This window comes from Tyto alba, unplaced genomic scaffold (genome assembly GCF_018691265.1).
Source record: "Tyto alba isolate M040663 unplaced genomic scaffold, T.alba_DEE_v4.0 Super-Scaffold_28, whole genome shotgun sequence".
Lineage (NCBI taxonomy): Eukaryota > Metazoa > Chordata > Aves > Strigiformes > Tytonidae > Tyto > Tyto alba.
Genome location: NW_024881302.1, coordinates 12,899,110 through 12,971,198, shown reverse-complemented (window position 1 = coordinate 12,971,198; position 72,089 = coordinate 12,899,110). Strand labels below are relative to the sequence as shown.

The 72,089-nt window shown below is 39.5% G+C and overlaps 2 protein-coding genes across 5 annotated transcripts; one reads left to right on the top strand and one right to left on the bottom strand.

The window, feature by feature from the left end:
- The first annotated feature begins 12,753 nt into the window (after positions 1-12,753).
- Positions 12,754-32,267, top strand: ATF7IP2 (activating transcription factor 7 interacting protein 2). Of its 4 annotated transcripts, XR_004405801.2 has the most exons (7): positions 12,754-13,018; positions 21,472-21,606; positions 21,865-21,948; positions 23,072-23,232; positions 24,878-24,919; positions 28,799-28,898; positions 30,299-32,267. XR_004405801.2 is itself a non-coding variant. In XM_042798921.1 (5 exons), exons 2-5 carry the CDS (start codon positions 21,481-21,483, stop codon positions 24,906-24,908), a joined length of 402 nt encoding a protein of 133 aa, XP_042654855.1. In that variant the 5' UTR covers positions 12,754-13,018; positions 21,472-21,480; the 3' UTR covers positions 24,909-28,140. The 4 variants fall into 4 exon arrangements, 1 of the variants encoding a protein (XP_042654855.1); XR_006165874.1 differs by lacking the exons at positions 28,799-28,898; positions 30,299-32,267 and adding an exon at positions 26,665-28,140; XR_004405802.2 differs by lacking the exons at positions 21,472-21,606; positions 28,799-28,898; positions 30,299-32,267 and adding an exon at positions 26,665-28,140.
- EMP2 (epithelial membrane protein 2) lies at positions 31,853-54,205 on the bottom strand. The gene is made up of 5 exons (XM_042798920.1): positions 54,016-54,205; positions 37,781-37,892; positions 36,708-36,801; positions 35,198-35,344; positions 31,853-34,611 (listed from the first exon to the last, which is right to left on the bottom strand). Exons 2-5 carry the CDS (start codon positions 37,856-37,858, stop codon positions 34,427-34,429), a joined length of 504 nt encoding a protein of 167 aa, XP_042654854.1. The 5' UTR covers positions 37,859-37,892; positions 54,016-54,205; the 3' UTR covers positions 31,853-34,426.
- Between the last annotated feature and the right edge of the window lie 17,884 nt (positions 54,206-72,089).

Sequence of the window (72,089 nt, the reverse complement as noted above, 5' to 3'; positions counted from 1 at the left end):
AATTCATCAGCACATCACACAGGGAGGGAATATAGCCAAGTTTTTGTCTAGTTGTGGGGCAGGGGAGGAGAACCACTACTCCTTCCTTCCTTCCTCTCATCAGCAATAAGCTATTAGATCAGTTTAACCATTCATGAGTTTCCAAAACAGCTATGATAATATAAGTCACCATTACCACAGCCTGAATGATCAGTCTGTCCATCACAAGGGTGCTGGCTTCACACTGACCCAACAAAGCTGCCTTGGAAAAGAAAAGCACAATGCACATTCAGTTAGTCCGCTCCCTGAACTAGCTCTGCGTGGATTATACAGCTGCCCTGTAAACAATGAGACTGTCTCATATGGAAGGAAGGGAAAAGATGGAACCACAGCAGTGTTGACTTGAATTAGTTTAAGCTGTTGTGTAACAGCATGTATAATTACTTATTTAGTAGCTTAAAGTGATTAGAAAATAAAGACTTGAATGATTCAGATTCTGTCAGACTGGATGCATACACAAAAATTGAATAGATGATCTCAATACACACTTAGGCTACCTTCAGCCTTGATGTTTAATGTTACATAACTTATGGTATTAAGGACAAGCTACACTGTGCTTCCTAGATAAGACCCAAGTGTTCAGGCCTTTACCTTAAAGAAAAGTGTGTCATCCACTGCTATTTCCCAAGCCAGAAGCTCCAAGTTTTAAATGGCTATCAGGTATTATTGCCAGAGAAAGCAAGTTAATGACTGAAAGATTAGATGACCCAGAGGAAAGTGCTACAGCAATAAATCAAAGATATGAAAACTTGAGAAAATGATGAGAGGGTCAGGAGAAGAAGTTCTTCAGCCTGAAGTACATCAGATAGTGCCAGGCTTCCCCAAGGAAGGCAGCCATAAAAACCTAAGACACAGACCATGAGACTCAAATTCTCGCTATGATCACATAAGCCAAAACAACTTGAAGGCTTGCTAGGACCTCAAAAGCTAGTGCCTTCTCCCAGTCTGCCAACATCCTCATGAATCGACATATTTAAGCAAGACACTGGGCAGGTGGCTTTGAGGAACAGTGTCAAGCTCTCTTGTTAATGATGCTGCCACATCCCAGTGGTTATTTCCCACCTCTACTGCATAAAGATAGCATACATAACCTCCAATTGAAGGTGGCCAAAAAAAAAAAAAAATTCATAATTTAGAAGATTTTTACTGATTATACTCTAATGTAGATGGAATAGGCATAGTTATTTTTAGATTTATACACCTGAGTAGCATGTGTCTTTATCACAGCTTACTGGTACTTGCAAAATGAAGGCAAACATACTCTCATTTGCTTCTAACACAACACTAACAGATGTTGCAAGAAGACAAAACAAACGAACAAAACATATGGAAAAGGTTGGAAGCTGCTCCCTAGAAGAATGACAGATCTGTAGAGAGTATACTTTGGAGCATGCCAGCATCCACTACTGGTGTAACAACAACTCTCAGGGCTTCCATTTGGGAAGATATAAGAAAAGTAATGTAAGTGCACTTACAAAAATGAGGAAAATAACTTTTCATATTATAGGCTGGGAGGGCTCAAACAGAGCACAAAGTAGTCAGAATTATACACAAAGAATATGACTTATCTTTTTAAATTGACATAATAGCATCATGAGTTACTCGTACCATTTTTATTAGTATTCTCAGTAGTCGTTAACTCTGAGCACAGTTCAGTTCATTACTAAAGTTCAAGGAAAGGCATGCAGTCAACAAAAACAGCACAACTAACTCTCTATTATTTTTATACTGAGATCCCAAGTTTGTGATCCAGACAGTGCTGATTTTGAGGCTCAGTTAATTCTGGCTATGCAATACTGCAGTTTGAAAGTCCATCTTCCATAATATTTTGACTTTAAAAACAAACAAACGTGCACTTTTACTGGAATAGGTCAGAATATGTATTTTTGCTTGTGTCTCATAAGAACAAAGGAATGAAAGTATGTCCGCATCTGCAGTACGTTGTAATGCAGGAACGCAATATAATGACTTTTGTTGAGGAAAATGTGGCCAATTAATCTGATTGTAGATGTCTCAATGATGTTACTGACTTTATAAGAAAATACTAGCCTTTAGGGGCGATCTGAATTTTCTGTGTACCATCCTATGTGCATTTAACTGTAAAATAGGATTAATAGTTACAATTTGTATTAAATTTTGCTGAACCTGTTTCCTCTCTTGTATATATATTTGAGCTGTAACTTTTTCAAATTTGGGAGACCCTGTATGAAGGAAGTTTGGGGATTTTTTCCCTTGAACATAAAAGTAATTGTCAAATACTATGCTTAATCAATGAACTGGTCTTGGGATCCCAGAGTCGCTTTGCATTTAAAATTACAATGTAAATTTACTGTAATAACTACTGATGTTTATTTACTTAGGTCTGACTGCTGTCTGGAGCTAGCATGGGGGTAGAGGAGCATATTGATACAGCAGTTACAGAGTATATCCAAGTTTGCACATGAGAACTGATACTTCTTGAAGCATATTTCATATAAGAAGTTCTTATTTTAGCATGGTAATGGCAAACTTAACATTCATGACAGGGAGGATAACAAATACCAAGTCGTTAAAGAATTTAATGCACCTAACCAGATAATATGCACCACAGAACACCTGAAGAATATGCTGGGGAGCTCCATGAAATATTTATGTTAATTTTTAAACCATTCTTGGAAAAATTGGGCAAACTCCAGATTATTTCCAGAAGAAAAGTGGAGGGAAGCTTAGTGTTGTATTTTTATGAAAGGCAGTAAATGGGACCTTTTAGGAAATCATAAGTCATTGTCCTGGAAGTGCTGTTAAAGCAAGTAATGAAATTATAGAAGATAATCAATAAAGAAAAAATAAAACAATTAAACAAAATTATGTTACTTAGTACAATTTCAAGGAAGGTTACTTAATATGACCACTAAACTTTCTGATGCAATAAGTTTTCCAAAGTTTTGAAACAAATACTCATACCCTACAATTTTTATGTAGGACAATTAATTATTAAAAATAAATATTTTCACTTTTTAGTCTGACTAATCAATATAGTTTTTTTCAGTTAGTTCTCCCTTTGATCTCTTTGTGCTATTCCACACCTGTATTAAGAATTTAGGCAAAAAAGGCTAAGAGTTGGTAGATAACAGTTAAATTATTTATTAGCGCTCTGCCACCACCTCTTGACTTACTTCCCTTCCATTTCCCGTCTCTCAGTTTACTATATGACACCACTTGTTAAAAACTAACAGTGCTAATTCTGAGATGCTTGATAGGCAAAAGCATTACGTAAACATCTGTACTGGGCTATGTTCTACTTTTCTACTTAACACTGAAAGTTTACTTTCCTTCTCCATCTTCCTCAACCCAAGAGGTAAGGTGGAAAAATCAAATACATTTTCTTATCAAAGATTCACACTACACTAAACTGGGCTTTTGCAGTTAGTGCAATTTGTTACAGTTAAGGAGAACAGCTGGATATCTTCTTTCTAGTAATACTTCAAATGTCTCCTAATTTTAGAACGAGTCTGTATTTCCCAATAAATCTTCATATATTTGCCTTATATCTGCTAGCTTTTTATCTGGAAAGTATATTTTTACAGTTTGGATAGATTCACAATTATTAGTCATATTTAAGCATCCACTTTTGCTTTGACATATAGATGCTGGCAGCCATATAGACTCTTCCTACAGACACCACGTAGTAAAGTGCTAAAAAATAGCCGTAAATGCATGCGGTCAATCTGCTTTGTGTCTCATCCACACTTGTGCAGCCCATATGGTAGCATTTAGAATCAATGGCTGATCACCCTCTCTGCTACTGTACCAAAGTCTCCACTTCATGACAGTTAAAACCAGAAATGCATATCATACCCCCTCTTAAAGATGTGGAGTTGAGGGGAAAAGGGTTCTCAGATTTTCTGCATGAAAGACTTTAATTTTCCCCTGGTTGTTTATTGCCCTAAGATGTAGGGAAACAAGTTTTTCTCTAGCTCTTAGGAATATTTTACTTAGCTATATGGGTTATTTAAATCTTTTGGACAATGACATTAAAATAATGTACCTCTAAGAACCTCTTAAGGATAATTTTGAAAAAAGTCTCACATGATAGGATATTTCATATATCCTTTTGAGTGTCTTTTCTAAATAAAAGCTACACAAAATTATAACTTCTATACAACACTATTCCATTATTCCTTTATCCCTTTCCTGCCACATGAGAAAATACCTCAGTACTTTTAATTTCAGCACAAGAATTGGGAGAAGTAAGATGTAAAGGTTCATTTGAGTAACTATTTCTTTCAGGATGCTGAACACTGTCTTCAGTTCTGATACAGAGAATACTTATTAGGATGCTCAATTTGGGCAATTCTCCTAGTTCATTCTTGACTGTTAAGATAATCTTTTGCTGTAAATATTGTTCCAGAACTAGCACTTCCTATATAAGAAAATAAATTTATTTGTTGCAGGGTGACATTTCTTTTGAGCTGTTTTTAAGTAAAATAAGAGGATGAATACATTTACTCCCTACTCCCAGACTTTGAAGAAAAATCTTGTATCCAGCCCATGCAGCAATTGCACCACCTGATGGAGCTATTAGTGGAATCCCAATTATCCTGCAGATTTTTCCTAACAGCTGGTCAGAATTTACCTCCGACTATTAGCTTGGCTAAACATGGCTTCAGAAAATTTTTGAGCTAAACTCAATTTAACAATAGAAGTGTATGTGCAGAATAGCATGTAGTAGATATTGCTTATATTCTTAATGTCCTGCTTGTCATTACAGTTTGTAATCAATTAGCATGAATATGAAGCACAGCACATACATTCTGCCACATGAAAAGATGCAGTATGGAAGCTCTGTGTATTAAGACATGCACAAGACAAGACAGGACAATACCATGACCTGCATTAAAAAATTAAAAGTCAAGAACACACATTCTATATTATGATTTATAAATATAAGGTTCATGTGATTTTAAGCCAATTTTTCCAAATCTATGTGTAAACATCACATCACAGCACTACTCCACATATCCATACAGTGTTCATGTGTTATCCTCTGGTGCAAATGAAGTCTGTTTCTGCTATCAGACAAAGAATCAAAAAGCTGTAACTGAAGCCACAGCAGACAATCACTCCTGGCTAGCTGTTTTCTTCTGTTCAAAAAGCATTAACATTTTGAAGTACTGTGGACCCAAGCATATCAGACATATCTTGCTTATCTATTTCCACAGAAAATTAAGCAAAATTAAATGAGGTCCTCAAACAGTAACCTCACCACAAGATAAGGATTAAACCAACTATCCAATGTCAGCAGTATTGCAAGCAACCTCCTGAATCTGAGGCAACTTATACCAACATCCAAGAGCAGGGAGATGGGAGAATAAAATTTTCTGACAAAAGCAAAGAACTTAATCCAAAAGTGACAGTACCACAGCCAGCATTAGTCAGCACACGACAGGACAGACAAATTTTCAAGATTCAATCAAAAGATTTATTTACATCAGAAACCTCAGTTATTTTGCCTAAGCCATTTAGAAGCCTTCTGTAACTTACTGTTATCAGGGGTTATTCAGACTCACCCATTGTCAGACACCACAGCTGTCTAAGATTGGGAGTCAGAATCCAGTTCTTTCTTTTACCTAAATCTGTTTGTTCTGCAGGCAACCTGCAAGTACCTCTCTGGATGAAAAATAACTGACTGTGACCTTGAGTACTTCTTCATATTTTTAATACTGATTTGGAAAATGTTAAAAACTACCTGTGACTAGTGTTGTAAAATTAATTTTCTTTGTTTCAGGATTTTTTTCCCAGTGTATATGAATTATAGTGGCATTCCAGAACTGCATTCAGTTTTATTTAAAATGTTCTTTCCATCAAATTCATGTAGTTTGACCTCATTATTGTTTCTACTTTTCCCTATAGAGTAGGGCAGACCATTATAAATGTGTCAGAATTCTAGAATAAATGGCTAGTGTTGGGGCCTCTGAGGATCAGCTTAACTACATAAAAATGACTTTAAACCCTAACTTCAGGACCTAGGTTTGAAATGTGGTCAGAGCTGAAATTTTCACTACAAAAATAGTAAAGAATTTAGGATTTGGTCCCTGAAGCTGGAGAGAGCACTAACACTGACTCATTAATTGATAGCCTACACCTACATTTTTAGTTATGATTATTTTGTCTTTATATCATACATCCTTTTTCCCATTTTGTGACTGGTTGAACTGACTGGAAGCTCATAAACATCTTCTTTAATACTAATGCAAATTCAAAACTCTCCGGTACTTTTCAAAAACCTTGCAATCATGAAAACACCTGGCTAGAAAGATCATATAAAGGAAAAAAATTCCAATGCTATTTTTAAAGACCTCTCTAAAAAAAAACAAGCAAGCAAACAAACAAACAATTGTTTGGCAAATAAGGATCAACAAACCACATATAGTAGAAAAGGAGGCAAGACAGTGTGGATGACTGGTAGACAAACTGCTCAATAGAAACCCTCTAAGAACATGTTCAATAATACTCATCATTTTTAGACAGGAGAAGCCAATGAAACACTCTAAGCATGTTAAATGTCACTTCTCCAGAAGATGGAGCATCATGCTAAAATATCACAAACCAAAAAGCATAAGTGAACTTCAGATAGTATAACATTATCTCATAGACCTTTGCCTGTTTCACTTCTGCTGAAGGGAACATGGCCTATGGGGCAAACACAACGCCTCAGTGTGCAGGGAGAGAAGAAGAGGGCCTGGCAGTGCTCAAGCTGGGCCGAGCCTGGGCAAAGTGCTGGGCCAAACTTCCTGCTTTTCTGATTCTTCCTAGAGCTGCCCAAGCAAATGCTGCCTAGGCACAGGGATATGACTACTCTACAGCGTAATGAAGCACCTCTAATGAGAGCTCCAACTACTCCTATCATCTCTCCAGAGCTTCTGTGGACAGATTCAGAACCTAATGGTCTCATGAGGCTTCAAAATTCATTTGTAGCAGAGCTTCTGGTTTCCTTTCCTTTGAAAGGAATCTAATTTATACATGCAAACACTGCTTTAAGAACTAAACAAACATAAACTAAATTGAAATAATCAGGGCATTCCCTTCAAAACTTCACTACTGCTCTGAAATTAATTGCTAATGCAGATAGAAGCCAAAGTCTGAACTGAAGAAGGTACACTGAGGAGAGACAACTGCTTTTACCTCCCTCCAGAGGACACAGAAGAGGAAATGACTGAGTATCAGTCTAAGATGAGAAGCCAACCCAACTTCAATTGATCAATGCTTATAAAACTTCTATTAAAATTTTAAAAAATCTTTAAAACAGCCACTCAAATAATGTATTCAATGTAATACAGTGAATTACACAAGTTTATCATGCATTGGGCACAACACAAATGTAATATTGTATATGAGGTTGATAGAATATAAACTTGTATACTTAAAAAGAAACAAGTTCTGAAAGCAGCAACTTGAATAATCTTCCCCATTCTATTAAAATTTTAAAATCAAAATAGCAAGTAAAAGGATATTGTAGTTCAATCCAGAAGGGCAAAAAACCCCCAGCACAGACTGTACCTTGCAAAACAAATTTTAGCAAGACAAAGTTTATTTTGCAAGGCTAGTAGTAATATTGAAAACTGCAGGTGTTCAAAGCCTCGTCTGTTTCTTAGAGACTTTGATTCCCTAGTCAGTCTGTCCTACACCTAAACTGAACAAGTCCAAACACTGGCTCCTCAGATTGCAAGCAGAGTTACTCTTCTGCTGCTTACAAATCCTTTCTAAATACATTTTCATATTAGGTAGAGTTAAAACACCTCTACTTGGTTTATTCCAGTGTTCATTTCCTGTTGGTTAAAAATATCAACCTGTGAGCTTTCCTTTCTAGAGAATAACTGTAAGTCACTTATGAATTATTAGGCTGAATTGGTTTAGGTTTCACTGAGATGACTCCCTTCTTTTTATTTATCAGTTCCAGCAATGCTAATCACATAGCAATATAGCTCTGAGCAACTTTTCTATAAAAATATTTGCTTCTAACAAAAGTAATATGCTGAAAATAAATCAAGTCGATCTAGATGGCCTTGGCCCACCGAAACACACTTTGGTATACGAGCTTGATAAGGCTCAAGACCATATGTAACAATGCTGATGTTAACTGTTTGCTATATAACCCTAGTAAGAAATAGCCAAGCTAAAGTCACATAGGTTTCTCTGTATGTGGAGGTTTTGTTTAATAGTCACTGAGGAAAAATACATGACATTTTACACTCTAAACACACTTCCCTGGGAAATGAGAATTGCTGTGTAAGATTGTAGTCTGAGCAATGATGGAGCAACTAGAGAAACTGGAAACATAAGAAATCATTTTGATTAATGAAAATCATGTATGTTATAGACCTTTCAGAGAAAAATAAAAATAAACCCTTCCTCTGTATTTCTAACTGTGAGTTCATGACTAAACCCAGCAAGACAAAAGATTATAATTTAACAAAGGTCATCATTCCTCTGTGCTGCTACTTTTCACCTTAGGATAAGACAACAAAAAAAATTATGAATGTAAAATATTACATTTTTAAGTGTCCAAACAGCCTTTCACCTCAGCTGTATTCATCAACGCTACCCACAGCAGACTGCATTTGAGAATCTCAAATCATTCTCCTTCCAAAAAAGGTTCACAGGCTTCTTGTGAGCTAATAAAATACTAGGCATAGTTATGAATGGAAAACATGTCCTCAGACTTACATAGTCTCTAAATTACCAGACTAATGTTCACTAATAGCTTTGTATACATATATGAAAAGATGTATAAAATTAATGTTGGTATTGAAAATGAATGGCATTTCTTTAGAAAATGAAACCTTCTTAAAATTTTAAACCAGCAACAAGCTCTTAACTCTTGGCATTCAAAAGGCAGGATCAAGTGACATCATGTTCTTCTGAAACTTAACCCCTGTCCCTCCTTCTCCCTGAAAAAAAACACCTAACAGCGAAGCTTGGCCTGTAAGTCTAAGTTTCTCAGAGTTCTGCTTCTCATGGAGTTCTAAGGAAAATAAGCCAGATCTCCTGCGCAAGGCTCTTGCAATTCCTCTTCAATATCATCAACAAAAAAAAATTCAAATTAAAAGTGACAGTACACTAACATCAAAAAAGCTTGATGCTATCAGAAACTCCTTTTCATGCTTTTCCTCATCTTTGGAACCAGAATGAACAGGATGAACAACTTAAATCAGTGCTTAGATTTGCAATGTGAATTCTAGTGTGTTCACTACTTGTTTGTCTGCACTGCTAAACATTATCATGATAAAAAAGAATTCTACTCTCAGCCATGACAAGATTTACTATCAATTAGACCCAAAATGCTGTTCTCCTAGATCTTTTCTATTACTGGGTGGGCCTCTTGTCTTTAAGCAGCATTTTAGAGACATTAGTGTAAATAGCATTTTAGAGAGGTTAGTGCTAGTGCTCTTCTCAGCCCCTCACACGCAGGTATGCAAAGGGGCATCCTCTGAAGCCTGAACAAAACCAGGGCAGAATCTTTTCTCATACATAGATAAAAACAATAGTCCCCTTTCTTAATTCAGATTTGAAACATAGCCATCATCCTCATTTATTACAAAGGCTCAAACTGACAGTACCATCTGAAAAATTGCCATAGAGATAACAAATTCACTCAAAATATTCTTGTTTCCAAATCAATTATTGAACTTACACATTAGTGCAGTACAAGCTGTAATGCACTACTACACTCTTAATAAAATATGTCAGTGTTCACAGTTTTAGAAAACTCTGTTATGCAAGTAACAAATCTACTAAAACTAGGCATCTCAGCAGCATGTTTTGTTACTGCAATATCAAATGCTTCAGTAAAATCAATAAATCATAAAATGTTCACTGGGTTTAATAGAGCAACATAATTCTTTATTATAAGTACTAGAGATCCTTTAGCTATTAGTCATCATTATTACCCTAATTTATTAAATTAAATACCTACTATATTGCGGTGATCAGTGATACAGTAATATTTAACCAGCACTCCATGTATCGATAATGATAAAATCTAACTTTAAGAGTGGAAAATCTAAAAATATTGTTACAGAAAAAAATGGCAGAGGATGACATACGATAGCCTAATCAGATTTGAAACAAATGAGACTGATTACTTTTAGAAAAGAGAGCCCAAATGCAAGGCTGAAGAAAAAGCCCTTGGTCAATCACAAACATTTGCTGTCCTTGACACAGGAAAACTGTTCTAAAACTTAACTTCATTGTCATAAAAAACTGATGGGGTTTATACTGTATGGACAAGCACTAATATAGGAAAGAGACCCCTGCTTTTCTATTTCTTCAAAGCTAGACTACAATATTAATCATACTTCTGTCAGTCACTAAATTTTAGCTCAGAAAAGAAGTAAGAAGAAACCCCTAGAGTTCTAAATTCCTTTTATAGATGGTCTTTCTGTCCTGTACCAGGAGGTCTCTGATTTTTCCCGTGTTCCAAATGGGAAAAGCTTGAGGCTATACTCTGAGGAACACCTAAGCAGCAGTCACTGGCTCTGCTGCTGAAAGAAAGTTCTGTATGTCCTGTCATCCATGGAAACAAACAAATGCCAACATTACTAGAAGGAAACAAATGGGTATATTTTTCTAAACATTGTCAAAGCAACATTCAGATTTTAAAATTCAAGTTTTATGAAAAAATGAATGTTGTCTTTTCATATTTTTAACCATATTTCATAGTATATTCTACTTGTTGAATACATCTTCAAGTAATAAAGGTAGCAATACGTTACAGAGATGGGGTGTCTTACCCTGGAATTTCACACACAGGGATTTTCCGCAGTGGGAACCAGCTCAGCACAGCTGGAGCTTTGTCACTGCTGTTCATCTTCTGAGAGAGGCACTCTGGGTCTGAGATCCCAAAGCTTGAACTCACTCAAGCAGACAGCAAGGACCTACACTCTCTGAAAACTTCCAGGACTTTTTCTTTCCTGAAGCCAACCAGCAAATCCTTTCACCCTGCACCCATGGCGACTTCCAAGTATCTTCCAAGTCTCTGAACAAATCCTCCACAAAATTCCCTCCTCTGCACTCCTTTTAACATGGTCTGACTTGCAATTTGTCAAGAGGTGGAAGCACAGAATCACAAAGGCGTGAAATTACTTGGGTTGGGAGGAACCTTCTTCAAGTGGGAACCCCCACTCAAAGTGGGTCCAGCTTGATCAGGTTGCTCAGGACTGTGACAAATCAACTCATTTACCTCAGCCTCTCCTTGTATATCATGTGCTCCAGCACCATAATCATCTTGGCAGCCCTTTGCACAATTCCAGTATGTCAATCTTTTTCTTGCACTGGCAAACCCAAACTGGACATAGTACTCTAGATGCAGTATAAAAATGTCCAACAGAAGACAGGAATCACTCCCCTCGATTCACTGGTTATGTTCTTGCTAACACAGCCCAACACGTGATAAACCTTCTCTACTGCAACAGCACAGTGCTGACTCAGGTTCAACTTGCCCACCATAACCACAAGGTCTTTTTCTACAAAGTTTCAAAGCTTTGGAAGTTGGCACATCTTTGTATAACTCTGGACTCTTCCTCACTGTGATAAACATATGAAATACCAATTGAAGTCCACACCTTGAAAGCTAATGTCTACTGCCACTTAAAAGAGTAGCAGATAAATCAAAACTAACATGAAATGACTCTGAATATCAAGGGCAAGGCCAAAGCAATGAGAAGATCAGGGAGTCTTAAGTTTTCAGGTCAGGGGAAATGAGTGTCTTAAAAACGAGACTTTCCTGCATACAAGGAGAGAGCTATACTTACTATACTGAGCTGCACAGGACAAAGGTTAGACCTGTATTTGTTATAGGAGTTTGTTCATGGGATAGGATTTGCCAATTTCCTGCACTAGAATAAAGAAAAGCCCAACTTGAACTGCAAATCAGTATATAACAATTGCATTTATCTATTTCCAAGGAGCATTAAACACTATTTTAGAAAGAAAACACAGAAAGTATATGAAAAAAAAAAATGTATTCTGACTGGTCATACACAGCAAGGGAAACACTTGTATCCACTTCAGCCTTTTAGTAACAATCATTTCTAGTAGGACAATTACTGAGGAAAGAAATCGTTCCCACCGGTGGGATTTGTCATAAGGAAATTACATTCCCCTAATTCCTCCTCTAGTGCGTAAGTACCTTGGAAAACTTTCTTCCAAGTGCTGGGTCCCTTCCAGATCACACAGCTGAGGCAGAAGCCATGAGATCGGGCTGAGCTCAGCCCGAACACTGGGGAATGGCCAGTCCATGCCGCCCGCTCCCTCGCAGGCAAGCAAAGCGAGGGCTGGCCGGGCTCGGGGTGAGCCTCCGCAGTTCACGTGTTGATGACCATAAGTGACGGAAAATAGCTACAAGGAGACTCCGTTTTGCTTCCAGTTTGGGACATGATGGAGCGGGCATTCACCTTTCAGTGATTAAGTCAGCTCACGCTCAGTCACCACCTTGGCTGCACTGCCATTTTAATAATTACTTCTTAGAGGTACGATGTAATGCCTTCGGCTCCAGTAAAGCTCGAGTTCGTAACGGATCGCTCAAGAGGCCGCCTGGGGAAGTCGGCGGAGTCGCGACAGGGCGCCGGTAGCGAGGAAGTGCCGGGAGTGCCGCGCGCGCAGGGGCGAGGGGAGGCGAGCGGGCGGGTGTGGCGGCGCGCGCGGGGCCCCTCACGCTGCCCCGCGGCGCGCGGCCGGTTTGGCGCCTGGGCGCTTGACGCGGGCCGCGGCGGAAGCCCTCCCGCCCGCCACGGCGAGGGCCCGGGACAGACCCCTCGGGCCGGCGGGGCAGTTCCGTATCCGCGCCGCCTCTCCCTCCCCTCCTCCCGCCCTGCGGAAGGCGCCCGGGAGCGCGGCGGGTGAGAGCCGCCGCCCGGCCGCGCTGCTCCTCCGGCGGGCGGCTGCCGGGGCGGCGCGGGGCTGAGGGCGCAGCTTGGGGCAGCTCCGCTTCCTACCGCTGGTGAGTGGTCGGGGCGGCCCGGCCTGGCCCCAGCGGGCGTCCTCAGGCGGCCAGGGGCCGGGGGAACGGAGGGGAGCGCGCCCGTGAGTTCCTGTCGCACCCCCGGGGCAGCGCCGGCAGCCGGCTCCGGGCTCAGCCCGCCCGCCCGCTTCTCCGCCGGGGCTGGGCCGGTTCTGCAGCCCCAGCCCTGACTCCCGTTTGCCCCCTGGGCAGAGGAGAAGAGGAGAGGCATCTCACGGGCTGACTGCCTCGCCGGGGCCGAGGAGGGATTTTGGCAGCGGTAGGATCCTGCCGAGGCGGTGGGGCAGGGGGCTCTGAGGGCATTGAGAGATGGGGAGCAGAAGCAGGGTTTGCTGCTTTATGGTGAGCTATGACCCATGCTGTCAAAAAAGATTATGGCGTGTGATCTAATTTACACCAGTAAGCTCTTGTGAAGAGGTTTTGTTGTAACTGACTTATAACAAATGCCCAAAGTGGATGTGATCACATTGTCATGAGGACACATAGCTATTTCTGTATGTGAGGTGAATAATGTACCGGTATCTAAGTGTTATGTGTGATTTTCATAAAAAATAAAACACCTGTAATTGAAATAGGTGTCTTTAAATGTGAATTTCAGGTACGGGTTGAGTTGACAAGAGTCTCTGACCACTGAAAAACTGGTGAAATGTTGATAGCAGAATGAGGAAATGGACAGCAGAGTCAAATGGGAAAGCGTGCAAGCCACTTACTTTGCTTGTCTTTGTCAGAAGCTATGGTATTTCCATTGGTGACTGAACAAGCACTGTTCAGATTTTAGTAGAATCTTGCTGCCTACATAGCAGAAAGGAAACGAAGGAGTGCAGGGAGAGCAAGGCTAGTGAGAGTGGTTGACTGAAATGCTGTGATGTTGCAGCTGTAGAAGCGTGTTAACATGATCTGTTGTCTTGCCTTTCTTCAGTCCCATTCCCAAACCCTGAGTTACTTTGCATTGTTCACATTGAACACATAATGGTTTCTTTACAGGCCTGGTGTAAGGAGTATGAATATAGACTGTATAGAACAGGATTTAGGCATATAGAATAGAATCATGGAATAATTCAGATTGGAATGAGCTCAGGAGGTCACTGAGTCCAACATCCTCCTTGTAACCCCTTGGCATGGGGCATGCAAGCCTTCTGACACATTGACTCCACCTTGCCATTTCTGTAAGGTTGACTGATCTTCCCCAAAAACATACTACATGGGGATCAATCAGCTTGTTTTGCAGTGTAGGTGCAATCTGGTTCAGAATCTGCGAGTTCTGAGACCAAAAGCCAAGCCATCTTAGTTGTGTGAGGAGGCTGGGATCTCTACTTTTGTGCAATTTTGTGTGGATATAGCATGTGATGGAAAATCTGGAAACTGTAGAAGGAATAGAGGAAATTCGTCAATTTTTTCAGTGTTGCTGAGATGTTACCTGACACAGTGTGTTCACTGCATTTCAAGAGGATGTGCTGCAAGTGGCACACATCCAGGAGAGAAAAATGGGAATATTTAGAAGTGTTTGAAAATATGATCTAAGAGAAATACTGAATGCAATGGAAAATGGAAGACTGGATGAAACATTAATTTTCAATTATATAAGAGGGCTTATGTGCAGATGGAGGGAATAACTTAGTGGTCCTGGAAAATAGGATGAGAAGTAACAAGCTTAAATTGCCAGTTATTTGTGAAGCATAAACTTCTGAAGACTGAAACATGTGTCGGGGCGATTATGGAATTTCAGCTGATGTTGAGACTTTTGAGAAATGCTTGCTAGGGATAATACAGGTATAGTTTACCATACTGCAGGCTGGGGAATGAGCAAGTGACCTAGTGAACACCAAGCAGCTCTGAATGCTTATCTTTGCCTTCCAAATAGAATTGAATCTAGCTGGACTGCAGAGATTGGGGCTTCAGAAGATGAGAAACAGGTGCCTATTTAGCTTTGAAAGTGAGATGATAGATAAACCCTCTTAAGAGTATTTTTAACTAGCTGAAGTTAAATGGAAGCGGTGGAACCAATACAGCTGTAAGTTTCTATCAATCACATATTTATCTTTATTATGAACAAAAGTTTTCCAGTGTAACTCATGGTCGACCTATGCTGACCTGAGTATGAGAAGTCTGAAAAAACAGCATTGGACAGTTAGTGCTAGCTCTCTGCATTTTGTTTAGTGTTCCGTCCAATGTTGTTTCTAAATCTAATGTGGGGAACGCTCTTACTTTGTTAGGGATGGCAACTTGATGATGGTGTTTTCAGGCTCTGAAACAAGAAGAGATATTTAAAATAGGATTTAATAAACTACCATAATAAAATTTTTATATAATACTTTGCATTTGCAAAACCATAAAAAATAAAGACTTCGGGTAAGAGTTACTCTGTATATTTGGTTTTAAAATTCAGTTCTTTGTTGTAGGGCATGAAAGATGGAGTATTCACATAAACATTTGAGAGCAGAATAATCCATGGCTCTAAGTAATCGAAAGCAAGTAGAAAAGCTGAATAAAATAAAGCATACTTCAACAGAAGAGGAGATTTTATATGGTTTGCAAACTAAAGATCATTCTCTTCAGCCAAGTACCTTAGATATAATCTGCAAAAGTAAAGATTATGTCAGAAGTGTTTTCTGCATCACATGTGCCTTCAGTGCTAACTGAAAACTGCCACCACTAGTGTACTGACCAACAGTCAGAACAGTGGCTAATACAGAATATTCTTTTGGTGTAAATGTTGATCAAAATATTACTCAAGAAGAGTGTCAAAATCCCATGCCTGAGATAATTTGCAACAGAAATTCAGATGCAAACCATTTTTTAAATGGTGGATGTTTAAAATGTATACTTCATAGAAGTTATAATGATGTAAACATACCACCATCAGCACCAGCTGAAGCGCATTTTTGCTTGAGTGTGAGGTGACTGCCCATTGATCCCATGGGAGAGTGCTTCTGTGGGGAGTGCAGTTGACAGTGATAGTAATGGTAAGAAAACTAACAATGCCATTACCATTCTACAAAAGGTGAGCATAAAACATGGAACAAAATCTGGAATGAAAAATTCATTCCAGTGTTAAAAAAAAAATACATTAAATGGATGCCTCAAAAAGGGAAAAGAAGATTTTTCTGGTTTAGTTGCTCCCATAAAGACTACAAGAGACAGAAAGATTGCAGAGGCAGGGCGTAAAGTGTTGAGTGGAAATGGCAGTTCAAATACTTGGGAAAACGCCTAAATACTCCTTTAATTTCTCTTCCCCTGGAAAAAAGAGGTTTTGTTAAAACTGATTCCTGTGGGTGTTCTGGCTTATGCAATTCTCTGTTTCCTACCTAGGGTAAATGTTTAAAAAATAGCCATGACTTATGCTTAGCTATGAACCAAGTAGCATAGCAGGAGAATTGTTGCACCAGTACCAAGACATTAATTAGATGAAATAACGGTATACTTGTAAAACATGTGGAGGTATCCTTATTTGTCAGGTTCCTGGACATTTACAGTTAGGAGGAAGAGTGTTCCTTTTTCTTGTTTACAAGTAGAGAGATTCTCTCCTGTCTTGTATAGACAAGAGAGTTTTCTTTCTGCAAACTGCCCAAAATAAGTGACAATGAAAAAGCAAATATTACCGTAGAAGACAATCATACAAGCCTAGCTGTTAGAGCTGGAACAGGCAAGGTTTTGTTGGTCTTTTTGAAGTGGAGAAGACGGAAGTGGTTTCAAACCACTGATGGCCTAGAGAATGAAGATATTCTTAATAATTGCTTTGTTTAACATCTCGTTGTCTTAAGAAAATCACACTTCACAGATATAAAAATGCTGTACAGCTTTCAATAACAACTGCAATAAGCATGCTTCCTGCAAACTCACATGGATTTTGAGTTGATATAAATAAATTCTATTTAGTCATATATTTTTAGTTACCATGTTATAAATTCAGAATATTTTTTTTTCTCTTGAATCTTTGTAATGCTCATGAAGTATCTTTTAGCGCATTGTACTGTGTTGAGTAGTTTATATTTCATGGATACATAAAACTATATGCTTGCTTTAAGGGGAAACTTGCTAGGATGATATAGACAGTGAATTTCATAGCTACCCTGTATTGTTGCTGCATGTTTTGAGTTACTGTTCAAAGAAAATTAAAGTATAGGTAGCTAATTACATTCTCAATCATTTGAAAGGTATTTGTTATATGTAGTCCTAATTACCTTGTTTTGATTGTGTTTGCTTAATAGTACTCTGTATCTTAATATTCTATTTAGAAAAAGAGGTGGTTTTCATGTTTTGCATTGTAATGGTAGCTCAGTTACATTTCTAAATAAGTAGAAGTTCAAATTCCCTGGGAGGTCAGTGCCCTCACTAGCCTATTCGTATTCAGCTCATTGGCTTTTACATTGTTCAGGGGTGGGGAGTTAGTTCCAGCCTTATCGGTTACTTCAATAACTGCATCTACTGCTGATGCTACTGCTTGAGTCATGATCAGTGGAGTAAAACAGAAATACCCTGTTCTGCTTGGTTGTAGTACAAAACACCTGTTGTACAGTCATAAAATACTTGTTAAATTTGTATAGCATCACAGTCAAGTAATGAGTCAGGAATGCTGTTTGGAAAGATCAGTACAATCTTTAAATTGCAGGTGCAAGATTCTTCATTGACTAAAAAGTATTACCTCATTGAAAACCCTAGAGAATAATTTCCTCTGTGTCATTTTTCATTTTAATAAAAAGAGAGGTAGGAGGAGAGACATTTCATTTGCTGGTAGTAAGAAGGAGTGTTTCTAAAATGATGATGGTTCTGACATGCCTTTGAGGCCAGCTTCTCAGCTGATAAGGCTTAAAGAATCCCTTATCCTGGGAAGGGGCTTTCTATGATATGCCAAAAAGCTCTTAGGTAAAAGAGAGATGTGAGGCACCGGCCCAGAATAGAGTCAGAAAAGCCTTCAGGCATATTTCATTGTTACTTCAGCAGAATAAAGTTTAGTAGTAAGAAAATTAATATCAGCAACCTGATCCTGTTTCTGTCCCCCTCTTCCCTCTCTCCATGCTTTTGTTTGAGTTTTTGGTTTCTGTTTCTTTTTGCACAAAATACTGTGTCCCAACTTTATTTCAATATCAAATGTTGCAGCATATGTAAGGAAGAACATCAGTGATTTGAGTGATACAACTCCTCCCTCCACTGCCCTCAGCTGTAATTATTTGTATTGTAATGTAGAAAGAAGTTTGAAAGGTTGATGGTGGTTTTTTTTTGGTTTTTTTTTTTTTTTTTGGTTGTCAGGGAGCACTGAAAGGAAGAGGGTAAGCTCCGTAAGCAAAGCAAATACCCAGTGTAAATATATTAAGATTTCTGATGAAATCAAGAAAAATACTATTTGTACAATGGCAAAAAAGGAAGAAAGTCTTTTGGGAAAGGTAACGTGCAGTGATTTGAATGTTTGAATTGTTGTTTTATATGTGTTTTAAAACAGATAGAATCACCCTGTTTATAATTAAAGTTATATTTTTGGGGAGGGCTGATGTTTTAGATTAACAATGTTGGTAACTGTCTTTCTAGGGAAGAATACAAATGGGTGTTTGGAGGGGAGAAAATACTGAAGTTATTTTGAATGCATTCTCTACTTATCAGAAATTTTAAGTATTTTGATTGCTACATAAGACAAAATTTACATATGCATGCATCTGACTAATCTGTGTTTTAGGTGAAGTAATATTTGCTTTGTGAGTGGATCTGGATGTAACTTTTTGAAAGCGTGTCAGACTGCAAATGTGCTCCTGCATTTGATAATTTGATTTAGACAATAGGGACTTATGGTTCTTCCAGGAGATAGAAACAGGAGGAATTACTCAGGGGGATAATGTTTTCCTTTTCCATTTCTGAAGAATATCTGAAAATTCTCCTTTAGTTTCTTTCCATTTTAAGGAAGTATTTCTTTATCAGCTGCTACTGTTAGAGACCTAGGATAAGGAGCATAGTGTCTAAGATGGATTGGAGAACTCTGAACCTTTTATGCCACTTCAGTTAAGGGAAAAACTGTCACTTAACGTTCAGTTAGTCCAGTTAGAACAAATTTCTAAGTCAAAGAACTAACAATTAAACACCAATCAGCTGTCTTGACATTGCTATAGTACTCCTACTGTGTTCAGTGGGAAGCATGATTTTACTATTCTGTGGATTTTTATTAAATGTATTATAACATTTACTACTTAGAGCATTGAGATGACTGTTGTATGTCACTGAAGCATTTGAATTCCAGCACTTTTTTCCATGAAAATTAAATTGAACTTTCAGTCTGGTGATACCCAAAGTCTGTTACCCCTGTGATTCAACTAGTCAGTCCCTGGTAATGCAAAGGTACTTCTGGGTAGAAAGATGGGAGGAAAGTACTAAGGAGGGGCTGTGGACACAGCACTTAGGTAGTGTTTTGTGCTATTAAGAAGGGATGAAGAGCCTGACTTGGGTGAAAAATTGGAAGTTCTGGCAATCATCAGGATTGGAAATAAATATTTGTACACACACAATGTTATAGGTAGATTAAGGCCAATCACATCCAAATATGGATTAATGAATCTTTATTAAGGTAAGAGAGCAAATGCAGCGCTGGGGTGGCCAAGGAGTCGCAGCTCCATCCAGGCTCACCAAATTGTTTAAGTTTCAAACTCCCTTTTATCCACCCAGCTGCCGGTTTCAACACCTTCAGCACGCCTCCTGGCTTCTTCTACAATCTTATCTTCTTTCTTCAGTCCTGTGGTCACGTACACCTTGGCCTTCAAGTCGGGGCCAGTTTGCAGCTCCTTTGTCTTTTATGGCTCAGTGGTTTCAGTTCCTCTCTTATCTCAAGGACAAGGGATACCAGAGATGGCCCATTCTGTTCTTTCTCATTCCATTGCAAAGGAGTTACCACCCTTTGATATGGATCATCTGGTGAGCATCCCAAGAGGAGGGGCTGTTGGGTTGGTGTTTCCTCAGATCAATTCCCCCCTTTTCCCAGTAGTAAAGTCTTTTACTTTTCTTAAAATTTGGATCATTGTACTAATAATAGCTTTAGCCTAAGAAGTAATTTTTTAATTACTTTTAGCGAAAGCAAAATTCTTCTATTACTTATCACGCACAAGAACACAGGTGCTATGAATTCATTGATCAGATGACAGAAGTCCTTGGGAGAAGGGGAATTTAAGAGATATTCATTAGACAGCAATTTCTACTAGTACAAAGCTTCCTCCTGTCTGCATTGCAACTGGAGAGGAAAGACTGACAATTGTAGAAGGATATCTGAAGAAGGGAAAAGAGGGAGAAAGAACAGCTGTATAGGAAAACTATAGTTAGTTCTCAACTGATGGCTGCAGTGAATGACCATCAAGACTGAGGAATCTGGTCTTGTGTCATCAACATAAATATCTTCCATATTGAGCAGTACTGTAGCACATCAGTATCTGTTCATCGATATCTGTGTTGGAGACAAAGTGATTTCTCTTTCAAACTGGGACCCAAGACAATACTTTGTTCAAGGCATTAAGATTGAGAGTATTTTAAAAGCCTCAACATTCTAGTAATTATTAGGTATAATAGGAAATAAATACTTAAAGAGAATTAAAGAAGATAAACTTTCTTTTCTCTTTTGCTTCTTATAAAGAGGAGGGAACTATTGTGCTGTTGCAAGAAAGCAGAAGCAATTTAGTAAAATCCTTGAATGAAAGGAATGAGTTTGGCAATTTGTTTTTATCATGGAGGCAGAAAACAAGTACTCCATGTAGAGAAAAATGATCAGGAATTTATATGTTTTTTAATGGAAACTTTTTTTCAACCTAGGAAATCCATTACTTGATTATAAATTCTTTGTTTTCCTGACATTAAGATACACTCTCGGTCCTGCTGATACAGACCTCTTTTCCTTGTATTTGGTGTCAAGGAGACCTGTCTGGATGTGTAAAATCAACAAATAATCCTAATAGGAATAATTAAAAATATTTGTAACTTATTTAAAATGTAATCATTCATGTTCATATAGTCTTTAAGAATAGTTTTATTTCTTAGGATAACAAGCTTCACTTGCTCATGAATACCGTCTTCTTGAAAGCAGAAATCTTGCCTCAGCAATTTTTGATCATCAGCTCTGTAGAAAATAAAATCCTATATTCTGTACATAGAGAAATCGTAAATGTTTAAAAAAATGTTTAAAGTTTTTACTAGTGCACAGGTAGTGATTAATATAGACATACTAATTTTACCTCTTTAAATTCTAGAAGGAAGGTATGTTTTGACACTTCCTTTATGCAAAGTGAGTTAAGTCCAATGGAGAGTGTCAGTGTACAAAATTTTATGTTTTGTACTTGCCAGAAATCGTGTATAATAGAAAGAAAATGACCCTACTCTCCCGAAACTTAGCTAAATTTTAAACTTGGCAGCATGTTTGCATTGTCATTTCAATATTTTCAGATTTGAAACACAGCTTTTCTTTATTTTAGGTCAAAGTTATGATTGGTGAACGGATGGATATTTTATATAATGACTTCTTTAATCAAATACTAGAAAATTTAAATAGAAGAATTGAACAAGTACAATGCAAAAAAACCCATGAAGAAATAGCTAAAATGTTCCTAGTAAGTTTCTTTTCATAACGGTGAATATTTTGCTTGTGTGTCACATATGACTATTAAGCTACCTTAGGGAAAGACCTAAAAAGTATGTGATCTTTTTCATCTTGTGTGACATAAAGTTAATCGTACTTCTATTTTTAGCCTTTGTTCATTGTAATTGTTTCACTGTCTACTCTTCATATGATAATAATATAAAACTTCCTTAGTTCAGGTGAACGTGAAGTGTTTCTTAACCCACACTGTGTCTCTTTTCTGTTGCAGAAGAAAGTATCAAAACTTGAGAGACGTATTAATGCTGTGATAGCTTTTCAGGAGGAACTGTTTTCAAAAATGGCTGTTGATCAGGTATGATGCAGATGCATGTGCTAATAGAGGCATTAATGCCTGGTTGTAAATTAATAGATGACTGGATGTTTACACTGAAACCTGATGACTGACAGCTGTGTTGCTGTTGCTTGTATTAAGAACAGAAAAAAAATCTACCAGGAGCTCTTAAATTGATCTTTTGAGAATTTGTTTGTTCTTAGACTACAACATAGTTCTTTTCAGTCATCATGATTAAAGAAACTCAGAACAGCACGTAAACATTACATATGTTGATGACTTTAACACTGGAATTTTTCTAATGAAGGGTCAGACCTCTTTATTGCCAAGTCAAAGCTACTTACAGCATACTCTCCTCTTTGAGTTACCTTTCATCAGCCATGTAGTTATAGTCTACCAGTTGTATAGGGGCCATGAACTGCAAGTTGAAAACCACTTCCCTAGGCAATGAAATTGAAAATATGATAGAGTAAATGAAAAAGTTAGTAACATAGCTATTCATAGATGAGCATTTTTCATGGGAGATATTGATGCATTAGTGCTAAAATTATAAGATTACAAACCATCTTTTTTTGTGGAGACATTTGATTCTTATGAGGAACAGGAATTTCTCATGTCCTTAGCATAATCATATTTTACTGTGCTGAAATTCTTTTAGCTAATCTTACGGGAGAAGGAGTTCTGTGAACTGTCAGCCTCCTGTTTCATGCTTACTGTATATTTCATGAAAAAATCTCACTTGCAGAAATACGCTTGTTTAAAAGAAATCTTTACAGTCTTTCTGTTCTTTCACATCTAAAAGCATAAAAGAATTGTATGTGAGAGACATGCAATCTCTTTTTGTTAAAGGCTTTCACATGTTTTACAAAATTAGTTTCATAACTTCTTGGTCTCTTAAAACAAAACAAGGTCAAGTAAGATGCTTACAGGTCTCAAAATTTAAATAAGTGTTTGGGGTTTTTAAAAAGAAGTTAAGCTTCAAGGAGAAAAGAAAAAGTGCTTTGGTATTACTGTGGATTTAACATTATTTTCTTTTATTGTTGTGTTTAAGTATACCTTGATTACTTTAGCACTTTTTGAAAAAATGCCCAGGTTTGTACTGTAGGTTTTATGACAATGCAGTATTTGTTTTCTCCTTTGTCAGACAATGCTTCCAAGTGCAGACTATGAAAATGCAGTACTAAGCCAGCTTGGACCCTCTGCTTTCTGTCCTGATACCATAAATATACCAACAGGTTCTTCAGATAAACTTTTGCTATCACCTTACACTGGTTTCACTGCAGGACATGTTTCAGAATATGTAAGGTTTGTATCTAGAGTTGAATAGTAAAATGTAGTTAATGTCTTCATACTGCTTTAAAGCATTTATGAGAAAATTCACTCTTTCCCTCAACTTCTTTATTTGTGGTTCTAATAGTTGGATTTAAACTCAGTTGTCATTAGGTGTCCTGTGCTGTTGCTGGTATATCCAGTTTATCCACTGAAGCTGAAGCTAGATGATCAATTCTTAAAGTGCTTCAAGGTCTGTTAGGTTCTGCTGATTTCTTACTGAATGATATGAAAAAACAATAAATCTCTGTAAAGGTATTTTAGTGGTCGTAGAAGGAAAAATCTTCCAGGTAACTTCTTAGTAGAAAACAAAAAAATTATCATCACAAATCCTATTTCCATTATTAGGACACTTCTAGAATGAGAGAAATACAGAGTCCAAAGAAATAATTTTATTTATTACAAAATTTTGTAAGTATATACTGAATAACACTAAATTGAATTCTAAACAACTTTTTCTTCTATAAGTAATTCCCTAAACTATTTTAGTTTGATATTCATGTTAGTGTTCCACCAGTTACAAAAGCTCACCCTGTCTTCAGTCTGAAGCCATGAACGTATGCAGGAAAAAAGAGGAAATCTTTGGATGCTCCCTCACAAAACCGAAAGTTTTGGTTTATTTCTGTCCTGAGACTGAGGATTGCACCCATTCTCTGGCACTGGTTGCGTATTTATCACCTCTGGAGCAATGCTCTCCACTTGCAGGGTCTTCCTCCTGTGTTATATCCAGCTCCCAGCAATGGAAAGGTTGGAAACCAGATGTGCACCATTTATTTTTCTTCTGTGTTATCTAATGGGATTTTTTGCACCAGCTAGTAAGAGAATAATAACTCACTTTGGTCTCTCTATAGGCAAAACCAAAATAATTAGCTTTATAACAAAAATATTATTTCTTGGGCATGGACACATTTTTATTTCCTCAAATAGATATTTTATATGCTGTCTTCTTTTTCTTATATTTTCCACTTATTCTGTAGTACTGAGAGAGGTTTGATCAGACCTTTTGTTACTGTTGTGATCCTGTAAGTAAATAGCTGCAAGACAATGTAAAACAAAGACATTATTAATACAGTCAAAAATGAGAGACAGGTTATCACAGAACTTCTTTCCTGAAGAAATTTTGTAAGCAGACAGAAATCAATCCTACTCAGATTTTTCTGTGTCTGGATTTTACTACCATTTATCAAATATTTTTTGTTACAAATCAGAAATGTAACCAAATTTTTAAAGTGCAGAAGCAAGGTGAGTACAAAAAAAATACTTTACAAGTTGCAGAAATCCTTGCTTATCTGGAATCTGGTTTTCGAACTTGTGAAGAAGCCGCTTATCTGCTACATGATGTTGTTTTGTTGCTTTACTTAATCTGTCGGTAAATCCATTGTATCTGGAATAGTATGGAATTTTATTTATGATTACAGTCCACCTGCAGTTTATAAATTAATGCTTCCATCTCGTGGTAGTTTCAAGTTTTTCTGAGTGTTTGCAGTCACTATGCCCAGTTCACAGGTCTCACTCATAGTGATTGATAGGCACGTAAAAGGTTTTGTAGGAATAATGAATAAAAGGGATTGCATCTATTATTGCATATAACCTGCCAATTATTTGTCTGTTGTTTACACAGAGCAGTGATTTATGAATGTGGAACTGAGTGATATGGGACTGGGTAAGTATGACAGTATGGTCTGTACGTCCAGGTGCTGGGTGAATTTCCTTTTAGCACAGGACTACACACAGCTGACATTTGCATGGCTGACACCAAGTTTCTATCTTCAACCTTTGGGTTTCATTGTGAAGTCAAATTATATTATTCAAAGCATGCACAAGATTTCCTAGCTTGCTCTGGAAGGAGTAATCAGTGTTATTTTTCAGTATGTTCACTTCATCTTGTTTTTTATTGTTGTTTTTATTATTATTATTTACAGAAAAATGTATTAATTTGTTTTTTACTTTCTGAATATCGAAAGTAATCTTTGCTTATGGCAAAAATGAAATTGGCAAAGAAAATTTGCTGGTTTGTAATTGAATATGAATCAGATCCAGAATGTTAATTTGACACAGCTGGAGTAGTTTGGTTATAAGTTTCTTAATTGTAACCAGTAATCAACAACAGAGTATCCAGAGGAAAGAAGGTAAGAGCTGGCATTTGTGTACTTGAAACTATCACAAAATGTGGCTGATTCCATTGTCTATTTGGGGAAATCTTCTACAGTGAGTCTACTCTGTTAAATTGCTGTTCTTTTGATCAAAACAGATGCAGTAGTTCTAATGCATCCTGGGTACTTAAAATTTCCTCTACTTACACAATATCATTGTGGCCAGCATCAGGAAAGCCTAGACAAGTGTACCACAATACGAGCAGCACATGTCTAATAAATGTCCCTGTAGCCGATGTTACCTTTTTCTCCAAGTGCAATTACATTTCATATGTTTCTAGTCCCTCTTAAACCGATGTTTCATACCTCAGATCAAGTGGATTATCCTAGCCATTAATACATATAAAAAGTCTGCAATTGATGGGATCTTACAGTAGGCATCTGTCACTGATTTCCAAACCAAGACAGTAAGGCCAACAAAGCAGTATTTGGGTCACTTAGGCAAGCTTCGGGTCAACAGAACCTGGTTCTTACAGGTGACTTCAACTACCCAGACATTTGTTGGAAGAACAGTACAGCAGCTCACACGTTATCCATTAAGTTCCTGGAATGTGCAGAGGACTATTTCCTCATGCAAATGCTAGATGTGCCAACCAGGAATGAGGCACTGCTGGACTTGTTACTCACAAGCCAAGAAAACCTGCTTTGTAATAACTCAGTAATAGCCTTGGCTGCAGTGATCGTGATACTGTGGAGTTCAGGATCCTGCTGACAAGCTGAAGGTTAGTACTAAGACAAAGGTTTTAGATTTTAGAAGAGCAAACTTCAGCTTGTTCAGAACTCAGTTGGGAGAGATTCTGTGGAAGCTTCCATAGAGGATAAAGGAGCTAGTGAATGCTGGGAGTTTTTCAAGAATACTTTTCTAGAAGCACAAAACCAGTTCATCCCCTTTAAAGGTAACAGAAGTAGGCAGAGCGATAGACCCCCTTGGCTTAACCATGAGCTCCTGAGTCTGCTCAAAACCAGAAGAGAAGCGTACCAGTGATGGAAAAGTGGATGAATACCTGTTGAGAACTACAAGGGCGTTACCAGGGCATGCAGAGGTGCAGTTAGAAAAGCAAAAGCTCAGGTCAAATTGAAATTGGACAGAGACGTCAAAAACTACAAGAAGGGGTTATTTAGGTATGTAAACAACAAGCAGGCAGAAACGGAAGGAAAATATTGGCCTGCTGTTAAACAGGAGAGGTGACTTAGTCACCAACAACGCTGAAAAGGCAGAGGTTCTCAACGCTTTCTTCACCTTTGTCTTTACCAGCACTGTTGGGCCCCAGTTGGGAACAAAAATCCAGGTCTATGCAAACACAGACCCACTGTCAGCGAAGGGTCGGTATGCAGACTATTACAGGAGTTTGACCCCTACAAATCAATGGGCCCTGATGTTATCCACCTGAGGGTGTTAAGAGAGCTGGCTGATGTCATTGCAAGGTTGCCCTCCATCTTTGAGAAGTTGTGGAGGTTGGAGGATGTCCCGGAAGACTGGAAGAAGGCCAATGTCACCCCCATCTGCAGGAAGGGCTTAAAAGAGGATCCAGGCAACTATAGGCCCATCAGTCTTACTTCAGTCCCTGGGAGACTCCTGGAACAAATCTTCCTGGGAGCTATCACAAGTCAAATGAGGCATGTGATTGGGAGAAGCTAGCCCAGATTCACCAAGGGCAAGCTGTGCTTGACAAACCTGATCACCGTTTACGATGAAGTAACCTGCTCAGTTGATGTGGGACAAGTGGTGAACATTGTCTACCTCGATTTCTCCATGCCTTCCAATACAGTTTCCCACAGCCTCCTCCTGGAGAAACTGGTGCATCGGGGTGTGGACAAGGGGTCTGTGTGGTGGGTGGGCAACTGGCTGCCAGGCCACACCCAGAGGGTGGGGGGAAATAGCTCCTTTTCAAACTGGCAACCTGTCACAAGGGGGTCCCCCAGGGATAGATATTGACCCCAGCACTGTTTAATATCTTCATAAGTGATCTGGATGATGGGACTGAGTGTACCCTGATGAAGTTTGCTGACGATACCAAACTGGGTGAGGAAGTGGACGCTTCAGAAGGGAGAGCCACCCTGCAGGGAGACCTGGCTGGGCTGGAAGAGGGGGCTGACAAGAACCTTAAGAAGCTCAACAAGGACAAGTGTGAGGTCTCGCACCTGGGAAAACATCATCCAGCAGTGCAGCACAGGCTGGGATCTACCCAGCTGGGGAGCAGCTCTGTGGAAAGGGACCTGGGGGTGCTGGGGGACAACAAGCTCAGTGTGAGTGACCGGTGGGCTGCAGCGGCAAAGAAAGAAAATGGGATGTGTGGCTGCATCAACGAGGGCATCACCAGCAGAGATAGAGAAGTCATAATCCCACTCGACTCAGCGCGTGCCAGGTCACACCTGGGACACTGTGTTCAATTTTGGACCCCGCTGTGCAAACAAGCTGTGGCCAGGCTGGAGAGGGTCCAGGGGAGGGTCACAAAGGTGATCAAGGGCCTGGGCAGCCTGATCTGTGAGGAAAGGCTGAGAGAACTGGGTTTGCTCAACCTTGCAAAGAGAGACCTTAACACCATGTTCCAGTATTTAAAGATGGAGACTCCCTTTTTACAAGGAGTCCCATGGAAAAGACAAGGGGTAATGGGTACAAGTTACTGCTGGGAAGATTCCAATTGGACATGAGAAAAATTTTTCACAGTGAGAACAATCAGACACTGCAATAATCTCCCCAGGGAAGTGGTAGATTCCCCAACATTGGACACTTTTAAAATTTAGCTGGACAGGTTACTGGGCCATCTTGTCTAGACTGTGCTTCTGCCAAGAAAGGTTGGACCAGAAGATCCTTGAGGACTCTTCCAACCTGGTATTCTGCAAAAAATCCAGTGATGCGAAAAATCTGATTTAAACAAATATGTTGCTAAATTCATTTGATAATTACTGTATTACTTGAAATAAAACATAATTTTCTAAACTGCCCCATTGGTGTTGTGCCATTCAGTTGGTTTCACAGTTTTGTTAACAGGTATGTAGCTTCAAGAGAAATCTGAAAGCTCTTTTGTCAGTGGAAGAAATTTGCTGCTGATTCTTTGTGGGATAAATTAGTATCCTTCAGGTGTCTGTATGAGTGAAAGATTAAAATCAGTGGTTACAGGGATTCAAGATAGAATCATTCTATTCAAGTTTCACCTAATGATAATCTAGCTGGACTAAACTGAAGCAATCTTCCAGTTTTCAATAAATTTTCACTTAGTGAATTGTTTTGTAGAGGTAAGAGTCTTATCCTGAAATTAACATGTCTTACAATAGGAAAAACCCACAGTGTGTAAAGAAAAATCATTCATATATGAAGTAAGGATTTTAACAAGGCTGTCTTTTGATATGTAGAAAAATAGCATTTAAAGCTTGCATCTTGTTTGCAGGCAGAACAGAAAAAGATCAGAAATATTTCTCAAACAGAATTCAAAGCCGGTATGCCTCAATTAAGGGTTCTTAAACCTGAGAGAAGACACATCAAATGAGGTACTCTTTAATTCAACTTTTGTACAGTATTAATTTTTAAATTGTGGAGTTGCATATTGCAGGATGGTTTAGAACTTGATGGAAAGTTAGACTCTTTAAAGACCTTTTCAAATGGGAAAGGAACAATGCTTAAACAGTTGGGCATTGAAGGCACTTCTCTTTCGCCACGAGGAGGCTCTATTGTAATGATATTGGAACAGTAAAACGTTTTTCTGTAGAAGTAAGCCAATAAGTAATGCCAGGAGATATCGTCATTACAAATAAACACATAAAAAACCCTAACCTCAAAACCTGTTTCAGTTGTCCTTCCCCCTTTACCTTGTTTTTCCTTTGCTTTGTCTTTTTCCTTCCCTTTCCTCCCTTCCTCTCCCAATCTGTCATGATTAAAAATATGTGAAAGCATTATTTGCTGACAGGATTTAAACTTTTACCCTGCAAGATTTTAAGTTCCAAAACAGTATTAATTCCTCAATACAGATACTTTAAGCATAGTTAAGATTTTTCTGCTGAAAATGTTTTACCGAAAAATAAATAAAAATATCTGCAGTAATATAAAAAAAAACTTCTCAAGAAAAAGAGAATATGGCACCCTTTTTACTCATTGCTGATATATATTAAGAAGGTTGAGCCCGCAAAGCAGTGCATGCATGTTATATTCCTACCCTTTCCTTTGTAGCAATGTGTGTATATCTGTTTTAAATGTTTTTTGTACTTTTAGCATTTATGACAGCAACATAACTGACTTTTTTAGAAATACAGTTCCACTTTTTGGTGTTTTTTGAAGAGAAATAGAACACTAGACTTCTTCTCCAAGAAGCAGCAGTAAAATAGACTAAAATCTGCACCACATGATATAGTTCAGCTATCATCAGGATTGTTTCATATCTGTTGAAATTTATTACAGCAGTTGAATTTCATGAAGGCACCTGTAATTTTATTCATCTGTGCAGTGTATACCTGCTTTAAAACTAAGTAACTAAGTACATGCACAGGTTTGTGGCTTTTTGGCTGAATTTATCAAGGAAAAACAAAAAAAAGAACACACGCATCTAGAAATTCAGTTAGTGCAGTATTGATCCAAAGTAAACAAATATCCCTTTAGGTGTAATGGAAACCTCTTCAGCACTCCTTTTGGTAGCACACAAGTTGTTCTATGTTACTACTAGTGTGTAAGGAGTATTTTCTACTGTGGAGAAAATCTTACTGGACAGATAAAAACCAAACATCAGCAACATGCTGAATATTAATACATGAATATCAGGTAATCTGAGACACTCTACAGACAGTAATAATCCAAACGTGTATATATTTACATGAAGGTAAGTCAATATGAATAAAAAGGAGTGTAACTGGCTTGTTATTGTTGTTTAAATGTCAACTGGTTTTGTGTTGGTGCCTAGACTTTCAAGCAATTTCCACATCTTCCTCCACTGCCAAGGATCCCTCTTTGTCCAGAGCTTGCTGAAGAATTCAGTGCAAAATCCATAGGGGATTGCAGTGTCATGGACGCTTACAGAAATTGATCCAAAGCGTGCTTCCCTACACAGTGACCACTTGTATCTCTTCCATGAAAATCTTAGTAAATATTCTGCATCTCGTTGGAAGAAAATGGGCAAAAGAAGGGCTTTGGCATGTTCGGTGCCTTCCTGTTTATCACAGGTTATCATCCCAAAGAAGTACTACTTTGTCATTCAGTGAAAAGATAAATGTGGATGTTAGAGAACATTTTGTGATGTACAATCTGTAACTCCTTAAAAAACTCTTCACGAGTCGCAGACTACCTTAACAAGCGGTCTACTACTGTTCCACTATTAAGTACTATACTGCAGATGGTATTAATTTCCTTATGTTACCTGCTTGTTACAGTCTGTTATGAACTTTGTTTCATTAATTCTGTAAGATTGTTTCTACAGCCTTGAAAATGAAGTTGTTTTTAGAACTAATTTACTTCCACATTTTACTTTCTTTCATCTTACTACTTCAGAGGGGAATATTGTACATATGAAAGAAACAAAAAATATAATAAAATTTTCAGCTTCATTATTTTATTTCAGTGGCATTGATGAACCATTATTTTAGGGATCTTAGCTCTCTTTAGTGTTTGGAAAGGTAGTGGCTCATCTTACTCCTATTTTTAGTAATTATAGAAAGGATTCTTTTGTTTGTTTAGCTAAATGGCACAAGCTTCCACAATGCTGAAGATAGGACAACGCTGCTGTAGTCCTTCTGTTATTTTGAAGCTATTAAGAACCATGTAAAACAAAGTGTTGATGTAGCTGGAGTAATGAAATAGTTAATGCCTAAGCAGCACAGTTCTTGTCACCTACAATACATTTTTTAAAAAAAGAGATCTCATAGCAAAGTAGTGCAGAACTTCATTTTCTCTTGTCCTGGATGGAATATATTAAAAAAATACCTGTTTTTTTAAAAAAAGTATATTGGCATAAATATTCTAGATTTGTTTTCCAATATTGTTTCCTGTACTTCCTTTCAGATGCTTACTTGCTGGGTAAAAAATGTCAAGCTGCTAGTGAATATTTTGATAGTTGAGACTTTTTTTCACTATGATTAGAAGGCAGAAGTTTTATGGGGTTTGGGAAATTGTTTCTGGAGAGTTGGAGGGGTTGCTATGGATTAATTTGTACAAACCCATCTGTGTTGTTATCATCTCAGTGCAAACCTGAATCTTGGACCAGAGCAGTTACAGAAGTAACTGGCCTGTTTCTAACATTATTTTCTCATGTGGTCAAGGCACTCAACCTAGTCTTAAATACACAGCTGTTTCTGCAAATGATGAAATAGAAACCTTACAAGTAAACTACTTTTCAGAGCATCTGTGGATCTTGCATTACTCAGTAGCTATTCTTTTGACATCATACACTTAAAAGTTCAATATGCTAATATTTTCCCTGCTTACCCTGGAAGGTCTTCAACAAAGGACAGAAATAACCAGCTTGTGGTTCTCGTACAGGCAGGAAGAATTTAATTTTACCTGTTCACACAAATACTCAACTATTTCTCATCCAACATTGTGTAAATATATCCCAAGCTTAAAGAAAGGTCAGATTGCTAAATGTATCAAGTTTGCTATTACAGTACAAGAATTTGTTTTATTTTCATGTACAGTTTCAGAATATATAGAGCATAGAAAATGGTATATTTTAAAGGCATATCAGGTAGAAAGAATATTCTAAAATATGTTTGTCCTGTTAAAACTCTAGTTCAGACTGGTTTGGGATTTGTTTTCTTGGTATGCAGAACATTCCTGTCTGTTCTATGTGGCATCATGCGCATGCTACTGTTTGTACACTGCAGTGTGCGTGCTTTTCACTTTTCATTAAAGGGACAGAGCTTCTACTGTGGAATTAAGCTGTGTGTTCATGTATATATACATCTTTATTTTAAATATTTGCTCTATAAATGACCCAGGCATTATCAAGGCAAGAAACTGAAGAAGCATCTCCTCAAGTCAGTGGCATAACAGCTTAACTTGCAATTTTACAGGACTGTCTTCTAGATGTAAGATAGTTTTAATCCGTATTTGCTGAAGAATTTCCCTTACCATTTCATGTTTGAATAAAACTGGCACAATGCCTAGCTAAGAGTCTATCTACTTTCAACCTTAAACCTGCATCTGCTTATTTAAGAAAAATTCTTCTTGCTAGCAAAATTGAGGTTTTGAATCTGAAACATATTCAGCAAACTGTAGAAACACTTTTTTAAAAAGTAGGATAATAATTCTTGACATTCAGAGCATTCTCACTAAGAGAACAAAAACCTGACAGAATACTAGCATCATGTTAGACTGGTGAGAATGCATTTTGCTCAGATTGATTTGGGTTTTTTGCTATTATTATTACTTCTAATGTATTGTCCTGCTGACTTGTCTAACTTCTCAACAGTCTTGTTGGCCTTCCTTTGCTCCCAAAAGACAAACAGTACATGCCAAAGCATTTTAGGATGTTCAGGGAATGGAGATGGAACTATACAACCTATTACTCATGTTGGAGACAGTTCCTATACAGTTATTCACCTTAACTTTTACTTTGTGAGAAATCAAAGATGCATCATCTGAAGGAATGGGTCAGACCATCAGCTGATGTATAATGCAGTATCAACTTCAGTAGAGCTACACTACTTTGTAATAATGAATCTGTTCTACATTAAGTGTAAAACCTCATTCAAAACCTATTTACTTTTTTATTGTCTATGCATTGGGCCAGCTGTAGTGAATATACTGAAATAAATAAATGGTTAGTGCTTTTACGAAGTCAAACCTATATTTAAGCATCAAAGCAGTGACTAACCAGAAAAAGCCACTACATTCATTCTCTACACTGATCTTGCCACCCCAAAATCACCATCAGCCAAAGCCAGTATTACACTGCTGAGCAGTTAAGCCTAGTATTACAGTACATATTTATCTCACAAATTTTTGAAAAATAAAAATCACCAAGTCATTTTTTCTTTAAAAACTATCCTGGAATTCATAAGCATAGTAATTGTACTCTGATTTATTTAGTAGGAGTGTTTATTTCAAGTAAAATCCACAAAGGAATTTAGAATGAATTTTTTAAAGGCCAATTTCCTAATGTGCAGACTCGGGGAATACTTTTGTAAGTGATTTATTAACCATGAAATCACTATCTAATAAAAGCCTGGTGTAATAAACATGTTGAGTTTGGCTGTAAAATCAAAAATTTGGCATTGCTTGATCACTAACTTGCTTAGAAGTTTGCAGATGTAGGCAAGGTAACACTTTTTTTCCCCCTTTTTCTTCCTTCCAGAAAGACTATGCACAATGCAAAAATAAAGGGATGTAGGACTTCAGTGAGGTATTTCTTACTGCTCAGACTATTCTGGTCCCAAGTTGTGGAGTGAATTTGCTGGTAAATTCTCCCACCAAAGGCTCTGTATGCTTAAATTAAATGTGAAAGAGTGTAATTTGCTGGAGTACAAAAAGGAGTTGTTTACTTTTGCAAAGCAAGTGGTTTTAATAAAAGCTTGATGACACTTACTGCACATTATAAATAGCAGAACACTAGTCCTCTGCCAGAACAGACGCACCGAGTGCAGCTTTGGGCTTTTATAATAGTTTGCTTTTCCACTGTGATCTGGGCCTCATCTGTTACTCCCCCTATATTTAACCCATCCCAAAGGGATACATCTGGTCCAGGAATACAGTTAGCATATTGCTTACAAATTAATTTGCACAGGCTTTATTTGTAATCTACTAGAGGCCAGGAACAAACTGTTAATGTCTAGTAAAGGGAAAACCATTTATGATGATGAAATACGTAAAGGAAACAACTTGGCTCTGTCCTCCTCAGACCCCTGACCTGTAGGTGCCAGGCATTCCACTAAACCTGTCTTTTTTTTTTTTTTTGAATTCTGTTTCATATCAAGAACACAGTAGATTTTTAGAGAAACAATACCTTTACTACAAAACCATGTAAATGATTATATACAAAATGGTTATTGGAATTTGGTTTTGTACTGTAGTGACAGAAATAACTAGCTGCTGACATTTATTTACGCTTCCTTAATACTAGGTACATAACACCACTGATCAGAGTAAAGGCAAATGCAATCCAGGCTAAGACAAAGGAATAGCCATATTGGCCTTCAGAAACTTCAATGCTATATTCAGTGCTCTTGTGTAGTTCTTCATGCCTATCTGTATAAATGGAAGCTGCAATCATAACACACAGACCTGGAGGAGGAAGAAAATAGCAAAGTTTAGCTTCTTAAAATATTATCAATAAGCATAACAACTATTCACTGGCTGTCTTCCATCAGCTGCTTCCACCAATGTCCCTTTTTGCAGACGCTCATTTTCCATCCTCAAACTAAACTGAGAGCATTTCAGGACACATTTTCAGTTTCTTTGGCATGGACTAAATCTGAAGTGCTGTTATGTATTTATGTCATTTGCAGTGAACACAAAATGATTCTAAACATCTGGATAGTTTTAAAGACTAACAAAAAATTAAGGGAGTACCTGCCTGTAACAATTACAGAGTTATTTAGTTTGTTCAAGAAGTTCAGAATCTCAGATTCTTTCCCTTCCAAGTTTAAATGACATTATTTTGAGCAGTGATGTCATCCATGTTTTAACTGCTTAAATAGTACAGAATGGAGCAGTTCAGTGTTTAAACAAATATGAAGGATAATCTATGGCCTCAAGAGCCCTACAAATTTCTCATGCAGCTTATTCTTTATGAAACCTTTTTCCCCTTCCCTTTCTTACTATCATGTAAACACCATTAAAAAGTCATAAATATTGGAAAATCACTCACATGACAGGAGCTGGATAATAGAGGTTAACACAAATCTTTCTCCTTGCTTTAGACGAAAGAGTTGAAGAATGAAAACCAGAAATCCCACACAACAGAAAATAGTAGATAGGATCATGGTGGCCTGAACAGCCTGAATTGATTGATATTCTGCAAAAACAAAAGCAGCCTTGATTAAAAGCACAGTTTTTCTCTTTGCCTACTCCTGCAATGAGGGGCAGAGCCATGTTCTGTGAGCAGGAGTTCAGCAGATACAGCAAAGCAGTTGTGTGTGCATTGCCTAGGGTGGTTCTTCTCTGCTTCCTTGGTATCAATACAGCCAGCAGTTAAAGACTTTTAAAAGCTTTTCATAAAACTGAGTAAAAATACTGAAGAGACTATTTCTCCCACACCACGCCCTTTGCTACCATCAACATACTAAAAGCACAGTGAAACTGCCAGGTGTCCCGAATGGCTTACAAATGAGACCCGTGCCTCTTGCCAGACCTGGAGACAGCTCCATCCAACGCGATGTAAGCAGGCAGGAGAGGCACGCTCCGCACAAAAGATTCCTTTGATTCAGGTTTTTCATCCTGTCAATTACTTCCCTGTAACTAGGAGCTCCAGTAACCAAGGGGTTTGTAACTACACGTAGCTGCTCTGTGTAACTTTGCTGCAACCATATAGAGGAGCAAAGCTACATCGATAAGCTCCTTATGGCACCTCTCCTCTGGCATAGCTGTGCTGCAGTTAGTGAACAGCAGACATACCTGAGCTACTTATAATCTACCTAATGTCAATAAACGCATAGTAGTACAGACATCAAATGCAAAGTCATTAAATTTGTGTTAGCTTACATATGCCTGTGCATAACAGATCATCTCACTGCAGCATAGTTAAGCCCTAAACCAATTTGATGCTTGGAAAACAAAGTTACTTTATGGGTACATGGCTCTTCAAATCATCTACCTCTTTATTATACACAAAGACTGAAAGTGTAGAAATAAAGTAAATGTAACATTTGAGGGGTTTTTTTTATTTTTTGTAAAGCAGGATATTAGGCTGTGCTGTATATTAAGTCCTCTTTATTAAAAATCCAGCTTGTGTTCTGACTTTCTTCTACTTTTTCCCCCATTCCTGTATGCAGCCAGTATTTTTAGGTTCTTCTTTGAAAGTTAAAGTTCAATTCTGAGGCAAATTCTATCACTTCAGCCACACTTTCAGATGACTTCACTGTTTTTACTTGATCTAATTTTTAAAGAACACTTCAGCACTCGTAGTTAGTTTGTATTTACTCTCCTGCACCCGGCTTTCAAATGCACCTGACAGTTCCCTCTGTTTTCCTCTTACAGAAACTGTTGGAACAGTTTGCTTCTCCAAAATGAAAAGCCAGTGTTAAAAGTTTTTAGAAGACCTGAATAGTTAGAGCATGCAGAGTGTTGAACAAATACATTATTGTTCCTGTAAACTTTGTAGTGATTTCACCAGATCTCCTGCTAAAGGAACTAAGACATAGGCATGGAGAGACACTCACCTTTGAACTGGTCAGTAATAGCCATACAGGTGCTAGTATTCGTGGCACAGATTCTCCAGACATCTGTAGAAAAATTATCTCCTACCCACCAGGCCTGCAAAATAAAAGTAAAGGGCTCCTACAGGAACAGAAAACCAAACAAAACCCCACAAAACTCCTTAGTTGTCCAAGTGTCTCCTGATCAGCTGGAACAAATTTCTGTTCATTTTTGATACTTACCCACTCAAACTAAATTTGAGATCTTATAGAATTTTGGAATAAAGTGTGTATCATTATTCACATGTAACTTTAATTTTAGACCTGTCTCAAGTAGAAAAGGGAATAAATGGCAATCTTAAACATCCCCAAGGACAAGGGATTTTCCACTGTTGGGGAAGAAATTTTGGACAGTCAGTAACTGTTCACTCCTTAAGACACCTAAACAAGATCTGCTTTGTTCATCCAGACCCTGTTTAGGATGCACAGCTCTTTAAAGGTGCAGCACTTTTTAATTCACAGGAAATAGCAGGGTACACATCTATGAAACAAGCCCTTTATACATTTTCCGGTTCCTGACACTGAATTGAATTAATCTCAATTTAATGTAGCTGTGCTGTCAATGTGCAAATACAGTATGTACACTATGGCATCAGACTGGAATTGGCTACTGACAAATTAAGATCCTCCTGTGGTATTTCTATTTTGACATTTTAACATTTAATACAAAATGGTACCACAGTGACTGAACAATCTGTACCAAGTCCCATAGCTCCACCCTGCAAGCATGGTAGTATTTGTAAATATATTCCCTGGCCAAGTATCTCACAGGGGAGATCAGCTGTGTAACATGGGCTTATAACAGGATGCCATACAAATGTATGGCATGTACTTGTATACTCTTATCTATGTATACCAGCAACATGGGCATTCAAGGCGTTTTTGTTACTAAAAGATATTAAGAGGCCAGTGTGCCTAACAAAGTTATGTGCTTTCAGTAAGCCAGTTGAAGACAAATAGAGAAGAATAACTTAATTTTTATAAAGCAAAGAAGCACCTGTGTGTCTGAGAGAAAAAAGAGAAGAAAGGACACTTACATTGTCGATAGTTGAGATGAACAGCAGCGCTGCTGAGGTTATGTGAAACACAATAATGAAAGCCAGAAGAATCAACATCCTTGATCTGCAGAGGCTTTAGTCTAAGATAAATCTGTTAAAAATAAGAGCATATATGAACAGTATTTAAAAGCTGTCAGTGGATCAACCTATTACACTGTGGCTGTGAGTACTCAAGGTCCATGTGAGTGTATTTCAGAGCAAGGTGCTGTTAGAGTCAGTAACATCACATGCAGCTTGAGTCCACAGCATGCATTCTTTCTCCAGAGATAAAAGATTTCACTTAATCAGACTTTACATCAGCACTAACAGCTTTCTGTTTGTTATATGTGATACGTAACTACCATCACTGGTGTCAAAATGAATCACAACTTGAAATGAAGCCAAGAGGTGCATTTTGCAACCTGCCAGTGGGATGGCTGCAGTGAGTAAACGCAGAGAAGTTTCTGTGTGCTTCTCCAGCAAGGATATACAATGCCTTCATGTTGACTTTTAAAGAAGTACTTTTCAAATTACAGCCTCATTTGCATGCGATGCTAGAATTTCCACTGGCTATAGTAAGGTCTTGTTTCAACCATACTTTCAAAGTAGTAAGAAATGCAGATTTCAAAAGGATGTTTGTAGAACAGAATGAAGTGCATCAAGAACTGCCTCCTAGATTTAGTAATAGCTATGTTGTACCTTAGGTCTCATATAGGTTGTCCTTTGTTCATATGGTTACAGGTTTTATCCACTGATGAATGACTCAGGGCTACCATTTTCTCCAGTATGTTGCTCCGACTGATAGGGTTGAATAAACCCATCAGTCATGTAACAACCCAGTTAGTTATTTTAGGTACAGTCGCTTAATACTCTCTAGTCTACCTGTTATCTTCACACATCACCTAACCCACTTATTACCACTTCACATCTCAAATGAAAAGAAAAATATTCTTATGTACAAAGGAACCACAAACTTTATTTGAACTGGAATCCCCAGGACATCTGTGGGCACATAACAAATAGATTAGGCTAGACTACTGTTACTTAGAAATGTCCAATTGCTTGGTATATCTATTAGCTTTTTCTTCTTGTTGTGTAAAAATGATTGCCAATTAATATATGCTGTATTCTGTAAGGAATCTGCAGTCTTGCAGATACTTTCTTTGCATTTAATGTGAACCATTCTGTAGCATTATTTGCATGTTGTCACTCATCAGTACGTTAAGGTATGTTTCTCCACATCCTTTGGACATTGTGATGTTTTTGGCTGGGATAGAGTTAATTTTCCTCACAGTAGCCAGTATGGGGCTGTGTTTTGGATGTGTGATGGAAACAGTGTTGACAACGCAGGGGTGTTTCCCTTATAGCTGATGGGTGCTTACCCAGAACCAAGGCCTTTCTGCTCCTCACCCCACCTGCCAGTGGCTGGGGGGGCACAGGGAGCCGGGAGGGGGCACGGGACAGCTGACCCCGACTGACCCCAGGGACATCCCAGCCCATGTGGCCTCATGCTCAGCACAGAGAGCTGGGGAAGGAGGAGGCAGGGGGCACGTTTGGAATGATGGTGTTGTCTGACCAAGTTACACATGATGGAGCCCGGCTGCCCTGGGGATGGCTGAGCCCCGGCCTGCCCAGGGGAAGGGGGGAACGAATCCCTTGTTTTGCTTTGCTGGTGTGCACAGCTTTCACTTTACCTGTTAAATGCACATTATCTCAACCCATGGGTTTTTTCACTTTTACTCTTCCAGTTCCCTCCCCCATTCCACCAGTGGGTAGTGAGCGAGTGAGCGGCTGTGGGGGGCTGAGTTGCTGTCTGGGGTTAAACCGTGACAGACACTTTCTCTTATGTCAAATGATCCCATTCACATAACACAGCAAATATGCAGAAGAAAAGGCAGTTTTGGGGTTTTTTTAAGACTTCCCTGATTTTTTTCATGTCTAACCCTTTCTCCTCTACTGCCATTTACTAGAACCATGAACCACATGAAGAATTTAACCAAATAAATGGACTACTTTGACAGCATTTTAAAAGCAGCTCCACTGGTATTCTCATCAGGCCAAAATACATCTACTCGGCAAAACTTTAACAAAAGGATAACAGACGGCATATAAACACGTTGAATAGAGACTAGAAGTTCCATACTAATCCTTTACATCTACACCGCAGTATAGCATTCCACTGCAGTACAGCATTATAACAAGCACAAAGCCAAACCATATTAAAGTGCTTTTGAGAAAATGAAAATTGATTGGATAACCTCATATCCATATCTAATTGGAATGACTGTATGGGAAAGCTAAGTCAAATCCTAAAATAAGGCAAGCAGCTACTCAAGTTCTTACTGCTTCCCATTTTCTCACTGTTAAACTTTGCCTTCTCAGCCTCAACAAAGAGCATAAGTGGTAATTTCCTCCAAAGAGCCGACTCTGCTGTATGACTCAAGATCCTCTGAATCTAGTTCTGCTTCTAGAAATGTCATTCATGGCTCGCTATTGAGCCTTTCTTGAATGAAAGGGAGGAAGAAGTAAAATAAAGATGTTTTGTGGTTTTGTGCCACATCAAAATATTTTCATTGTGAAATGTACTGGTCTTCACATAGCACTCTCTTGTCTTGTGGTTGGGTTTTTTTCTGAGTTTCCTTTGTTGCACAGATGGTATCTAAGCAGACAATAATGCAAGAGTCATCTGCCATATAAGGACAGAGAATCAAATTGTACTCAGTATTATTTTAAGAATAACAATACAATTTCATCTTATTACATGAAGCATCATAAAGTGAGACAGAAAAATGTAACCTAATTAAAACCAATCTTGCAAAATCAAGACTTGCTAGCACAGAAAAATCCACTTAGTCTTCAATCAAGTGAATGTTTTTGCTTTACTGCTTTCAGCCATAAACAGAAGTGTTTCAAACAGGGTCGATAAATGTGTATGGGTGATAAGAAGACATTTTATGTTTCACCCAAATAAAGCCAAGATTGAATGAAAGAGATTTGTGTTTTGTCTTTACAAAAAATAAGGAACAGTAAGAATATTTGATGTTTCTGTTCTGAAGAACCTTTGTAACAGCCATTTTTAGACACTTCTTCCTGACTTGCTGGCAATGGTTCCCTTCATGACCTGCTACAACTTCTGCACACACAGTGCTACAACTACTATACATGGGTAGGGGAAATTAAATATACTGGGGGAGAGGAAAGAGACAGACCAATTCCAAGTAATTAATACCAGGAAAAGACAACAAGAACTTGTTACCCAATCTGTCATGCCTGATCAGGGATCCCACAAGTGCACAGAAAGATCTGTGGACTTCAATCACTCCTAGCAACTTTCTCTTCCCATGGAGATGAAGAAGGAGTGTCTCTGGTACACCACAGCCTGCACAAGGAGTAATGAGGGGAGGAGGGTCTTCCACCTAAACCATACATAATCTCTGCACAGGAAGCAGAGAGCAGCTCCCTTCTTCTAAGACACAACCAGCAACAATTCAAAAGCTTCTACAGTATCTGCATCCCTCTCAAGGCAGAAATTCTGGACTTCATCTCTCAGGGGGGACTATTAGCAACCAGTCCTCCTCCACTCCAGACAATGCTGGAATTTAAAAGTTTATTTGGAGTCTCAAGATCCTTTCACTCCCTCAGCAAGAAGCTCTTCCTTGCCCAGTCCTCTGGGTACTTCTCAGGAAAGCCTGCTGGGTACTTCTCCTAGCAGCAGGCAGCTCCTTTCCTCCTTCTGTAAGGAAGGGAAGGACACACTTGTTTTCACATGGAGGATTTCTGAGAACACTGTCTGCATTAACATTCAGAATTCTTACTTTAATAATTACTAGCCAAACACTTTGGTAACATCCTATTCTGCATACTAGCTATAGTTCTCTTGGCTTCTTATTCACCATTGACTGTTTCTCAAGGGCTCTCTTTGGGTTCACAACTGTTCCCAGTTCTTCCAGCAGCAGCTGAAACCCCTGCACGAGCTTGCTAAACCAACAGCATGCCACCTGGCAGTAGCTTCTGCCTCGCTCTTTCAAAATGGAGGGTACCTGCAAGAACAAATAAGCTAGCACTACTGTTTAACCTGGCTGAACTAATTCTGCTCAACAGAACAACCAGAACTTAGATTAAAATTAGATTAATCTGAATTAGATTAGGTTAGATTAAAATCCTATCATCTCTTACAGCTACGAGAAAATATTGCTTAAAAGGGGTTGTTAATAAGAACAGAAAATACATTTTAAAATCACATAAACTTGGGAATCTAGTACTTTGTATTGTTGCATTAAACATGAATCTGCAAATGACTGTATTAAGAAGATGCACAGAAATGACCAGACTCTTCAAGTAAAACTTTGGTATCAGTGTGTGATGTGATAGGGATTCTGTAGTATTTTCTTCCTTTGCTGTTTTGCAGCTTTGGAAGCACTGCCCTATTATCAGTGCTAACACATGCTGCCAGGAAAAGGTTTCTTGCTCTTACAGGAGTCTTGCTCTTAAATGAACCACTGCTCAACTCTTCTGTTTTAGTCTCTTGATTATCGGTAAGAATAATTTTATTGATCAAAAAAAGGTTCCTGGGCAGAGTAATTTTTTACTTTCAATTATTTGAAGTAATATGCGCTATGGTCTCAAGTCAAGGTGTTTATGATTTTTAAGCACATTGCCTTTAGGCATGGATGAAGACTGGAATGATGCAATAGATACTGTTCATGATTCTCCAAAAGTGGTTTGAATTCTTTTAATAGTTTTTACACATACACATGCACACAAGAAAAGTTTTCTGGACACACTACAGTTGTCTTTTAATAGAGATGACGGAGCCACTCAGAAGTACATGATGAAAAGATGAGAGGCAACAGTAACAAGCTGCAACAAGAAATACTCCAATTGTGAAAAATGCATTAATTAGATTAAACGAGCATGATTAAGTCCTGGAACGGGGCCCAAGAGGCTGTGGCATCTCCATTCTTGGACATCTTCATAACCTGACTGAAGCAAGGCCCAGAGCATCCTGAACTAACTCCCTGCTTGGAGCAGGAGTCTGGACTAGAGACCTCCAGAGGGCCCTTCCAGCTCTGCTCTCCCATCAATCCGTAGCTATTTCAGGAACCTCCCTGTATTAATCTCCAGCAAAGCTCTGACAAAAGAGAACATAAAATTTTACTTAGCTCATCACATGTGACATTAAAAACAGATTTGGGGGTTATATAGTAAGAATGACATTGCATGTCAACATAAATTCTCCAATTGCAAGCCTCAGCATTTAATACCACTTTACAAAGTATATTGTAAGGCAGAAACGTACAGGTACAGCTGAGTTAGAAGTGCAGACTGACAATGAATCCAGAAAGAGTAAGTTAGGAGAAGGTTTCCCACAAATGCTCTTAAATTCCAGGATACTTGCACAAAACACATTGAAAACAGGCAGCCAGTTATATTAACAAAGATTTTTTCAGTTAGTGCGGAACTGTTTCTGGGTAGTACTCCAGTGCTACCTTATTTTGCACAGGGAGGATAAATGCAGCAGTCACACTAATCTTTTCAGTAATGCAGACTATAGGAAGCAGTAATTTGCACTTCCGTTAGGAGAGCCCGATGTGCTTTACAGGAGGTGGCTAAGAAGGGCCTCTGCTATAATCTTCTAGACATGCAGAGGCAAGTACCTTTCTACAAGATAAAACAGTATGATAATCACAGAGCTGCACAGTAATAAAAAGTATCCAGTCCCGGGTTCCCAACATTTCTGTACTGTAGTAAGCAAACATGTTACAAAATTGGATTGCTTCCCTATGTCAAACTCCACACCCCCCCACAAAAAAACCCTCAGTTTATCTTCAAGATAAAGTTTATCTTTAATGTCCAGCAGTACAAAGAAACATGCCTAGTTGATTTTTTTTTCTGCTGTTTAGTACAGCAAGCAAGCAAAAAGGAAAAGTCTTTGACAGCTCTTAGCAGAAGGTTCATCACTGCTTTCCAGTCCAGATGTCATCAACCCATGCTTTCATTTCTTCTCATGTGTTTAAATTCTGCTGCCAGGCTATTTCTCATGTTTGTGCATACTTGATCTTTGCAACCAGCTAAACATGTACATAGCACAGTATGTTTATCCTGTGCTCATTTGCATTTAGAAGGCTAAAGCTTATACTACAGCATTGTCTGCTGCCCTCACTTCCTAATATCAAGTCAGTTTTTTGTAGCATCTTCATCTGAGTCCATGTACGAAGAAAATCCCAACACTGACAAATCCTGGTTTACACTCCTAGGAACACAGTGAAAACACTGCAGAACAGCTCCTGCTCTGCACAGACCAAGGCTGGAGGTGTGCAGACTGCTCATCACCCACATTTAGCGTGCTGAAAAGACACACCCTAAAGAAGGGGAAGAGGATCCTGCTAAGCAAGTTACCATACCTGCAGCTTTCTGCACCGAGAGTTTTCATTGCAACTAGAACAGCAGGTCTTTGGGCCATCAATAAGCACTCGATGCAGTTGAACCTTCTTGAGGTCACTGGTACAAAACTAAATCAAAGCAAGCCTTCTTAATTATCAATTCTTCTACCCCCTAGTGCTATAATTAAGTCTGTATATGTGAAGTTAGAAGAAAAAGCTTATATACTGGTGGCATGAGAAGTCTGTCATCTTGTGATGCATCATAAGATGTTTGGATTTACATGATAATCACTTCATTTTGCTCAGTGTTCTTATGCCACATCTCATGGTGTCTCATGACAGAGAACCCAGGAGTTGGCTCATGTTTTGCCTGTACGATTGTCTCTAAACTTGCATAAAATTCCCTAGTTTATAAGGAACAGAGTGATACTGTTAACTTCCTTTTTTTTTTTATTTTTTATTTTTCCCCCTTTTTTTTTTTTTTTTTTTACTTTTACCAAACATGAAGGGTTCTGTTTTTCTTGTGTGATTCTCAAAACTGGAACCAAAAGTGAAGTAAGTTTAGACAGCAGAGTTTCTCCCAAATTAGCAAAAGCTTTGAGGATTTCAACAATCCTCTAATGCCTAAATATCAAACAACATAAAGGACAAGAAAATCAGGAAATTTAACACCAAGGAAATAGTTATACCAGTTGAAACAATTTACTCCAATTTCATTACTCCTTCTGCCTGAGTTAATTTAACACTTGGGAACATCAGCATTACAAGATGCCATTTACTGAGTGATATTCCTTAAAACAAGGCAGGTAATACCCAAACTCTTATATTTTCTTTCTATGCTTTGCCCTTTCGATGTTCTCCAAGCTGAGTATTGCTCTGACCCTACCCACAGTCTGTGGTATCTGTACATTAATCCACCACTGGAGTCATTTCCACTGGATGACCCGCCTGCCATTTGTTGTTGCCGCAGGGCTACCCTGGCCACGTGCCCGCACGGCACAGCTGGCCTGACACGGGGGCCCAGCGCAGCCGCCTGGCCCCGCCAGCCCCAGAGCTTCTGCACACCCCTGTGTGCTGCCATGCACATACCCCAGCTGGGACACATCTGCACCCTTGCTGTGGCAGCTACAGAAGCATCCTTCTATCATGCAAGGAGGCGTCTGGAAAGGATAAGCACATCCTTGGTACCTTTCTTTCTTATCTTTTTCCTGTGTCATCAATGCATATTGGAATATAAAAGAAAATACAATTAAATCAATCTAGTTCTATAAGATGACTTGGGAGCCTTACTTTAAGAACCAGCCTTTAAACATTTCATAGGACAGAAGTGCTAATCTTGAAGCTAACATTGCATGTAGATCTATAAACAGCATGCAAAGGCTTTGCTGCCAGTAATTCCTGAAAAATGTATTGATAGTTCTCTGGTGCATGAAGTGAGCTGCTACTGGTAGAGCTCACGGGTGTACAAACTACACAGAAAATGAGTTTTTTCTTTTATTAAAGTCTTATTTATAAGTGTAATTTCATAATTAAAAATACAGGTCTACCAACAGATGTGGAAGTCTCTGTATTTGTGCTCACATACTCTCTATTTTTAGGGAATCAAATATATTATAGAACTGGGCCCTAGCTGACCTATTCTTCATGTTCAGGTGTAGATTCAAATTCTGACCCATGTTCACACTCAGGTATTACAGAGCTAACAGTCAATACAGAAACAGTATGTCCTCTTTCTACCAGTGACCTCTTTATCCAGCTAGCAAACCTGCAAGAAGTGCTTGTTGGCTCTGGCTAGAACTCTGCAATACTGAATGGGAACCTGGAAGTGAAGTGCGAAGTAGGAGTAACAGTCTACACAGCAGACAGGCTCCCACCCATTTTTTTCCTGGTACGAAGCTAAGCATGAAGAACAATGTAAATTCTTCACGAAATAAAATTCCAGGCCCTTGCTTGACACTGGACTTGGAATCAAGAAGGCTAAGTGCCCTGTCAACCCCTAGATGGCACAGACACCATCAGCTCTGTTTGCTTACGAGCAATCAGTTAATTGAGAACATGCTCCAGCCTGTAGCTCTTTGTGCTACCTATTTTAAGTGGAAGGAAGAGAGCTTCTCACTTCCACTTCCAGCTGCTTTTCAAAGTCTTTCATCACAATGCAAGGAAATCAGAAGGAAATGAAACAATGTTCCCTGCACACAATCACTGTATGTAAGCAAAAAAAAAAAAAAAATCAATACAGCAAAAATGAATTCACAGTATTTTCTAGAGCTCTATTTGAATTACAACGTTTATGATTTTTAAACTCAATGGCAGAAAATGAAAGCAGGGTCATTCTGCCAGATCTAGATTTGCTGATGCCCTTGCAGCAGGCTGTGTTAAGACCCAGGAACTTCCAGCTCAATTAAAACAGTCAGCTGCTTGATAGCAAAGTACTGGGGCTTGGAGACAAACTGGCAAGATATGGTATGACCTAGTTTTTATCCAGGTTCTTTCAGAAAATGTTGCCTTGCAATCAAAGCCCTGAGGTCTGCTTTTTGTGTGCACCAAGATTAATATAAATGTGCACCTATAGCTTAATAAAGCCTTTCATTATTACGGTGGTTGGGTTTTTGTCTATCCTACTGGTACTGTGTGTGACTGCCTGAACAATTGTAAACTTACAGAGAATAAGTTCATGTTCATGGCCTACCTATCACCTATGTGTGAGCAGACACTGAAGCACCCTTTCAGCTCTTTCTGAATCTACTTCGTAAACACTAAATCTTAGCTCCTCAGAAACCCTACTGAGTTACAATAACATTCTGACCTAGGGATGCCACCATTGCTGCCACTTCTGTAACTCTGTCAGTCATCTATTTGCAAACAAGTTCAGACTGGGTTTAGACTTGCCCTACCACTCCTTTCACTATGGCCCTACTGTGTACACTGCAGAGGGGAGTCGCTCTGCCATGAAGCCTTTGTGGGCAGACTGAGCAGAAGAAAACAGGCAGGACCTATGCGAAAACATGAACACAATCCCCTGTCACAGGATAGGGACATGGTACTTAGGGGGAAAATGAGCCTTGTGACGTCTTACATGAAAATCCTAAAAAACAGCATCAAGCTTGAAAGATTCAAGACAGATATATCCAAATACTCCAGCAAAACAAAGAGAAATGGAACAGTCACTATATGCTGAGAAGTCAATTTAGCAGGTACAGAAGCCAGATACCTACACCGACAGACCCTTGACTACAGGCATATTTGAATAAGTCTTTAAACTTTTAACTTTTCAAAACTGCTCTTTAGAGGTTTTTGTATGTTCAGCAGAAAGACAGTGTTTGTCCTCCTCTAGTAGCACAAACCAGCATCTTCCTCAAAAGTAAATCTTTTAAATATTATTTTCTCTAAAGCACTTTTTCTTGTAACTGTACTTTTACACGAGAATCATAATCTCAGATTTAACCTGTTCTACATCTGCTTCTAAATCCCAGCACAACCCACAGTGGTGTAAAGTAGGCTGGTTTATTACTAAATAACACCTGAAATGGTTACAATTCATCTCTAATTCCCTTCACAGTCATTGCTTGTGCCCTCCACCATCTGCTCATCTACCTTCAGTTTATACTGAGAGTCATATGCCTCTGGAAAAATGCTAACAAAAAACAGTCTTTAAGGAAAGACACCCTATGGAAGCAATCTGTTCAAGAGATCAGTTCTCAAAGGGCACACACTGTTTGAGAAAACCCAGCAGTAATTTGAAAGAGGTAACTACTTGTATACTGTAGTTTCTGGTTTCTTACAGAACATAAATGTATTCTCTCAGCTTTCACAGAAGCATCTGCAAAACACATTACAAAATGTTTGTAACTTGAAGTGTGTATGGGCAGAGCTTAATTATATGCTTAGACACTGAAAAAAGCACACATCGTTTCAGGCGTTCAGTGCATCCTCTCTGTTCTGCCAGTTTGCTTTAAGTTGTGCACCAGATACCACTTCAGTATAAACAAAGTTGTGGTATACATTAAAACCTTCTTAACAATCAAGATGGCCTAAAAGTACTAAAAGCTTGTTTTCCTAAGCTAAACAAGACAAGAACTTCTCGTTCTGACTTGCTCGCGTTCAAAGATGAAGACAGACTGGGGATATACTTGCTTGCAGGTCAAGGCAAACACATGGAAGAAAAAAGAACTGTTTAACCTAAAGATGAAAATAAATGGCTATAAATTGGGTGTGAGCACATTTAGGATGGAAATTATAACTCTTAGAGCTGTCAGGTCCTGGAACAACCTTACAATCACCACAGCACAGGGAAAAAAGTCCTGCCTCCACAAAAAGGGATTATGTGATCCAGCGACTGTGCTAGCAGGACAGTAGACCTGGTGACCCGAGAGGTCGCTCCAGTTCCACACTCCTCTGAAGGCTATCCAGTTTCTCTGAGGTCTCCATATGTTTTGCAACATGCTTTTGCATGATACCCATGCCCTTGGCACTCTGCTGCATTCTCTCCTGCCTTTCAAAGACTGCAGGTGATGCAGGGAGCAATGCCAACTGTTGACCTACACAGTGGAGTAATACAAGCGGTGCTCATGGGACTGATGACACACAGTCAGCTCTGAGGGAGGATTCATTTCTCAGGTGGGCAGTAAAGCTACAAAGACTGAGCGAGGCCTGTCCCCTTTTGCTGGGCGTGACCTAAGGGCCACCGTTGCCTCACAACACTCAGGAGCAGTGGTCAGGAACCACAGGGCTCTTTGCAGCCCGCTGGCACAGCCCTGCCTCTGGCTCAGGGAATCAGAGAGCCGTTTCATGGCGCTGGGACAATGATGTGGGGGTGTACCAATAAGCTATTCAAACTATGAGAAGCCTCCTGGGAACCTGCTTCTGAAGCAAATAACTGAACTGAGGTGTGGCCTGGCCTCACCCCTGCTCAGTCACTGTGTGGCCACATTTTGGTGGCAAGGTTGTCCCCATTCAATTCCTCGGCAGGGCAGGGAGGGACAGACCAAGTATAATACCAGACCTTTTCATCAGGTGGACAGATTAAATGTGTCCTCAGTCTGACCCAAAGAAAGCAAAAAAAAAAAGTATACCTGCAGCATTAACTCTATACATTCATATAGTTCTGAGAGCAAATCTCAGACCCTGAGCTCTACCGACTACAGACTGCTGCTTATCCAGAGTTTATTTCAGATACAACAGAACAGCTTGAGAAATTTATGTTGTTCCACCCAATTAATCAACAAACAAAGGCAGAAAAGGTCTGTCTTTCCAGATTGAAAGCAGTGCGTTTAATTCAGTAGAAATGAAATCTGATATTAACTTTGGCAGATGCTCTATGGAAATTGCTAGCAATTAAATGTGTTACATTCACTGTTGTAAAATTTTCAAACTTCATGTTTTGATTTGGCTTTGACTAGCTCTGTATTGAGAAATTTCGGTTTTAGTTATTTCAGAGCTTACACGTCATTTATCAAAAGTGTGAAAATACATCTCTCCTGACAGTACAAGAGTTGGCTATAAAATCAGAGCAAACTCTTCCACAACTACTACTATTTTGTTTCACAGCAATACTGTAGCATATGATTGTATTTAATACTCAACCTACCTTCAGAATGTCATTTTTACAATCTAATTTGCAATTAGTACAATTAAAGTAAAACTTAAAGGTTGCCATGTGAACTTTACCAGTTCAGGTAGGAGGATTTCTAACACCTGTTTCGCTGCACAGTTAAGCACACTAGTTGCACTGCTCTTCTATGCGCCGGCTGCTCTATGGAAAGAAGAGCCCATCAGCTCCTCCCACTACCTTCATCAACTCCGCTCTACCCTACGGCTCCACTGGGCCCAGGCTGGCTGCTTGTATCATGCTTGGGTCACTGCAGAGCCACGTCTCTTCCTACCAGCCACGGTGCCAGGTAAAGGCCCCGTCAAGCATGGCGGCACGTGGTAAATGGGCAGGCTCAGCCAGCTCCATTCAGCTCTACATTAGTTCAGTTCTTGCAGCCTCCAGACTTCGGTTTGTTTGTGCATTTGAATTAAAGCGGCTGGTTTGTTGCTTCCATGGATTGAGACCAGAGGAGTCCGCAGACTGACTGCAGAGACCACCATCAGCACATATATCTCAACACGGCTATCTGGGGACTTGGCAAGGTCACATTCTGCCTAGAAGGCTGTAATTTTGATGTATTTCAGGACACCTGCATTAAACACCTGAGGGAGTGTTCATGCTGCCCACCATGGCTGTTTGCGGCCTGTGCAATGCCAGAGCATGGTGTCTAAGAATCAATGAAGTAAACCATAAATATATATCCTATAGCCATCTCTAAGGGGTGTTTGAGTCAGTCCACTTTCTGCCCCACCTACAGACTCCTGTGAACATCTCTACACAGCCAGAGGGTTGTATTTTAAGGTCACACCCAAATTATGAGGCTTCACCTGGCATGCACATACCATCATTAAACCTGCCCATGAAACTTCATAGGCAAAATAAAAAGGAGTAATTACATTTTCCCCATTCAGTGGAGAAATAATAATTTATTTGATGGATGAAGTCAGGCCATCAGGCTTTCTCTTGAATCCCACCCAGCAAGATCTATTTTCTAAAATCTAAAAATGAAGCTTGTCTTTCTAAGCATCACTTGACCTGTTAAGATGTATTTTACAAAACAACTATCTTCTCTCTAAAATAGTAAAGCTTTCAACAAAACCAGCGAAGATTGAGACCCCACTGTAAAGATCACTGGTTTGCTTTGAGCATCCAAAAAACAAACAAACCCTAACAAATGCTGAACAGCTCCATGAATGGAATTCCTTTGCGCTGTTCTTATGCTTCCCCTGCATTCCCTCTGAGACCAATCTGATTTCAATAAAAGCTGTGCATTCCTTTCCACTTTCAAATTTGGCTGTACTGAAGTATCACATGGATTTTATATAAAGTGTTTGGTACACTTCAGAGTAAATCTCTTTCTTATTAGTTCCTGTATAACACAGTGCCTCATTCTGCTGCATCTTCTTCCAACAGGAGCATGGCAGTAGGACGTGAAAAGTACATCTTCTGCCAGCTAGCAATACAAAAGATCTTGTCCCCAGAGACCTACTTATGTCTTTAATTAAACACATTCTCGTAGTGATTTATGTGGTGGTGTCATGTCTTACATGATGCTCAAGGCACACACAGAACATGACGTGTAAGTGGAAAACCAAAATATACACAAACCACCAAGGTGAAGAGGAAAGAGTCCTTGTGCTGCCATCCATCTCATTTTTAAATGGACGGGGAAACAGCATTATGAAAGGAGACAGACTACGACTAATATACTTAGCAAAAGTAGAGGAAGGTCTTGTTCCTCTAAATATCCATATGGGACTCATCAGTACAACATTCTTCTAATCACCGTAGGAACGTTAAACCCAAGATGGGAAACAACCTTGAGACAAACAAAACAACAAAAGAAAAGCCATGACAATGGATGTAAGAGAAAAATACAGGGCAACTGTGAAGCAAGAGATGATAATAAATCAAGGGATGAAGAGTGCATTAACTAAAAGTGGGTATAAGACGAAGGTAGAGATGTTAATTTCTTTTAAGCAGTATTAGCCAGAAATAATAACTACAGCATCTAAGAATTGAGACAGATCCCTTGTCTAAGAGATCAATGTTGCAGCAGCCTTCAGTCTTGACCTGCTCAATCTGTCAAACAACTTCCTTTATTAACAAGGCTTTAAATCTGTGTATGCAAATAGAATACACTGGTTTTCCTCACTAGCAGATCCACAGCATAATCAACAATGTTTGGATGCTTATGATAGAAGTCTTTCCAGAGACCACAAATAAAGATTGTAACACCAGTAGTGTCTTGTCTACTGATATTATGTTGTTTTTGTTTTAAATGATATTAACAGACCATTTTCCTTCCCAAATGAGCATACTAACAAGGAACTGATCACCTCCCAAGAGTTTTCATGGTATTACTGTATTTCACCTTGAGTTCATGTTGACGGCCATCAGCAGAATACTTTCTGGTTTCCTGGCTGGGCAGACAGCTGACCTGGTAACATCCATGTCAGCCATCCAGCTGACATGATAAAATCTGTACACATCTTTATTCAGCATGGGGGATGAATCTTCCCTCAGGTATCCCAACTGCCTCTTCTCCAACTTTATTCTCCAAGTTCACAAAGGGATACAGAGGATAGCAACAGTTCTTTCTCTCAGTGTTTTTGAAGCAAAGGTCAAGTCCTTACATCTTATGCTGAATAAACTCACTTCAGTTTCTGGTGAATGTTTTCCATATACCTTTGTTTCCACTCCCAAGCTGTGGTAAGTACCTATACCCCAGCTGCATTCCTTAGCACGGCATTTAATTTGTCACACACTCTCTTACTAAAAAGTAGCTGGACTATCAAGTAAACCGCAGTTCACGTTTCTCCCCTCAGTGAAACTCTGGCCCAGTACACCCCACCATTTGTGTGGGTTCCTGCCCGCCCATGTCTGCAGCCACCTGCCATCTCAGCCCTGGCCGTCCAGCCTTGCAGCTCTTCTCCCGAACTGCCAGACTCTGCCTGGACAGCAAAGCCTTCAAAATCAACATCAGAGAGCAGGTCTGGATGAAAGAGTCATTACAGTCTATTTTATTTGACAGAAAAAACATCTGCTCAGGCAGGCAAGAAGGGTTATTTTACATAGTTAACATACCAGCACTGTACCTACAGAGTCTGAAAGTAGGTGAAGAGAAAGTGCTACTTTTTCTTTTTTGATGGAGATTAGCCAACCATAGCTGTTTACTTCCCAAGTTCCTAAAGAAAACTCTAAGAAAATCTAGTGTGTATTTTACACCTATTCGGTGGGTTTCTTCACAGCCCTGCATCAAGTTAGAAGATACTTCTCAGATGCTTAACTGCAGTAATTACCAATCATTTACATATTATTCTCAGGTGTTGGGGGAAAAAAAAAAAAAAAAAAAGACCTTCCTGCACCATGCAAACAAAGTACTTCTGCCAAGAAGTTAATGGAGGGGCCAAACTGCAGGTTTCTTGGTGGCAGCATTCTGTGAGTGGGAGCAAGCCCTGGGTCCATCTGCTGAGGAAATGACAGTGGTGCACTATTCTTCCTGGAGATGTCCAAACAAGGAGCTGACCTCTAAAATTCAATATTCAATATTACAAACAACTCATGTCACTGAAAGCTGCTTGCCTGGTATCTAGCACATAGCTCCCAGGTATAAGTTGGACATTACAGACAAAAAAAAACACCAGTGAGAAGGACAGACTGGCTTATTAAAACTGTAGTTTGACTCAAGTGGAAAAACGTTTAAGTCTGGCAAAAACTTTATAAACTGAAATCTGCACTGAATTACATACAAGTGTGTTTTCCTTCCACTGGGGGGGGGGGTGGGTGTCAGCTGCCAAAACCAACCAAACGTTATTGTAGTATACGCAAACTCCACTTAAGAGTACATTAAAAAAGAAAAGAAAACAAACAAACAATAAAAAGCTATCCTGTGGAGACAGCGAACTTTCTGCTGGTTTGGCCCAGCCGCTTGCGAGGAGCCCAGTTTTCCCGCCCTGTCCCACTCCCCCGATGCCGAGCCGCCTGCCCGGGCCCCGCCGCGGGCGCGGGGCCGGGGGGAGCGGGAGCGGGAGCGCTCCCCGGCCGGCGTCAGAGCGAGCCCGCCGGCCCCGAGAGACGGCTCGGCACAGCGGCCGCCGACGTGCCGGAATAAATTTTACTTTGTAGTAAACAAACCATTTGATTTTAGCATTTTATTCCCCCCTCCCCCCTTTTCTTTTTTTTTTTTTTTTTTTGGCGGCTTCTTCCTCCCCTCGCCGCCGAAGCCCACCCGCGCCCCCCGCCCGGCCGAGGCTACTCACGGGCGCGGGGCCGGCGGGCAGCGCTCCGCGCGGGCTGCGACCGTCTGGCGGCGGCGGCTGCCTCCCGCCCGCCCTCCTGCCGAAATGATGTCAGAAGCGAACTGGGTGTGGAAAGAAAATAATTTTCAAAAGTGCCCCTCAGCCGCCTGCGAAGGCAGAGGTGTGGGGGGGGTGTGAGTGTGTGTGAGCGAGTGTGCGCGCGGAGGGAGGGAGGGAGGGACGGGGCCAGCACGGGAGAAACTTTTCCCCGCCCGTTCCCACTCCGCCGCGGGCGGGCACCCAGGCGCGCCGCCGCCCGGCCCTCCCCAGGGGCACCCGGCCCGCCGCGCCCTCCGGCCTGGGCCGGTCCCGTGAGCGCTGCCCCGGCGGCGCCCCCGGGTCGCGGCGCCCGGCCGGCCGGGCTGAGCCCCGGCCGCACGGGATGCCCCGGGCGGGCGCTTGTCCCGCTCCCCGAGCGGCCGCCGCCCCTCCGCCTCGGCGGCGTTGGCTGGGGCGGCAGCGGGCCGGGCGCCGGCCCTGTCAGCGGAGTGACCGCTCCGAACCGGGAAGCGGCGTGTGTGAGGTGGCGGGCGGGGGGCTCGTCCGGCCTCGGCACACCCGCCCCGGAGGGCCGCGCACGGCGAGGGGCGGCCGTGCCCCGCCAGCCGCCTGCCAGCCGCCTCCCACTGAGGGCAAGGGAAGGGGCAGGAGGGACAGCGCCCGCCCGGCGGCACGGCGCGGGCTTTCCCCGGGGAGGACGGGGGCAAGGCCTAGGGCGGAGCCCCTACAGGAACCGTCTGTGCGGAAGGGAGCCCCGGCTCCCAAGGCGGCCAGGGCCCGCGGGGACGCTGTCCCCCCACCGCAGGTCGGCAGAGGCCGGGTGGGCGGTGGCCGACAGGCGCCATTTCGAGCCGCGGGTGCCGGCCCACCGCGCTCCTGCCGCCGGCCCCCCCGGGGCCTTGCGTAACCCCGCCCGCCGCGGCGGCAACGCGCCTCTTCGCGCCGGGGGTCGGCGGCTGGCGGCGGGGCGGATGGTGCCTCCTCCGGCGGTGGGACGGCGTGAGGGGCTCCAGCCCCCGGCGGCACCGGTGAGGGACGAGGCCGGGGCCGCCTGGAGCGGCAGCGAGCGCCGTGTTCAGGCGGCGCCTCCTTGGCGGGGAGCGTAGGGACGCGGCTCACGGGAGTCTTGTCTTTTTTTTTCAAGGAGAAAAACTTGTGTGTGGAGAACTGAGGAAATCTGTGTTTGTAAAGCCGTCTCCGGGAAGCTCAGGTGAGCCCCAGGGGTAACTGCTCGCACCTCACGAACCTCCTCTCTCCTGAAGAGTTTCGCTAACCACCATCACTGGTAGCAAACGTCAGTAATAGGCTCTGTCCGTTCTCAGCTTAGTTCTCACAAAATTCATGGCAAAATAAATAAAATAATGACCATTTCCAACTAGGTGATGCTATTTACTCCTACTTGCAACCTGAATGAAGACTGTAATTTAGCTTTTTGGCTGTCATGCAGGTTTTAGTGTTGGTACAGCCTCTTGCTTGCTCAGAGGGCCAGAAGGTCTCACCTGCTATTCAGAATTGGCTCTTACCACTGCATAAAGCTGGCAAGGAAATCTGGCTATTCCAGTGTGACTGTCAAGCTGTGTGTTCTGTGTTTGTTTTCTTTTGTGCCTTGCCTTCTGTTACAATTTTGCACAAGTTGCCCTTAATATTTGGTTTGGATGTTACCTAAAAATCAACTAGAGCATGACTCTTTGGATTCAGACTGTATGTGCAAATTTATGAGCAGTGTTTTCCAATCCCAGAGATTACCTGTTCTGTAAGAACTGCAGTGAATTCCAGCAGCATCATCCCTATTCCTAAAGTCTTCACCCAGGACAACTATTAACATTGAGCAAAACACTCTGTTGGTTTTACTACTCAAAAAATGGTAGCATGACCTTACTTCATTGCACCTTCACCCCTCCTGAAGTGCAGCATTAGTGGCCATGTATAGCTGTTAGATTGTTGCTAAAAAGCAAAATTATAGAAACACTGTGAAGGATTTGCTTCAGCAGTCTAAGCACCACCAACTCCACCAAACACTACAAGCAATTCAACCAGAGTAAATGGTGCTTGGTAGTATGGTAATCCCTCTTACACTGACATTTTCACTCTGATTGATATTAGCTTTAGCTCTGTTACAACTACCAAACGCCAAAGAAATCTTGTGTTCATAAATCACTTTGGAATCATACAAAAGAAGATCCAGTGTCATAAACAGTTTCTATATGAGCATAAGGTTTATATATGCTCGTATAGTCCAAGTTTCTGGGTAGGATGGACTGGCAAAGATCTCTGGTGGCTGCTTCCTTTGTACATCACCTATTCGGTGGTAATTGCCTTGTGGTTAGACTGAAATAGGAGTTCAAAGTGGCTCTCAGGGGAGATGCTCATAGCTTTGAGGCTGAAGGAGCAGAAGTGAGAAGCTTGGGAGTATCGGTGGAGGAGGCAGCTCTGCTTGTTGATTCCCAGGGATTTCAGGGAAGAAGGTGGTACTTCAGGCTGAGCCAACCTCTAAGAATAAGCAGCCTGACTTCCACTGGGCTGAAGCATTAGTGCTGAAGTCACTTAAAACATTCCCCTCATACAGAGCTATGTTTGCCAGTGGAATTGTGGTATGAAACAGAACACTTGATTTTTAAACAAAATATGTTGTTGCTTACAACATAAGTGACTAGAAAGAGGAAAATTGCTCTACTTCATCATGTACTGCATTAAAGGCACTGCTTGCTAATAAGTGTATAATATTGTCCCTATAAGAAAACATTTACTTGTAAAAATAGTCTCTTCTCCCTCAATTTCTCTTACTTGTGCTTTTTATTGTTGTATAGTTGTCATCCATATTTTATCTTAGCTAGAAGCTAAGAATAAATATTTTTAAAGCAACATCAACACACTGCCAGATGGCTTCAGGCTTTTCCTGGAAACAAATTATCCAGGTTCTGCTTTACAGACTTCTATTGGAGTGATGTGCTTTGAGTGATTTTTTAATTGTTACTATTTTTATGCAGTGCTGAGTATCTGAAAGTGGTGTTGACCTTTTTCCTGCCTTCTATTTGTGTAAAGGATGATGATGTGAAGGAAAAGGTGACTTATCCAAGTATCTCTTTTTACTTTGGTAAGCTTATCTTGAGAAACAAGCATTTGAAAGCAAAGTTACTGACAACAGAATTCATAGTGGGCCAACAGAAGACAACCATTCCATGCCAGTTCTTCCTGATTGTCTTGCCATATCCTAGACTGTATCTGTGAAACTAGATGGAATATATAAATGAACAGATGTATCTCTCCCTCTTCCCACTACCAGCTGTTATACAGTGGACATGGTTTGCTTGTATATTTGAGATAAGCCTTTATTCCTGGAGTTATAATTCCCTTTTATACACGAGGAGCTTTCAGAGCAAGATCTGAAAGTACAGGCTGAGTAGCAGTCACGACAAAGAGAGACCATATAATGGAAATACAGGCATGTGTGTGCACCTTGAATGTTGAAAGTTTGATGTGAAACAGTTTACAGACAACTTCCAGATATGTAAAATAGGACAGTGTGTAAGTGTTGGTCTCATTAATTTGTAATATAAAGAGTGGAATAATCTCTTTTATTTTTTTCCATTTAGTGATTACATAGCTACAGTTTATACCTTATCATGTATCTGTCACAATTAGCAAACAAGTTCAGTATTTACATAGCTAGAAGGGATCAGGGCATGCTTTCTGCTGTGCAATAAGAGGTTGTAAGTAAAAACACAGGCTAAAAAGATCTTTGGATTTATCTGAACAGGAATAGGAGTGAACCTGCAAGAAAGGAACCTCATAATTGCCAGTGACTTCAAGAAAGAGAAGCCTTCAGACTGAGGGAGCTGCTGATCAGTAGGGTAATGGAGTAATTATTGTCGAAATCTTAAACATCTTCTAATAAAAATATCTCTGCCTAGATAGGATATAATCTGACCTCCCTCAAAGTGAAAATACTATGCCAAATCTCTTAATAAGAGGATCATAAGGCACCATCCTCTATAGGCATCCTTGTGATACTGATCTGTTAGTTGTCACAATGAAAACCTATGTACCAAAGACTTTTAGCACAGTAACAAAACCAACACTCTATTTTTCTTCAAGAATCTGTGTAAGAATCCTCCAGATTATTGATTCAGGGTATACAACACTACCAAACCATTTTCACGCTTACTTTTCAAAAAGAAGTTACATTTTGTGCCAATATTCAGCCACGTAGACATAAGTAATACTGATGAGCTAGTGCTGAACGGTAAGACATTCTATCAGTGAAACAGTTCAAATGTAGGTTTGTATGGCTCTGTTGCCTTTTTTATTACTGAATGTTTTTAATCTGCTAGGAAGAGAGATATATATTTATGTATTCTGTAAGCAAGACTGAAAGTTAAAGCCTTCATTTTGCTCATTGCCACTGATAGGAAATGAGGCTTGCAAGCTGAAAGCCCCAAAACTATGTATTTATGAAAAAAACCCACGGAACTACTTGCAGGCACAAAACTGCAGTCTAGGGATCTGAACAAGGGTTAATTCAGCATTCAGATAGGAACTTGAAGACTCTTAGCTTCCATAAGGCCTTTCAGACATGAGGTATCATTAGTAAAATAAATCGACTACAAGTTTAAATCACTCAGTTTTCCATTGTAATAAAATATCAATGTTATTTTGCTTTAAAAATAGCTTGTCTTTTTCATCAGTTTATGGAAAAGTTCCCTTAATGATTTAAGGGCAGTGTGAAGGGACAAATTACATATTTTCCATTATATGTATGAACGCCATTATGAATCTTTTGCATTTTCACCCATTAGGTTTTTTTGAAGCATTTGCACAGACAGAATGATAGATAAGTCTAGGCTGGAAGATACCTCTGGAGATCACCTGGGCCAAGCTTCTATTGAAAGCAGAGCCTTAGATTAGGTTATCCAAGAGCCTGTCTGAGTCTTGAGTATTACCAGTAAGGTAGATTCTACCACTTCTTTGGACAACCTCACAGTTGCTTCTCACAGTGAAGATTTTTTTTCATATCCAGATAGAATTTCCTATGGGTGCCTGTCACTTCTTGTCCTGTCATCATGCATCCTGTGAAGGGAGTATCTCTGTCTTCTTTGTAACTATCTTTTAGGTATTAGAAGACCACGATTAGATCCTCCCTGAAACTTCTCTTCCTTAGGCTGAACAAACCCAATTCTTCCAAGCTTTCTTCAGAAGTCAAGTTCTCTGACCTTCCAATGCTCTTAGTGGCTATCTCCATGACCTTCACCAATTTTTCAATGTTTCTCTTGAACTGGGAGGACCAAAACTGGGCACAGCATTCCCTAGGTGGGCTTAAAAGTGCCAAGCAGAGCAGAATAACCATATCCTTTACTCTACTGGCAACTCTTGCTAACACAGGCCATCATGTGGTAAACCTTTGCTGCAGGGGCACGCTGCTGGCTCACATTCAACTTGGCCGTCATAACCCCCAGGTCCTTTTCTGCAAAGCTGCTCCCTAGCCAGTTTGTGCCCAGCCTGTATTGTTTCTTGTGATTATTCAGTTCACACTGCAGGATTTTGCACTTTCTGAACTTCGTTGAACCATCTGGAGTTGCTGTAAGACCATTTTTGCATTCTGTCAAGGTCCTGATTAGCAGCCCTGCCACCTCATTCATCAATCATGCCTTCCAGTTTGCTGTAGTCTGTGAAATTCTTGAGTGTGCACTCCGTGCTAAGACATTAAACAGCATTGGTCTCCGTATTGTCCCCTGAAAGTTGCCACAGGCCAGCAGCTGCCAGCTGGACATTGCAGCATAGGTCTCAAGTTTTTGAGCCTGGCAATTCAGCCAATTTTCCAGCCAGTGTATTGTCCACTTCTTCAGTCCATATCGCACCACTGTAGAGACAATGTCATTAACGATACCATTAAACCATTTGGACAAGGCATTTGGTGGCTCTGGTGATGAAGGAGCATTTCTCTTCCAAGAGCTGTTTCTTTCATTCTTGGTTAGTTTTATTTCACTTCCTATTTACTCTTTTTCTTGTGTTGGAATAGAGGATGGTTACCACTCTTAGACCTGGTGATTTTTGCATTATAGCCATAAACGGTAGCACATGGGTTTGTATAAGGGGTTTGTATAAGATGACCTAACAGATTTGGTCCCTCTTCAGGTTAATTTTATGTTACAAAGTTTTTAGTAAGACACTTCTAGTTTTGCATCTGAATTAGAAGAATGAAAGTCTGAATGTAACGGCTTTGTTTAGCAAGCTTAGACCTGTTTTTTTTCAGTACCAGCAGATGGCTTATATATTCCTCAGGATATGAGGTGAGTTAAAGCTCAATAAGACAGTGAACTCTCACTCATCTGTTCTGTTCTAATGTCAAAAATTAGACCTCTTTGAAACATCTGATATTTTCCTTTGGATATTTTTCCTGGTGATTGTTGTGTATAGACAAGTGAGAGAATAACTCTTTCATTGCAATTTGCCCATTACATGTTTTGAAAGCGGTTATCTAAAAAGTAGATAGTATGTTGTTAGATTTCTCTTAGTTTCTGCCTTCCAGCAGGATGCATGCTGCATGCTGAATTACCCCAGTCATTGCTTTCTCAAGCTGCAAAAAGCCCGACTGTTTGAAAGTGAACATACTCCTGTTAGGGCTGTGTTTTTTCCATAGTAGTTTTTTGCATGAGGAGGCAGTAGTTGCCAAACACTTAGGGAGGAGTAGAATGGACTTCAAAGCATTCTTAAAAGAGCACTGATGGAATAAACCACATGTGTTTTTTCCATCAGTACCTACCAGGTACAGTAGCATGGGGAAAACTAGCATGCAGCTTTAGGTAATTGAAAGGTCAATTCCACATGTGTCTGTTACAGTCATCTTTAAGACTTTGGCTGTTTCTGTGAACAGTAGAATGTTGCTCACAACTCATAGAGCTGTCATGCACAGAGCTTTCCATGTGTCAGCTTTTATCCTTCCATAGTTTGTTATCTTTTCTTAACGTAATGTCTGACAAGCCAAAAAGCTTTGCGGAAATACTAAAGCGAGACTCACATTTTGTTTATTTAGAGTTAAAGATTCTTACAGGAAATTCTATAAAATAGGGCCTGGAGAGTTCAAAGGTAATGTGAAACATAACAGTAAATGCTCAGCATTGGAAATTTTTGAAATCTGGAGCTGAAATTCCTAAACTGCTTGCTTGGGAAGCATCCATGCATTATCATGTGATGCACATAGTGTTAGGGATAGAGAAACAGAAATACCATTCAATTTACCATAAATATGTATTATGTCTTTTGGAGCAAAATCACACTCTGCTAATGCTCAAAATCCGGATGAATATGATTTTTACCTCCCTGTGGACCTCAGGAAGTGTGCTGTAGAATGATTCCACCATTGGACAGCTCTGTGAGGGGAGGAATGGAGAAAACAATGAGAAAGTAAAGAGTGAAATGGACTTTTCATCTCTCACGGTTCTTTAAAAGTCCATACAAAGGGAGCTGCCACACCCAGTGTAGAACATCATTTCATTAGTCACCTTAAAAACCACTTAGGCACATCAGGTTTTTCGCAGCTTTGTCCGGCTTTTTCTTCCCCTGTGCAGATGTCAGAAGGTTCTTTGCTTTCATTCCTGAGAGCCATGGTATACTCATAAAAAGTGTCTCAGATCTTTACAAACCTTAGTGTGTCCTTGGTAAACAACCTTACTCAAATACCCCTTCCCACTCAGCCTTGGGAACATTTCCTCCTCCCCCTCAAAGGAACATGATGAGATTAAGTAAGAGCAGCAGCTTCCCAACAATCCTTAACTCCTTGAGAACTGAAATCCTTGTTTAGACTTGCTGAGCCTAGAACAAGGAGCTTGGAAGGTGTTCTGACAAACTTACAAAATCTTGAGGGATCTGCAGATAATTCCTTTTTCTCGTTCCCCGCTTCCACCTCAGTGTTCTCCACCACCTCTTATACCACTGTCATTCCCCAAACCAAAAGATGCATGGGTCCAAAAATATTCCTGATAATGAATGCCTTTAGTTATCTGCAGTAAGGCTTTGCTGAAACAAGTGAAAGACTTGGGCATAAACTGCACAACGTGTCAGGGAGCCATGTTTCGTGGTTTATACAACAAACATGTATAGGATATTTTAATTCAAATTTTTGTTTACCATGCTGATCTGCAGGGCCTGCAAATCTGTGGAGATGATATTAAATGAGAAGGAAGACCTTACCCTTCCTTTCTTACCCACTCTTGTGTCTTCCCCACTCTTGTGTGTTCTGGAAAATGTTCTTTTTATATTAGTGTTGTAATTACTTCAAGAAAACCAATAACAGTTTCTGCCAAAAACTAGCCAAGACAAACTGTAGTGTTGCCTCTGGAAATGTTATTCCTGAACCAGACAAAGCTGTTTGCCAGTGTAGTGATCTCATTATGAGAACTTTTTAAAAGCAGTTATTTCAGAAAATGGTTATGGATGATGGCAGCAAAAGCATTGAGTCCAGAGGCCTTTAAGTCAGGAGGGTATTTTGATGCTGTGGGCTAGTGGGTCCTGTCTCTTTAGCCCATTTGCAGAGTTTTTCTATTCAGTCAAAAGTTGTATGGACAATGGTAAATTAAAAATTAGCTCCGTAACTGGATCTAGCTATTAAAATTCTTTAACGTTAGCATTTAACAACCCTAGCTTTGTTTTGAAAAGGAAATGAAATAAATTGTCAAGGACTAAAGGCAAGTGGCAACAAAAAATAAATTGTGGAGCCTCTCAAGTACAGTACAGTATGTCAAGGGCTTAATACATTACAAATAAACCTGTACGTTGCTTACCATCCTGCCAAAACAATTGCAATAGCAACCCAACCCTCAAAACATATAGCTTTACAAATCAAATGCATAAGAAAACAACTTCTAACTAGTCACTCTTCTAGAGATATGAATACAGGAGACTAAATCTTTTTATTAAAGAGGGGTAATAAAGACTTGGCCATAGAAAAGTTAACATTGTTTGACATCTGCAGCAGTGTGTGGTTAAAATGGCAAGACTAGGATTTCATTGTACAAACAAAATCCAAAACAAGGTCAGAGTGCCCTACAAGAAAACACTATTTTGAAAAGTAGCCACTTGTACTGCTTAGAGGAAGAATATATCTCGTCACTTTGGTTACTGACCTTGTAATCCAAAAAACCACAAATCTTTAATCACTTGCAAATCATTAAGAGTTAATTAGGAAAAATGCCTGTTCGCTCCCCCAAGAGAACTGTTCACTCTCAGCACATGCCAGATAACATCAAATACTTAGAATCTGAGGAATGAATAAATCACATTTTCCTCTGATCTGTAAAGTAAAACAAGCTACTTAGCATTTTTATTTCTTATTAGTGTCCAAACATACAAGGAGACTTACCCATTTGCAGCAAAAGGTGAGTGACAAACAGCACCACCAGTGAGGACGCAATCTTTCTGTATGAATGTGTTCTACAAAACACCCATGTAAATAAATAGCTCTAGACTCTGACCCATCTAGGAGATGGTTCTGATGCCCTCCCCATGGAGCAAACCACAGCTTTCCTGAAGCTTTCTCACTTAAATAGCAAGCCTGCAGTGCAGATACACTTCTCTCCATATAAATTTGTGCACACGTACACATGTACACTTCCAAATATGTACACATAAAAATTCAAGTTCAGGAACTGGGTCATCTCAAAAGAATTTTTGGATTAGCATATTTTCTGTGGACCAGCACATACTACAAAGGCTTTTATTCTGTACACCATTTGGAAATTCATCATCTTTGTTTATTATTATGATATGTCTCTATGCAAGTAAGAGTTAGCTCCTTCTAAGGCTTTCTATTAGGAGAACATAGTATTGTTATTCCTACGTAAATTTAAGTATTTTAATGATGATTTAACTAAATCTCATAGGAAAAGCAGTACAGAAAAGGGAGAAAACTCAGCCTCTACAGATTTTAACACTTGCTGACGCCAGTGGAGTACACATTTAACTCTTCATGGGAGCATTGGGGTGCTGCATGAGACACAGATGTGGCAATGAGCCAGATTCTGCCTGCAGATACGCATTTTTTAGTGTCCTTGACTTAAGTGGATGTTGCCACAGGCAGTATTTGGACCCGTGTACTCTTAAAGTAGAAACTGTTTTCATAGTGATTGCAAGTATTAATACTAAATGGGCAGAGCATGAGCCCTGTCATTAATAAGAGCTAAGCTTTTAGTGAATTACTGGCAATTTTAATGAAAAGCATAACATATTAATGATTCTTACAAATTTTATATTTGAACTGTTACTAAGTAAACGGTGCATAAGGGTATCGGGAAACAGTGGTGTGTTGTAACTCTAGCAACATTATTAGGAGTCTTGAGGCATTCAGTGTTTTCTCAAAGACAATCATAGGACTATTAGAAAGCCTTTTACCCTCATATTTAAAAAGGAAGAAAATATATTGTCATCTAAAGGAAGCCCAAAATTCATTTTTTTAAACCTATCATTTTTTAAGCCAATCATAAAATGTACTGTGACCTGACTCATGCTTTATGAATGTAGGTACTTGCCCATACTAAGATGTTATCATATGGGTCTTCATCCAAATAAAAAAAAAAAAAAATTCCACAAAGCAGGTGAAGCTGTATTGTATTATCTGGGACCTGTATATGTAATCTGATTTTAAATAAACTTTGGGAAGGAAGTCAATGTTACAGCATTGCAGCAGACTATAAAAATCAGCTTGATATAAAGGGAATGGACAAGAGGTACTGATTAAACAAAAAGACTGTTAATGACTGGAAGAAGATTTGAAGCTGAGAAGGAAAGTACTAATGAGAGAGTTAGGTCTGTCTGTACTGGGCTTGCAGACCTGGGTGTGTGCAGCCCTCCTCCCTTTTCCCTCTGACCCACTCCCTATTTCCAAAGGAAGGAAATCTAAGTGTGCTCCACCAGGCTTGCCAGTTGTCCAGGACTGACATCTGCCTTTCCTCACAGGTAATGAATAGTTGGGCAATTTGAACAGTATAATTGGGAGTAAACTGGACAGTAGTAGGATTTAGATCAAGGAGCAGGACTTTGTTGAAGGCAAGAGTAATGTTATAAATGTTAAGTAGAAATTATTAAAGCTGTATTTTTATTTTTAATTTCTAAGAGAGGATATCATTAGGATGCTCAGGAAGTGAGATGAGGCAGAGTATGGGATCTGTGCAAATAAGTTTTACAGAACTGAAGAGGCATCAGGTATATGCCTACAAAAGATGGGGAGAGCAACAGCTGAGGGCATAATCTCATGTTTTGAGTAGAAACAGAAAGGTTTGAGTGAGATCGATTTGCATCACTTGTGCAGTAGCTGTGTTCAGGACTTGGCTTTTCAACCTGATCTGCACATACTTGTGTTAAGAAAGGGGGAGATGTATTTGTCTAACAAAGAGGAGAGCAAACTTAGCTAAGCTGAATTTCCCCACTGATGGGAGGTCACTTCTCCGCTGGAACCAAGTGCACTTCTGGGAAAATTGTTTCTCCCTCCCTCCTCATTCCAGGACTTGTAACTGTTCCCTTGCTAGGCAAATGTCATCCACCACACAGTTGGATCCACTTCTTTGCTTCTTGCATTTATCTTGCGATCAGTCTAGACTTGTCTAGCATTGCTTTGCATTCTTGGCAGTTTTAAGGAAACATATGTCTTGCTGGCTGCACGTGGGTTGCTTGGATTGAACGAGCTGTGGCTGGAGTGCCCAGGCTGGTCTGTTTTCACAAAACCACAGCAGCTTCATCTCTCTTCCTGTTAAGAATTCCATCTAAACTGTCTTCTTTTCTTTCCTCTGTGGTTGAAACGTCATGTAGGATACTGTTTACAATCTTATGTGTGGAAAAGCGTATTCTCATATAATATCTAGCCTTGCAGTTCTTCCTTTCACTTAAACCAAGTGGCTAATAGCAACTAAGATTCAAGGAGGGGCACTAAGTACTGAGAGAATCTTTATCTCATTTTTGTTCCTGTATAAAACTGTTTAGTAAGTATGTATTCATAAAGATTTAATGGCAAATAAGATCCAAAATATTTCAGAAGGAAAGAAATAACAGGACTTCACATGACGTTTTGCAATTTATTTCCACATGAATTATGTAAATTACTTTGTTTAGCCTATAGAGTAACCAAAGGAGCCAAGTGCATCTCTTGAACTTGTCCTGAAGGTAAAAATCTTGGTAAAAGACCACTTGCAGCAATGATTAGAAGCCTCAAAATCAGATTATGATAATAATGATGACGATGATGATTATATTTTGAGATTGGTCAGGTAACCAACCCCCCATTTTGGGGAGCTCATTGAACACTGCAAAGGGTTTTGGAGATTGCTTCTCTTCTGTGGTAAATTATTATGTTGGCGAGAACACAAGTTCAAGATTGCAGAGCCATTGCTTGCTTTACTATTCTCAATGCTTAGCCGGTGACTTCACTTCTTACCTCTGAAATGGACTTCAGACTTACCTGCCATCCAGTCTTGTTACGAAGCTTAATCAGCCCATGTGTGAAAAATTCTATGAAGCTTTCAAGACAGTGGTTATGATTATTTCCATAGATCTGATATGGTTCTTTTGCATTAGCTTCATGGTGATCTAAAATTCACTTGCATCTGAAGAATGCTAAAGTCAGAAAAATGTTGGTGGGAACACTGAGGAAAGCTTGCCTAGATAAGTATTTAAGTCCTCCAAGGACAGAAATCCCACCGCCTGTCTCAGTGTTGCTTTACTTTCCTTGTAAAAAAGGTTTTCCTAACATTGAATCCGCACCCTCAGAGCTGCAATTTGTGGTCATTGCCCTTGCTATACTGTTTAGCACTACGTAGGAGAGTTTGGCTCTTAGGTCTTCACAGATCCCTTTCAATAGTTGTAGGCAGTTATTAGCATTCCTGTTAGCCGCCTTTTTGCCAGCCTAAACAAATACTTTCTTTGTAGGACATGCACAAAATATCCTGCACAGTTCAGAATGAAACCAGCAGGGAGAGAATAAGCAGGAAAGCCAGATGAGAGCGTGGTGCCACAGAAGCTGCGTCTGGTGAGTAGCAGTGCTCCACCTGCAAGGGAAAGGTGCATGACACTTTGCTACACACAGTTCACCAGAGGGTATCAGGTATTGAGCCTGCCAAGAAGTTTCTTAGCAATGACTGTTTTTTAATGATCTAAAGATATACTTATGTCATTAATTCCCTATTTAGTTAGGTATTAGACACAGATAAGTGAATCATTATGTACATATCAGGAAGTGGAAATTTTTTAAAATGACATCTATTCATAAAATGTGAATAATCTATGTCTAACCATTCCCTGCTATTTCTACTTGAATGTGTTCTCATGTGCACAGATAAAGATCTGTGAGCCTGCAGGGCCCATGATATGGGTACCTTTATGTGAAGAGAATAACATCCAATACAAAATCTGTTAGTCAAGACATATGATAATTTACATTTTCATGTAACCTAAGGTTTATTTTAGGAATGAAGAAACTATGGCCCTCAACAGCACAAGAGCAACAAAATTATCTTGCTCCCAGTTACATATAAGTTCATAATTTAGAGCTCTGTGTTGCTTTAGGTATGTAATAGTAAGCATTTGGAAATTGTTCCCTGTGGCATAGGGACATATGTTAGCATGATCATGCTACTAGAAAGTTACACATGAGCTGTTTGGCTTGCTCTTTTTTTTTAGTTGAAGCTGTCACCGCATTAGGGTGAGAGAATGTTTCAGTTTTTGTAAAGTTTACAGGTTTAAATTGCTCTTATTTTGTCCCTGTGCCAGTATGGTTGGCAATACATATAATTCAGTGAATGAAACCTCTAATCTAGGAGGGGTCTGAGAGTAGAACAAAGTTATTTGCTTAAACAAAGCACAAAGCAAGAGGGAGCTAAGAATATAGATGAGACAGTATACTGGAATTGACCTGATGTCAATGAATATATAAATACTATGAACTAATATAAAATAAACTAATATAAACTGTATGCTATTTTTCTAGTATGTTCTAGTGATAAATTTACAGAAACAGAAATACCTTTAATGATGATTTGGCATGGAACTGTCTTTACTCCTTGAATCTTGCAACATTCAATGTGAAACATGCAGTGGGATAAGTAGAGCTCCTAAGTACCAGCTGTTTTTGTTGAAAAACACTAACAAACATTTTCCTCTATGCTGTAATAAACTTTTATCTACCAAGAGCATAGTGCTAAATATCATTCAGTAGTTTTGCATCCTATACCTCCATCATTTTTGACTGAGAACTATTCATCAGCCATTTTGTTTAAAGAGCAAACAGTGGAGCACTCTGCAATGTAGTATGTGTTTGTTTTAAATTCACAGGACGGGTGTTGAACTTCTTTAGGGTCTCTCATATTCAACCTTTGACTGATAACAGTAATCCCTCTTTGAGGCGATTTACTGGTTAACAACCATTTTTCAGCACATTAATGATCTACAAATTATGAAGTCACTAAATGCATAGACAAGATCTCTAGCCACTCACAATAGGGCTTGTAAGAATTAGACTTTTAGATCTGTATAAAAGTAAGAATGCCTTTTGTAAAGAAACTTGTACAAATCTATGTTAAGTTTTTGATTGCTTGCAGTGCAATTCCATGGTAACCTTTGTCCACCAACAGGTCTGTTCAAGAAGCTCTTTAATTATTTATCCAGTGCATCTGTGATATTCATAGATTTTTCCCTTCTTCATGCTGGAGGTGTGCAAGGAAAGAAGTGCACCAAGATCACATCACAGAGTAAAATTTCTCACTACATAGCAAGACTGCGTAATGCCTAGTCTGCTGTTGTGCCTGCCAACTGCTGTCAGACAGACTGCATTGTTGAGCAGAAGTTGGAAGAGATTAGACAATACAGGGAATAAATAATAAAGTGGGACATGGAATAGTTTATTTTTTTTCCCCCTGGTATTTTCCACTTTCTGCCCTTGTACTACAGAAGTGAACATAGAGAATGTCTTAGACATCTCACTCACATTATCCATCTCCTTTACTCCACTCAAGGAGATAAGGCTGGTCTGCATACACAGAGTGAATGAAAAAGCACTGCTGGGAAATCAGACTGTATTGGCATTCAGTCTGGTCATTAATAGTGCAATAATTATAAAACTTAAAAATATTTACACATCATATGGTAAAATGCCTGATTTTAGCAATGCTATTAATGCACTACTACTTATGCTACAGTTACTACTACGACAGTTCATTTAACCTTCAAAAGGCCAAAGTTCTTCCCATTCCAAAGCTGAAGAGGTTATATCACTTTCAAAGCTCTGGCTATTTTGTAATACTTATTTTAGAACTGTGGATATTGCTATTAATAGAATCATCTCACCCATTCCTGATTCCAGTGAAGCAATAAACATCAGTGATGTTTTGTGACTGTGAGTTAGCTATGCACTGCTGACTTTTTCCAGCTATGAATGTCACTTTACTTCTAAAGTGAATATTCAGTACTCAAAACGTAATAGATGTTTCTGAAGTACATTAACTATGTAATTTACAAGTTCATTTACTTTTATTCTGTACTGTCCTACTTTCAATGACCTATAGACTCATTCTTTTCAGGTGTCCTCATTCAATTTATTCTTTCTAAGAGCTTTTAGTAGGTAATAAAATCTGGAGTCAAGTGATTGTGTGAAGTCTTTCTGTTTCAAAAAGTCCAATAAACTTAAAAATGAATGAGGTGGAGTTTTTTTCCTCTCTCCTGAACTACCAGCAGATTTTCATGCAGATAAATGTATATCTGATTGAGAGACAGGCACTTAATTCAAATAGGGTTTTTTCTTTTTAAATCTTCTGTTACGTAACCATTCTCTTCCTTCTAGTGTACTCCTTAAAACAAACAAAAATGTTGTGCCTGGAAACTACATAGTAATGACCCCTCTATACATACCTCTACCAGTTAGTGTTGTCTGTGAATCTGCATCTTCACAATGAACCTGCAAGTTACCAAACTTTATCACAAATCCTTGTGCACTTTGAGCAGACACAGTGTAGGTAATCAGTGTTGGGTCATCCTTTGATTCTGGAATTTATGTCACTTGTAGACCATCTCTAGCAGATCCTTGGATTTTCTTCAAATCTTATTCTCCATTTTTTCCTGTTGGCTTCTCTTGCTCGTTTATAAGCATACTTTGCAGTAGTATTGGTGTACAAACTGTGGGTGAATGTAACCTGAAATTCATCCATTTGCCAGTGTCCACTGGCTATTCATAAGTATCATAATTTATTTCCCTTTCCTTGTGAATTTAAATTTAATCTTATCATCAAGGTCTGGATAAGCGTGCTTTTATCATTTCCTTCTAAATGAGTGAAGGCTTTTCAAGCGGTGTTTTGTGAAAGAGCTAAAGTGTTAATTATAGCAGTTTCAAAAGATTCAGGTTGTGTTAAAACAACTTTACCTAGAGTACTGGTTAGCTACTTTGTTTTGTTTGTTTTTTTTTTTTTTTTTGTAGTATTAGTTTTGTTGGGCTGGTGCAATATCTATCTCGCTGATTCTTTTTTGCTAGTAAGTAATGTTAATGTCAACAAGTGGCTCTGTAACAAAGGAATTTCTAGATCATTTATCAGTGGTGTCTGAAAAGGTAAATCTGTCAGCTAGAGATGGAGCTGTAGCTTGTATAACTGAATCTAGGCTAACTGAACCAGTTAATTGGGGTACAGAGAAGGATAATCATAATGTACAAGATATGCTATTTAAGTTAGCTCTGAACGTTGGATATTGAATACTTAGTGTTTGAAATTTGAGCGGGTGCTGTTCCTGTGCTATCAGGGTAACCCAGCTGCATGGTACAGATCTATCTGAGTGCAGTTAGGTGAGCTGTAGGCTGGTGGGAGGACGAGAATCTTGATGTCCATAGTCTGAGTTGATCAGAGGAATTCTGGTGAAGTAAGTAAATGCTTGGGTTTGGGTTTTCTTCTTTATTTTTATTATGTGGTGAATACTGGGAAGGCAGGGATGTGATGGTAGTACTCTATTAGATATGAAGCTTGTGTGAAGGTTGTTTGCTTATAGATTCAGAAGTAGATACTTCCTTTCCTCTGATTAGGAAGAAAATCATCCCAAACATGGTGGATACTTTCCAAAGAAGTGATGAAAGAGCCATGTTCAGAAGCTTTTTCATCCATGAATCGGTCATCTTCAGTTTAGTGATAGCATGGCCATTTGTTGTGCTAACGTTCTACTCATTAGGTAATTCAGCAAAGTCAAGTAGGAAGTTTAGCATCTCTCATCTCTCAACATTGGTGTTGCAGAATGGTATGAAAAAACAGTAGTTTGTAACTTGTGGGGAAAGTACCCCAACTTCCCCCTGAAAGAATCCACTTTACAGCACAATTAGGATATTTAAAATATAATCTTTTTCCTAGAACAGTTATAGGCATATATAAATTCACACTTGCACGGGAATGAGAGGGTGGAGAAAGCTACACCTTGGACAAATGCATGTCATGTACTATTAATTTCTGGAGAGCTTTGTTGTTTAGCTTGAGGCAGTGGAGAACAGTGTCTAAACATGTCCAGAATCCATGGCATCATTAAGAAGCGTCAGGTATTTGGAAGGATGGTGATAGGCAATCCCAAAAATATTGTATTTGGGGAAAATTCCCCTTAAAGGAGGAGAATAGAATATTTCTGACTGCAGTTATTCTATCTGTAACTTCTGTAAGTCTCTGAAATTCTGCTTTTTCCAGGATTGGGTATTAGTTGATTCCCTAGCTGAAAGGATGGGATGGAATATTCTTTGCTTTCTTACCCTTCTATTTAGTTGAAAGGTAGAGGCTCTTTCTGTATTTTCTCAATCCCTCTGCTTTTTTTGTTCTCACAAACAGTACAAATTAGCTTGTTTCCTTACTCTCCCACAGTCTTAGTGCAGTGCTGCTCTCCACAGCTCAGTGCAGTGCTGCTTTGCAGAAGGCGTAGGAAGTTAAGGGTCTTGTCAGAAGGTGTAGAAAGTTAAGGGTCTTGTCCTTAACAGCCTTTTATGTATGTGGAAGCTATTGGAGTTAGCAGATCAAACTAGACTTTAGTTGTTGTGAAAATATGGA

Coding starts and splice junctions, on each gene's coding strand:
- ATF7IP2 (XM_042798921.1), top strand. CDS start 21,481: ATGATTGGTGAACGGATGGATATTTTATATAATGACTTCTTTAATCAA. Junction 21,607..21,864: donor AAATAGCTAAAATGTTCCTA/GTAAGTTTCTTT, acceptor TTTCTGTTGCAG/AAGAAAGTATCAAAACTTGA. Junction 21,949..23,071: donor CAAAAATGGCTGTTGATCAG/GTATGATGCAGA, acceptor CTCCTTTGTCAG/ACAATGCTTCCAAGTGCAGA.
- EMP2 (XM_042798920.1), bottom strand. CDS start 37,858: ATGTTGATTCTTCTGGCTTTCATTATTGTGTTTCACATAACCTCAGCA. Junction 35,345..36,707: donor TATTACTGACCAGTTCAAAG/GTGAGTGTCTCT, acceptor TTGTTTTTGCAG/AATATCAATCAATTCAGGCT. Junction 34,612..35,197: donor TATTATCCAGCTCCTGTCAT/GTGAGTGATTTT, acceptor TTCCTCCTCCAG/GTCTGTGTGTTATGATTGCA.